This window comes from Mchenga conophoros, linkage group LG23 (genome assembly GCF_057382185.1).
Source record: "Mchenga conophoros isolate Kocher_MC1m ecotype Shallow Benthic linkage group LG23, M_conophoros_male_GT1.1, whole genome shotgun sequence".
NCBI lineage: Eukaryota > Metazoa > Chordata > Actinopteri > Cichliformes > Cichlidae > Mchenga > Mchenga conophoros.
Genome location: NC_140547.1, coordinates 19,343,112 through 19,415,200, shown reverse-complemented (window position 1 = coordinate 19,415,200; position 72,089 = coordinate 19,343,112). Strand labels below are relative to the sequence as shown.

Genomic DNA, 72,089 nt, shown 5'->3' with positions numbered 1-72,089 from the left:
TGATCAGCTCCAGCAACAACAACAAGTCTGAGTCGTAGCTCAGCTCTGTGACTGACGGTGAAGTGTTCCACACTTCCTTCTTTACACGCTCGTTTTGGCTTTTTTTGATAAAACAGCAAACCACAAATACCAACTTTGTGAAAGCCATCTGCCTTTCCCTCTGCTGCCCTGCAGACACACTTACATAGGCTCATGGACTCCCTGCACGCACATTCACATCCAATCACTGTACTCACAGACTTCTCCATTTATCTTTTTTTAATCTTTTCATTTATCTTTTTTTGTTTTACTTTATCACAGAGGGCACCACTGCAATTTTGTTATGTTATAGCAACATAATGACAATAAGTAAATCTTGTTTAGCAGAACTAACAGCAGGTCTAAAGTAGTGTGAAGTAAACTCTAAATAATCAAACACCAGAGCTGGTGGGCTTCAGCTGTTCAACAAAGATGATCTGATCAAGTGGCTCCATCTTGTGTCTCTAAGTTGCTTTTGCAGAAAAAACTCCTGAAACCTTAAATAAAAATGATAGTTGACACACAATCTGTAGTGTGGTAGTTTTCTTAATCAGCACTAAATTTGCTGTACCACTCGGACATTAGTCTGAGTCTATTTATAGAAAGATTTAAATCAAAATTTATGAAGTATTCGGTTCCACAGAAGGCCAAAAATGCACAAATGTAACCTGGAAACTGGAAGTCAGTTTTTAGTCCAAGGGAAGATGAACAGAAAATGATGCTCCTCATCCTTAAACACAGCACACAAGTACTCAGTACACTGTGACTATTATCAGTATTATTTTGGGGAGAAACGTTTCTCCCACTCTGAGAAAATGAGATTATTGCTCACTAAAATGACTTTATACATTGAAAATGGTTAACAGTAACTGGTGTCAGTGGTGTAGGCATCACTGACTTTTAGACCTTTAAAGTAAAAACTTTGTACTTACTGACTGAGTGAAAAGTGTCCACAAAGTGAAGTTTGCTGTTTGTCGTCATGCCATAGAGACAAAGCCTGCAGTTCTCTCCTGAAAGGTTTTCAGTGACAAGTTTCCCAAGATTAAAAAATTGGTTTCAAAATCAGGAGAGCAGTAAGAAGATCACACAAAAGACCACAGTTGATATGAGCTTTGAATTGACTGTAGATCTCCTCGAACATCCAGAATGAGATGGAGTCGTCTAAAAGCAGCTCAGTTCTGATATAACTGGCAGAGAAGCGCTGTTTTCTGTTTCCTGTGGTCATTTCATCTGATGTCACACTTGATAAAAAAGTCCTCCAAAATTACAAAGTGACTCACAGGAAGTCAAACTTGTGCAGCTCTAATTGGAGCTAAGATATTACTACTGTGCTAATACATAGCCTTTCAGCTGCTTTCTGCTGTTGGCTGATGAATTTAAGCTGTAATAAAATAACACAGTGAAGTGGTGTGACCATTTAACAAAAAAATGTCCACAAGGTTTACACCACCTCCCAAATCATTATGTAAATTATATTTAAGTGTCACAAAGATTAATATGTTTTCAATTAAACTCATGGATGGCATTGTGCCTCAGGGCTCTTTGGATCACTGAAATCAATCTCGGGCACCTATGATCATTATTTTGCCAGATGAGCCTATTTAAGGAAAAACTAATTAAGATGGATGTTCCACATCATTAAGCAGACCAGCATTTTCAAACAATAAGGGAAAGAAACCGGATCTCTCTGCTGCTGAAAAGCGTGAAACAGTTGAATACCTTGGATAAGAAATGAAAACCTTAAATATTTCACAAAAACTTAAGCGTGATCATTGTACCTTTAAGAGATTTGTTGCTGATTCACAGCACACGGGGTTCGTGCAGATAAAGGCTCCTGGACAAAGGTTTCTGTCAGACATACATCGGATTAAGACAGCAGCTGCTAATAGGCCATTAAGAAAGCAGCAAACAAATATTTGAAGCTGTTGGTGAGCCTGGAACCCCGTGAATGTCAAGATGTAGGATCCTCCAGAAACTTGCAGTTATGTGTAAGCCTTCTATTCAGCCACCCCTAACCAGTGCTCACAAGCAGAAACGGCTGCAGTGGACCCAGAACTACATGAAAACTAATTTTCAAACAGTCTTGTTCACTATTGAGTGCCGTGCAACCCTGGATGGTCCAGATGGATGGGTTAGGGTTGGTGGATAGTTGGTGGACAGCAACCATATTCCAAAAAGGCTGCGATGTCAGCAAGGAGGTGGTGGAGTCATGTTTTGAGTCAGAATCACGGGGGGGACAGCTGGCCGGCCCCTTTAGGATCCCTGAAGGTGTAAAAATGATCTCTGCAAAGTATGTGGAGTTTCTGACTGATCACTTTCTTCCATGGTAGAAAGAGAAGAACCGTGCTTTCTGCAAGGAAATCATCTTCATGCAAGACAATGCACCATCTCATGCTGCAAGAAACACCACTGCATCATTCACTGCTATCAGCATAAAAGGGGAGAAACTTGTGGTGTGACCCCCAGAGCATAAGTTCTGATCTATGAGAGTGGGAGGCAGTTCATATCCATAAAAGGGTGAGAGACGAGGCAGATTACACACTTAAATGTGTCCGATTGAGATGCTGTGTTATGACCTTAAAAAGTTCCACTCATGCTTAAACACACTCTAGTGTGGCTGAATTACAACAATTATATAAAGATGAATGTACCAACATTTCTACACAGTTGCCAGTTATCGCAAACACTTAATTGCAGTTGTTGCTGCTAAGGGTGGCCCAACCATTTAGCAGGAAATCGCTTTTCCACACATTTTTCCCCCTTGATAACAAACACCTTCATGTAGAAGATGTGTCTTGTTTATTTGAAAAATTATTCTGATATTTAAATTTGTCTGATGATCTGAAATATTTAAGTGTGACAAAAATATTACAAAATAGGAAATCAGTAAGTGGGCAAGCACTTTTTCACACAACTGTAGCTTATATAGTTTTCTAGTCTGGTGAAACAAATCTATCCACCATGATTACTGAGTAGCATAAGAACATTACACAATCAACAGGGAAAGTGCTATTTTTGTGATACATAGATATATCTGAAACGTTTTTGTACATTTTTGTAACTTTTCCAGTGTCTTTCCACAGATCCAATACTGTAAAACTCCAACAACATGATCTACATCACCTGGTGGTACTGATACTACAAATCCAACTCCACCTTACACTTTTAGTTTGATCTCCGTATTACCCTTTCTGCAAGTCTGCATTTCCAAGAATGTGCTAGTGGTGTTGTAAAACGTCTGTTAATATATGACCACATCTTTTGCTCAGTGGAAATGTTGTAAACTGAACCCTTAAAATCTCAAGCCTTCTCTGCTTTCAGATGCCAACTTGACAGGGTTTTCTGTCTCCCTCTCTCTCTCTCTCTCTCAGTAATACAAAATGCACTTCCATGGTTACATAACTACAGCTTGCAGTTAAGTGACCATGGAAGTGCAGAAAGCTTGCTGTTTTCTCTTTTTTTAACACAATGCCAAACATTCACATGAATATAGAGTGTCACATCATAACTAGATTAAAAAAGTCTAACAATGCTGCTGAAACACCACATGGAAGCCATTTATTTTCTCCCTAAAGATGATATGAATACATTAATATTTGTGGTTTTTAAGTCAAATGTCATTTTCAAAGAGAATCTGACAACAATGGATCAGTAAACAACATCTCTTCAACTTTGAGAGACACCACACAGTCAAAATAAATAAATAAACAAAAACCTTTGGTACTTACTTGATATTGGTCAGAAAATGTCCACAAAATGCATTATATAATTTATTTTCCTGCCACACAAGTAAAGCCCGTAGTCCTCTACTCTGAAATCTAAAGTGACAAGTCTGTTTTCCAAGGTTGACAAGTTGGTTGCAAAATTTGAAAAGCAGTAGATAGAGTCTGAAGAAAAACTGTGGCGGAAACATGTTGACGTTGTTGTTGAAGTAAACACTAAAGTAAAACACTAGGAGAAAAGTCTGTAAGTTTCCACAAGTGTTGGTTTTAGGTTCAACACTATCTGAAGCCCCACTGGATCAGGTTAAAGTGAAATCTCTCCTCAGCTCTCCTTTAATATCAGTCATGTTCTCTGCATCTGCGCAGAGCAGAACCGCCAACATGATCCACAGGAAAACCGCGATCAGCTTCAGGATCCAGAACAAGACAAAGTCGTCTTAAAAAAGCCTATTACAGTAAAGACTATTAATTTATTTTATTTTTTTCGGTGGCATCATTCGGGTTGGGAGTAGATCACCCTTGGCTGGAAAAGAACAGAAGGAATTAGTACAACAAGGTAGTAATCTCAGGAACCAGCACAGACAAGCACAGGAATAAGGGAATTAGGGAATATACTAATGAAAAAAAAAAGTTAACAAAAGTAAACAAAACAAAAACAAAATGTTCCAAGTTTGTAAGATTAGCACTCACAGTTCCATTTCATTTCTTAGTAATAGCAGCAATTGCTTACCGGAGCCTGAACCACCTCTGATTCATCAGAGATTTGAACTGAAACATTATCCCCCTGGTTGCTGCAGCCTTTCCTCTTCAAAGACAGCGTTACAAAAACAATCCCTGCCAACAGATCACTGGGTCACTTTACCTTCAGACTCACATTAGTACAAGACGTCTCGTGACGAATGAACAAATCTGATCTTTAAACTCTGAACAGCGCTGAAGTGAACTGTTCATGATGCAGAGATCCAACTTTATGCTGATGATAAACTAGTTTCTGTGTACAGCTGCAAAAAATATCTTACAAGAGTTAATTCAGAAAGGGAAACATCAATCTTGTCTCAAGTTAAGTGTGTCCAACACTATACTGTTGTTTTTGAAATATCTCTAACCTTTAAGATCTACTCATGCTACCATCTTGGCTTCCACAGGAGTTACAATATGTTTTGGCTCTGGTGAATATTGGCTGTGTGACAGAAGCTGTTTGTGGACCAAGTATGGCCCAGTTAAACTTATTTACCGTAACTAACTCACCAAATACTAGAATTATGGCAGCATTAACTGAAAGAGGTATGATGAGCTGACTCAGTCTGCAGTGGTTCTGTAGGTTGCTGGAAGGCAGAATGACATCTGGAAAAAGTATGTGAAAAAAGATTACATTAATACATTTTAAATTTATGTTTACAAGTCATCAAGGGTTTTTTTTTACTGTTGCAAAGTACTGTAGTAAAACCCAGTTGTTCACATTTCCAACAAACTTTTCAAAGATTAGGTCGCAGTCGAATCCTTTTCACAGCTGGGGTTCTATTGCACTGAGATGAGCCGTCGGAGTCTAACCGCCAAATAACTATCAAAATTCTGTTCATCAGTAAATCTTCTTTATTCTTTGGTCTGTAAATGGTCTGTATTTTGTATAGCGCTTTACTTGGTCCTAAGGACCCCAAAGCGCTTTACACTATACACAATCAACCACCCATTCACACACACATTCACACACTGGTGATAGCCACAGCCGCCCTGGGGCGCACTGACAGAGGCGAGGCTGCCAGACACTGGTGCCACCGGGCCCTCTGACCACCACCAGTAGGCAACGGGTGAAGTGTCTTGCCCAAGGACACAACGACCAAGACTGTCGGAGCCGGCGCTCGAAACGGCAACCTTCCGATTACAAGACGAACGCCCAACTCTTGAGCCACAATCGCCAGATTCTTTCTAATAATCTCTCCAGATTGAAATACTATGTGAAACTGGCAAGATTTGTAGACACTGAAAACAAGACGTAGAAAGTTTCTGTGAAGCAACCTGAACGTTTAAGGTCAAGGTCAAATGTATTTATTCAGCACATTTCCAGACAGACAATGCTGCAAAAAGTGCTTAACAATATAAAAATGCCATTAAAAAGACACAAAACAGTGAGTTAGTGAACAGCCGTAGACACTGGAAGAGACTTTTTTATCAGTGATATGGGGACCAGAGACTGAGAAGGTCAATGAAATATGGCAGCTTAAAGTAATAATGGGCAAAGTAACTCATGGTGAAGTGGAAACCTCTGAAACTAATCTTACCAAAGAGGCCAGTGAAAAACACAGTCGATCAACAAAGATCCTGGTGTCAGAGACAACCACAAGGTTTGCTTTTGTATTCATTAGATTTATTGGAAAAATTAGACATTTCTGATTCTCAGATCACATATAGATACTAGTAAAAGAACTCTCTGTGTCCTATTTAAATGTACTGGGTAAGTGTCAGTTTTCATTGCATAGAGTAAATCTTGTAAAGGGTTATGATTTAATCTAACCTATCATTCCCAAACCTATCAACGTGTTCTGCAGAACATTAGCAATGTGAACGTGAAAAGGAAAAAACAAAATAAAAAGTGACATCTAAACAACACACCAAGATCTCAAACAGAACAGAAATGATAAACTATCACCTGATAAACTCGTTACTTACTTTTTCTGTCATATGGTGGACTCCAGTGCATATCACCACTTTATCTCGAGGTGTGTTTAGAGCCAGTACACAGTAACTTTAAAATGGACAGTCTTTATAACATACAAAAAAGAAAGCAATTTTGACCTGTGAAACTTACTACATGAGTTAATTTCCTCATATGTTCACTTTAGCACTTGCTAGTGCAACAGACAATAAGAGGCCGGACATAAAAACAAGATAAAAACAATTTGCTAGAAATAATCAAAAAGCCTGAACATTAGGTTCAGTCAAATAAGCTTTTTCTTTTAATGTTTTGGAGACACAGACGAGGGAGAAAGTCGCAACAAAATACCTTTTTTCTTTTTCTACAACAGAAGTCAAGCCTGCAGTTTTCTGCTGTGAAGTTTGAGTTTGTTTCCTGTGATTGAAAACATGATTTCAAAATCAGAAGAGCAGTAAGTAGCGTCTGTTAGAGACATGCTGTGTCTTGGTTCCATTCTGCACCTTTGCACAGAGACTGTGGTGTTGACCGACAAGAGCTCTACACTTCTTTCTGAAAATGATGACTTGGGTGTTGTACCCACAAACACCTCAAGCCTGACAGGAAGTGAAACTTTTTCCATCTCCAGACAGTACTGTGCAATTTGGGTTAATACTGTGTTTGACTGACTGGATCCTTCAGGTGTAAAGTTGCATAGACTTAATGTCATGGGCCTGGGTCTGTGTACCCAGAGATCACGGGTTTTTTTTGGGCTGGCGATCCTCGCAGGTCATCCTGGGTCTGGGTTAGGCTTACTCAGCTCATGTGTTTTGTTTTGTGCTTGCCCGCTGCTTGCAGGGGTATGTGTGTGTGTAGGTGTATTTGTTTCCGGTAGGCCGGTTTACAGGCACTGTGAGGCCTGGTGAGTGCTGGCCAAGAGGCCAGGAGACTGCCACACCTGAGGAGGATAATGACACACTCCTCAGCTGGTCAGCCTCGTCTGGAGGGAGCTACTTAGGAGAGTGGCTGAGCTCTCTTTGACGTTGGATCGTTGTGTGGGAAAACGGAAGGATGAGCAAGCACAAGGAAACAGAGAGACAGAGCGGAGAAACGGACCAACGTCATTGGGGGAGAAACTGCACGGGATTCAGGGACACGTACTAACTTGGAGCACGCCCAGAAGACAGCTCATGTGTTTTGTTTTTGCACTGTAAATAAACGCACTGCTTTCATTGAAAGAGTCTGGCATTTGGGTCCTGCATTTGCAACCCTGACACTTACCTGCTACTATGGCCTTCCTAACCTCAGAAGGAAAGAAGAAAGAATAACTGCCTACAAGACCGGTCTGCACACTTTACCTCACAATAGGAAAACAGACTATTTCCTGCAATACTCTTGCTGCTGTGTATTTACTACATCTGCAGTTGTGGTAAATACCTGCAGCCTGGAATGTGTGAAGATGCAGCATATATTCCATTAATGTATTTTCCACTCTCTCATTTTACAGCCGTATTCTCCACAACCCATTGGCGCCCACTTCAGTCATAACCCTAAATGCACACATCTAGATCCACCCACTTCACTTCAGTAAAGTTAACTTCATCTGTCACTGAATTTCATCATAATCTCAAGAAATGATCTGTGATCATTACATCTCAGCCGGTCTATTCCTTTGTTGATATCATTAAGATTTGTTTCAGATAATTTCAATATACTGAATGCTTAAAAAAAACAATGGCAATGGAGACTTTAGACTGTAACTTAATTTACAAAAATGCATTAAAATGAGGCAAATGCATTTTAGCAAATTGTACATTTTAAATCCACCCAATTGAGAGATAAATGTGTATACTCAGGCCACCTTACAGAAATTTAGAGCAGAAAAGGTAAGGCAGCTGTTTGAATCGAATTTTCACTTACCTTTTATTTTAACTGCTTAACATTCATTAGGTCTCAGTTACCTCTTTAAAGAAAGCAGTATAATTAGTCTTAGATTCACATGTACCCAATTTACATCCCCAAATGGAAACATAAAGAAAGTTAAGATAATTTATTCCTGGAAACAGAACTGATACGAAGCAGTGGGTGACAATGTCCTTTGTGAAACCACAACAGATGAAACATAAACTTGTGAGAATGTGTCATAGGCTGGTAAAGGAAAATATCTTCCATTTGCAATGCACTAAGAGTTTGGTTATTCTTTTAGAAACTAGATGATGTCACCTTTCAGATACAAACTCAGACAGATTGTGGTCTTACATATTTTCTGTCCAAAGCCTTTCAATATGGGTATAACCAAAGAGGCCAAAATCCCACGGCTGCACCTGCCGTTCAGCTCCCTTTTTCTAGAGTAAGTGCAGAGACAAAGATGTGGCCACATAAACCGGACCTGAGATGCTACTCTCAAGCTGTGCACTCCTCTGGAAGAGACTGTCTGGTTGGAGTGAACAGAGTGAAACTTCTGGTGATAACACATCTGCAGCCTGATGTTAGCTAAACTGAGAAGACCCACAGGCAGCATCGATGACTGAGACATCTATAAAACCAGGTGGATGTTCACTTTAACCACAATTTTTCCCCAATGCATTGGTTTTAAGTTCAAGATATTTTGATGGTACAAAGAGACAATGAGTCTGTCACTTTGATAGTACGAAAGGGGGAGTGGGCATTTTTGTTTTTGACGTGGCCAATCCGAGCAGGGAGCTGTTTCTACATGCACCCTATGGTTTCCTTTGCAAAAAATAAGTGCTGCCACAAACCACCACCTCACATAGGCACAACTAACAAAAATGATCCAAATGTAGACATTTTATCTATTATCCATGTGTCACCTCTGCACCAAGTTTGAGATGCAATCAGTCTTTTCAAAATATGCTTTACTGCTAATGGATCATAGGCCTGAAGAATAACTAATCCTACAACAATAAAGTTAAATAAACTGTGGTTCTTACCTGAGACAAGGCGAAAAGTCTCCACAAACTGAATGCTGCCTCCTCTCTTGATGGCACAGAAGTAAAGCCTGCAGTCCTCTGCTGTCAAGTTTTTAATCACGAGTTTGTTTCCCAGGATTAAAAATTTGGTTTCAAAATCAGGAGAGCAGTAGGTAGAGTCTGCTGAGGAAAATCTGCGGTTGATACATGCTCTGAACTGACTGTGGATCTCCATGTACCAGTGTGGGTCTGATGTCTGATTGGAGCAGGTTAGAGTGACATTGGTCCCCAGCTCGTCTCTGACCTCGGTCACCTTCTCGGCCTGTGCACAGAGCAGAAGCACCAACAGGATCATCCACAGGAGAACCATGATCAGCTTCAGCATCCACAACAAGACGGAGTCGTCTGAAAGCAGCTCAGCTCTGATGAGTTAAATGGTGACTCTGATCAGCGATAGGAAACCTCAAACACCAAGTAATTTATAGGACATGTTGACATCCAGCCCACAGTTTGGGTTAGTATGATGTCACAAACCAAGACCCACAGCTGAATGTGATGCACATCAAAACCAATTACAACACTGTTTTACTTTAAATGAAAGAAACCATAGAACTTAAACTGGTTTGTGATCAGTAAGTCAATGCAGACAATTTTGTGTATTGTTTTCTCTCCTCCACTACTGTGGGCGGCAATGTTCATTTTCTCTGCTGTTTTTGCTTGTGGAAGCTGCAGGTGGAAGCTGATCTTTGCTTGGAAACTGAATGGCTTTTGCTATATATTGCCCCCTGTCAAGCCTGGCTGGGGCCCTGACTGTTTCCTGTTTCTAACTAAGTTGTGTGTTTAGTTGTGTATTGTGTGTTATAAAGTGAGTTATAAAGTGTATCAGTGTTTCAGTGATTAAAGTGTCACCTTCAAGTACTGAAACATTAATATAACATGAACCACACCCCCATATAGTGGTAGTAGTACTATCAAGTACTACATGAGCAGATGAATAGAATCAACCTTTTGGGAGACTGATATTACAAATCCAACTCTGCGTTATGCAATCATTACTGCTATGAAAACTACAGCTCCTACTACATATAATCCTGGTTATAACTTAACATAGTCACCTCTAGTAGTCATAGTCTTTTATTACATCTACTACAGGGGTACTACTCCATTTACAATATTTTTTACTACAATTACTGGTAATATTGCTGAATTTAACTAGGTGCCAGTGCAACAAAATGATCCCTTTAAATTTCAAATACTGTTCAAAGTCTGTTTGTCAGTACAAAATGCCCTTCACATGTTCAAATGACTGCTGCTGTTAGGAATAAAATTATTACATAAAGCTGTTTTTATTATTTTTATATACAAATTCCTGTGTGCTCATTAAAGAGTTCGCACTCTGTGTTTTTGAGGGTCAAAAGCTTCATCAGTGCTATAACTGAATTGAATTATTGTGATGTGATGCAGTAGCGCAGACGGTTTTGCAACATGCTTACATATTATAACTAGTCAACAGCCAGGATGATATTTTCTTGGCCAAGGGAGTCCTGACAGAATGTCCCAAACTTAGATAATAAAGAGAATCAGTAGGATAATATTAATGATGAGGGCTAGTCAGGGAGGTGTTTTCTCTCTCTGTCTTATTCCAGGAAAAGGTGCGGATATGAGGCGAGGTTGGACATGAATGTGAATGGAGAGAAGACTCGCAGGGAGACAGCAGGACTGTCACGTTGTATAAAACTGTACGGCCCAATCCAGGCTCATCCTTTTGTGTGAAGACAGATGGCTGATTTCACACAGAGGTCCAGTGCTTTTCACCTGTAAGTTCAACTGCTGAAGCAAATTCAATATTTTAAACCACAGACGTTCTCCTGTACTTCCTTCTGAAAATAAAAAACAAGAACACGGCACAGCTTAAAGTTTTATTAAAGGATAAAACAAACAAATAAAAAAAAACAAAGCACAAAAAAAATCTATATCTACATAAGTTTAAAGTTTTACATAATAACTGTACAGGTATTTTCTAATGATGTTTATCCTGACTTAGTCAGCTTTGTGTTGTAGAGAACAAAAATATATACATATTTCAGTTTTTAGTTTAATGTAAACCAATTATTAACCAATTAAAATGAGTCTGACAGCAACAATAATAAATGATGAGAAAAACAATATATCCCATCCCCAACGTTTGATGAAAGGCAAAGAAATCTTTCGGTGATGTCTTGTTGGTTCAGCTGGAAATCTACGCCATAATTTGGATCCTCTTATCCTGAAAGACAAGACAGTTGCTCAGTATAGGGAAGTAGTAATACTGTAGCGGTACTTTTAAGCAGTGTGGGTAGTGACAGTGTTCTGTAGTATTAGCAGCAGATTGATTATTAAAAGAAGTTATTTGGAAATCGTGTTTTGAAGTCTCAACATTTGTGTTTTGGGTCCTGTTATGTATTCTGTTCAAACACTAATAATACTACAAGCTCTAAGCCTGAGGTGAGTCCTGTACAGCTATGGGGGGAGTTATAGACATCAAAACAGTTTTTTTAGAGCAGACTGTAAACATGTTTATTTATCCTGTAAATGCGAATAAAACGTGAAACTTGTCACCTTGAAGTGATTATTGTTATCAAAGATTAAGTGAGCAGTAAATCACTTTATCAGAGATGTCTATGTGATCTGACATCTTTTAACAACCAGAGGAGTCGCCTCCTGCTGGTCAATAGAAGGAATACAGCCACGAAAGACTCGGCCTCACTTTTAAGAATTGTTGCCATTTGTGACCATATGACCATAAGTAGTCACAACACCACAGACTGAAAGTAGAATTAGCAGAACATAAATGCAGACTTAGCAATAATGCCATATAAATAATATCAGTTCAGTTAGTGAAGATTTATGTTTCTGAAATTAAAAGAAAAAAAGAAGCATAGTTTCCAATGTTTTTACTTTCTTTTTACAAGTTGTTGTTTACACGTGATTCTAAGAGAGTTTTAGTATTTTGTAAAACATTTATGAAGTGCAATACTTAATTCAGGTCTCATGGTAGTAACTAGTAGTTTCAGCAACAATATTGCAGCATTAGCACCCACAGTTTACTTCCTTTCTCCCCTCACCCCCAACTGGCCATGGCAGATGGCTGCCCCTCCCACAGCCTAGTTCTGTTTGAGGTTTCTTCCTGTTAAAAGGAAGTTTTTCCTTCCTACTGTTGCATAAGTGCTTCCTCACAGGGGGTCATATGATTTTTTTGAGTTTTATCTGTTTTTTGTAATGATGTAGGTTCTTTATATCAGCGGTCCCCGGTACCGGTCTGTGAGTCGTTTGGTATCGGCCGCGAGAGTTGAGGCTCGGGTGTGAAATGTATGGTTTTCAGGGTTTTTATCGGTTTTCAGCGTTATTTTGTTATCGTTTTTATCGTTAACTCGGTTTTCCTGGGTCTTTTCACGTGTGCTATGAATAAATCTTCTTTTTTTTTCAGTACTAGTTTTATTTTGTTGTATTTATCCACGACACCTTAAAGGCTGGTCTGTGAAAATATTGTCGGGCATAAACTGGTCCGTGGCGCAAAAAAGGTTGGGGACCGCTGCTTTATATTACAATATTATGAGTGCCTTGAGGCAGCCGTTGTTGTGATTTGGCATAATATGAATAAAACTGAGTTAAAAATTAAACTGAAGAATCAGCATTGGTTTGCTTACCTGCTCAGCTACAGTGTTATAGAATTCTCATAGATGTGATTCGACGGATCATCCAGCTGTGTGCTGCTGTTTTTCTTCCTCAAGCACAGCAGTGTGAAAACCCCACCTGTCAACAGATCTCTAAGTCACTTTACCTCCAAACTCACAGCTTCATAAGCAGTCTTATGATTAATGAATGAAAACGCTTTGCTCTAGAAGTGAAACTCCTAACAGTGTTGTGCATCCAATCAGCAGCAAATTAAAGTTCATTACCATCAACGAATATTAAACTAAAAAGATAAAAGTGAAAATTTTGAACTAAAATAAAAACTAGAACTTAAAGGACATCTTTTCAGAAGTATGGACAAACTAAAACCCTGAATTGTATAACTGAAATTGTATAACTGAAAACAAAAGCTTATTTATATATTTACAATATAAAAACAAGACAGAACATTTTCAAACAATAAAAATTATACAGACCAAAAACTCTCTGGAAACTAACTGAAACTAAACTGAAAGTTAAAAGACAAATTCTAAAAATAAAATAAACCTAAGTGTGGTGTCTTTTATATGTAAAGGTAAATATTTGAATTGGTACAAATATATATATGATAAGTAAATCACTATGTTTGGTTTGAATTTGAAGGATCTGGCTGTGGATATTTCTTGTTAAGATCATAAAGTCTTTCAAAGTTATTGACAACAAAATCTATACACTGACCCATTATTAGAATGATGACAGTGGCAACAAAGACAGAGATGATGATAATGAAGAACTGACTCGGGATGCAGTTGTTCTGTGGGTTGTTGTTGTCAGACAGAGTGGCATCTGAAAAAGGACAAAGATGAAATTTAAAAGTTGATGATGAAAAGCTGAAACTGTGATAAAGTAAACACATACAGTTTACACTTGAAGTCCCAAACGTTTATCCTCAAATATTAGACAAAAATGTAGATGATAAAGAAATAGTCATTTCTTTAAAATAGAAAATATTATTTTTGGTTTGCTTTTTTAACAGCTTCAGTAGACAAACTGATCAAATAATGTTTCTAAAACTTGCACAGACACTGCCATGTACAAAATAGTTTTGTTGCAAAAAACTGAAACGATAAGGGCCACACACACAGGTGTAGTAATATAGAGACCAGAGATAGTGGAAGACCATGAAAATATGGCAACATCGTGATAATGAGTAAAGTGACCAATGATGATGTGGATGAGTGTCAAGTTAAACTTATAAAACCTTTAAGGCAAATTGTCTGAAGACAAGTGATGGACACAGCAGCGATCACCAGCGATCACTTCATTTCTCACAGTGAAATATATCTCAAACTCCAGCTGCAGGAATAATCCACACATCCATCTACCTCCCCTATAAACACTGTCTTTTTCTTTGTGGAAAATAAAGACAAGATCCTCCATGACTCAAAAAGTGTTTTGGTGGCCCCCCTCCCTTATTCATTTCATATTTATATTCATTTTCTACATATTCTTTATGTTCAATTTGTGCCCATAATGTGGCATCCCACTTATTCCCAGCTTGGCTATTAAGGCCCCAAAAGTCCCTAGCAATTCCTATCCAGCCTTGGTCGCATATATAGCAACTCTGGATCTATCTCTGTGTCATTCCACTGGAAATACACTCATACTTACTTTTGCTGATCAGTTTTCTAAGGATCTCTATTTCATCTTACCTTCTATTTTTCTAACCTCAATTGCTCAGCACGACAAACCACTGGTTTGTAACTGTCCAGCATGCATCACATGTATGAAAAGCTTTATGTTCAGCTCTAGGGGCTCAAGTGAGCTTGTCTTCCACCTTCCACCCCCAGATACAACACAGACGAACTCAGCGAATTAATCTGGAGCCGTGAACAACAGTGGTTTGGATCACCTGTCCTTGAAGGAAAATGTTTTCTCCGGGTCACAAAAGACATGTATATTCCCATGAACCCTGAATATCCGTGAGAGGATATGTTGGGAGTGTGTTTGGAGGACCCAGGTGCGGACACAGGCGAGCAGACGGAATTAACTCCAACAAAAGGCGAGCCTTTATTTCGGCTGATATACGTGGAACATTAATCAAAGCGGAAAAAAAATAGACTGTGAAACTACTACTTGAAACTCAACTAAGACACTGTGACGACTCTGAACTGGCTGAGTTCTATGATGAGGAGAAGATACACAGACGACGTCATGAGGAACAAATGGAAACACACAGATTAAATACACACAAGGTGATTAGATTAGATTAGATTAGATTAGATTAGATTAGATTAGATTAGATTAGATTAGATTAGATTAGATGAAACTTTATTAATCCCTCGGGTGGGTTCCTCCGGGAAATTCAGTTTCCAGTAGCAAAGCACCGAAAGAAGTTGCATGTTACAGATATGATGATGTGATTATGAGGGGGAGGGAAACACATGTGCAAACAGCTGACACAAATTAACATGATGACACCAGAGGAGAAAGTGGAACTAAAATAATGAACACAGAACACAAGACCTCTTCAAAGTAAAACAGCAAGCATGGAGACTTAGACACGACAACACCAGCTTACCAGACCTGAAACACCTGACAGACAAGAAATGAAACCAAACAGAAAAACAAGGAGACAGATGCTAAATAATGGCTAACCTTAACCTCAACTAAAACCTAAATAAGAATAACACACAAACTATAATCACAAACCTAACATGAAAGTCTCAACAATACAAAATAAAATTCTCAATGCCGAGTCAGAGACCCAGCCTGTGACAGGATAACAGGTTGGTCGAGCGTTCCATGACCAATACGAAAACCTTAATCCAAGTTTGGACTAATTAATAAATTCTCCTTTCCCATAACCCCAGTCCAGAAGAACTGTCTTCATGTGACATTGTAAAGGAAAGTCAACCAAGACAGGGCTACAACATCTAGGATGGAATTCAGGGTAATTATCATCCACCCTATGGGCCCTCCCACCGAGGAGGTTCGAACTATCTCAGTGAGCTTGTTGTGCAAGTAGTCCCCCTCATCTCCAGACTCTACCTGTTAATGTAATTGAAGAAGTGTTGAAATTATTCATTACACCACCCAACTATATCCTTAGTTGAACTTAGCAGTGCCCCACTTGCAGTGTACTCTGTGTGAATAGAGCATGCCAGACCTGTCCACCACAACCACCTGATGACAGAAGAGGATGACAATTCAGCTCCTCTCTTTATGCAGGTATAGAAAACACACAGCTGTAAATCTGATGATGAAATTGCAAAATCAATCATCAGTCTGCAACCTAGGATGTCCTCGTCCTGTGTGCACTTATGAGCACCTTCACACCTTCTGAAAACAAACAACATTCAGGACCCATTCGTCAACCTGAGGGTTCAGGGATACATCCTTGTCGTCAACCAGAGAAAAAAATATAAATACATACAGGCTGCAAGCCGGAGAACAGCCCAACAGTCCTGTGGGTCATGGCAGGCCTGGCTCCGGGGTGGGACCCAGAGCCAGGTACCCAGTAACCCTATCACAGCAACAAAACAACAGCAACAACAATAATAATATAATCCACAGCAATAAAAAACAAACAAACAAACAAAACAAAATACCAAATAATAAAGGATAAACAACTTCAAACTTCCAAACAAATCCCTAAAACCGTGATAAGGTCAAGCAAAACTGAGATACATACTTGACACGAAGTGAAAAGTGTCCATGAAATGAATGCTGCCATTTCTCTTCCTGCCACAGAAGTAAAGCCATCAGTCCTCTGTTGTGAAGTTTTTTATTATGAGTCTGTTTCCCAAGATTAAAAATTTGGTTTCAAAATCAGGAGAGCAGTAAGTAGAGTCTGTCGGAGAAAAACTGCGGCCAATACATCCTCTGAGCTGACTGTGGATCTCCATATACCAGTGTATGTCTGAACTCCTGTTGGTACAGGTTAGAGTGACATTTGTTCCCAGCTCCCCTTTGGCCTTTATGTTCACGGCCTCTGTACAGAGCAGAACCACCAAAAGGATCATCCACAGGAGAACCATGATCGGCTTCAGCATCCAAAATAAAATGGAATCGCCTCAAAGCAGCACAGCTCTGATGGGACTGACAGAGAAGTGCTCTGCACTTTCCATTTCCTTCACATAGTGATTATGTTGCATGCAACATCTAATGCCAAACCACAGTTACCAAAAAGGAAATCAAACTTGACCTTGAGCCTACACTCAGCTCAGTTAACTCAGTCTCTAGTTACGACACAAGCGGCAGCAATGATGGACATGAGCAGTACATGACATGACGTCAGACCAGCAGAGAAAGTACTGACTCTACTGTAGGTAAAGACAGTACTGGTAATGTATGTTTTATAGTAACAAAAGAAGTAGCATAGAAGGAAAGTCTAAACAAAGGTCCTCACTTCATTATTTCCTTCTTGATCCGTAGTTATTATAATTATTATAATTAACTAAAATCAAACAAAAAAATAGTAATTCTAACAGAATGTTTTGTCCAAAAAATTAAAGACTTTAAAAAAAGAAGAAACAATACTGAAACAATACTATATAGTGTCGAGTGTATGTGTATAAATCAAATGAAATTTAATAAAGAGGAAATGCCCAATTGTCGTCTTTTTGAATGGTAGAAAATGTCAGCTCAAAAAGCATCTGGTACATTTATGCTGATAATGTTTTGGACAAAGGCACATTTTTGCAGTTTTCCTTTTGTACAACACCACAGTAGATTTTAAATTAAACAATTAAGGTTAAATTAAAGTGCAGACTTTAAACTTCAAATCCGGGGGTTTACAAAAATGTGCGAATTACAAAACTTCAAGTCAATATTAACTCCACTTTGAAGGAAAATTGTAAAGTGTAAATCTTCTGAATACAACAAATAGAGAAATTATAAATATATCACAAAAGGTAAAAATACTGGCATAACTACAAGCAGTGCCCGTTTATTTAAGGTCACCTTAAATAGTCCCATATTTCACTCTGGCTTGAAAGTGTCTATAAGTCTGTTAAAATTTTCAGTTGATCACTATTTAATGTTATACAAATTTGTGGCAATATCCAATTTATTACTGACTACTACGCACCCATGTTTATAATACTGTCTTTTTGTTTTATAAGTAATTCAAGTTTAGGAGTAGGGTAGGGGTGAAAAAACACATTTCCTGAATGCCACTGACGTTTGAACTGCTCTGGGCCATGGATGAATGTTTGGCTGAACATCAACTCTGGTGACTCTTGTAAGTATTATATCTAAATGACATAAAGTGTTGAGTTTGGATTGTAATGTCTGTGTTGAACTTCCACCCTTCACAAATACCACCCTCAACTTTATTATAAAAATTTTTTTAAAAAAGGGACAACAAGGAAACCAATTGTGGAAACTAGCTCAAACTAAACTGACTGTCTTGAAAAAAAAAACCAACCCAACATTCTATAAAAATTAACATTAATGAAAAAACACATAATTTGACAACAACAGCAACTTATTAAAGAAGAACTTGGTCAATTCTGTTAAAGTCTCAACAATAACAGTTTGGTCATTGTATATTGTATGCCCACCACAGCTCTAAGCCTGAATTGATACAATGACACTCCACCCCCACCCCCCAACATACAGCTGTCACGATGAGGGAAATGGCTATAGTGGCTAAAACCACTGTTTTGTACTAGGATGTCAATTTGTTTAATTTTGCTGTTAAGGTGTTAAGTTTTAAAATTGGAGTCTTTGTGGCTGAATAATATTTGGAGCCAGCTTGAAGTGCACTTTAGAGGAACTGCAGTTATTGTCACTGTTTCAGGATTGAAGGTTGGCACCTATCAAGAATGTAATTCTCTTTGACTAGTGACGTGTCAAACACAGATACCTCTGTTACTCCCTCCCTCTTTGGACTGACAATCATACACAAATAGATTGTATTTAATTAGAAAATTACATTAATATGAAAAAAAACTATTAAGAGCACTAATAAAAATGTCCTGTCTCAGTGTACTTTCAACTAAAAGGCAAATAACCAAACCGCATAAACATCTAAACACTGATCCAACATTATCCTTTATTGACAGATCATTTGTTCTTACACTTTTACCTGAATGCGGCTCCTGGGTTTAATATCTGCACATATGACAAAATAAGCAGCTTTTCTCATTCCATTTCAAACAGGACAGTGGTAACAACAGCAGGCTTTAAGTTTTAGATTTTAAATAGGCTGTATATATTTCAATGGGAGCAACAGGACAATGCAATGTCGCTGAATTTACTACAGAGCAGGACGGATTGTAGGGTAGCAAACATTGTCAGAAAACAAGTTTTCAACACTGCAGGTTACCTGGGTTTTTCAGCTAAAAAGAAACATGGTCTGACTCCTACCTAACTTTATAAAAAATAATTAAAGGTTAAATGCAGCTAATATGTCCTGCTTTAAGCCAGGCACTTACACCTGCGCTCTGCTGCGTCTCAGCCACCATCGCTCTGGCAGCAAGAGCGCTAGAGCCAGAGTAGGGGAGAGGTGAGCTGGAACAAACTATTTTGGGGTTGGGGGGGGGGGGGGGGGGGTGTTATTGTGATGGGCCGAGCAGTGAAGGAAACTTAGGCACAGGTTAAAGTCCAAAAAAATTATTTTTTATTTAACCCAAAAAACATAATTGGTTAACTCGTGCAAAAAGAATCAAAATCTTGGGCCCATAAAAGAGGTCAAAATAACAAACCTCTACTCAAAGTTGACAACACAACTGATAACTTAACCAAACTGACCTCACTTAATGAGACAAAGGGGAAACTTAAATAGTGGCTGATCAGCCCACAAAAACAGGAGAAGGGGTAAAACACACAGTACCTAACAAAACCAAACATAATGAACTCCAATCCCCCCCCCCATGGTCCTGAGTTATGGCATGAACCAATTTGTAGTCTTCCTCTAAAGCTCACTCCGCCCCTTTTCCACCTCTTGGCTCCTTAATCAAGGGACTGGAACAGGTGCTACTACGGTAACTCAGAAAACAGAAAATTAATCATACATAACAGTGTAAACTAAAATGTGTGCACTTATTTTAGAATGCAGTGTTATGTGGATATGTGAATGAATTCTAAACCAAAACCAGTTATTTATTGTCCTGTAAATAAATTCCTATATTTAAAGAAAGAAATGTGAATGCAATGTTACTTATAAGCCTCTACACTAACATGGTGGGTATTACCACTGTGTGGCTGTAAGTGCAGCCATCACAGTTATCTATACTTTGTTGTTAAAATGTTACGTCTCAATTAAGTACTGCATGCTTTTTAAGAAATCTTTGGGGATGCTTTGATTCATTTTGCCCCAAAATGGGCTAAAATCGCCCCTGTTTCAGAGCCAAGTTCAAGGTGTCTCATCTGATCAAGTGGCAACATCTTGTGTCTGAAAGCTGTTAATGCAGAGAAACTCAACCATTTTGACAACTTTAACTATAAACATTAAGTTAAAATGTGAAATGATAAGACACTTCAAGTAGTGTAGCACTACACCTGCATGAACCTTATACTTCTATATATGCTACAGTTCATAGTGAGCCTTATTATTACTGCCGCTATCACTTTATCTAATGTGACCTTTACTGCATCTATTACTAGGTTAATACTTAATTTCCTGTAGCTTTTAGAAATCCTCCTACTATCCATGTTGTTGTCCATAACAAAGGACTATCCAGTAGTTACTGCTATGACTGTAAAATGTCTATTATAACTACAAATACTGAAACTATTAAATCAGAAAGATTGTCAGTCTGTCCAATTAGATGGGGTAATACTGTCTTCTTCGATACAAAATCTACTTATTTGTAAACATGACTACAGGAGCTATCTGTAACATATACATATACATTTACAGAGTAATGCACCATAAGGGATCAATGTATATCTCGAAGGGTCTGAGGGGACTTCAGACACTCTTAGTTGTTGACGTGAGTTTTGAATGGAAAGTTTTGAATAATTACCACATGAAAATAGTTCCCATTTTCCCTGCTTTATTTTTTCAGTTTGGAGCAGAAACAAGCATCAGCATTTTTACTTAAAATTTCCAGTTCTGTCTAGAATTATAAGTACTGCTGTTCTACAGCTACTCCATTTAGCACTGCCACTATTAGCACAAACATAACCATTACTACATCTATTGCTAGGTCACTACTACAATTATTACTATCTGAATTTTTAGCTGTAAATATGTTTTTACTTCTGCCATTGCTATTAGTCTTCTACTACTAGCTGTTACTTTATATAGTATTCTGTAAAATGCCTGTTACTATTACAAATATTACTACTGCCTCACATTACTGCCAAAACTGCAAACAGCCTGCCTTCAAATCTCAGCTTTATAGGGTTTCAAAGTTTCCTACTCAAAATGTGTGAATAGCTTTGGCCTATATCATTTTCATATAAATTTAAAGGTTTGCATCATATATTTTCTAACAGTGCTGAATATACATTAACGTGATGCAATGTATTTGCTACAGAAAAGAAACATGCATTAATATTTTTATTCTTCTAGTTAAATGTTAGCCAATTAAAAGTTACCATAACAACAGCAAATGTTGAGAAAATCTCTCTCTCTCCAACTTCTGATGAAGGTTAAAGTAGTCTTTTGAGTTTTCAGTGATGTTTTGCTGGATGAGACTTGATTGCCTTACCACTTAAATAGAATAGAAGTAATGAGTACAAGAGAGACACAGCACTGTGGTAGTATTTTAAAGTGGACATGAAACATTAAATGCATAAAGGCTATTGAGCCCCGACGAGTTTTTAAAGCATGTTTAGAGCCAACTTTCACTCTGTCAGGACTAGGGATGGGTATTGATAAGATTTTCACGATTCCATTTTCGATTCTGTTTAACGATTCGATTCTTTATCGATTCTCTTATCGATTCTTTTTTTTTAAAAAAGGAGAACACTAAAGTCGATTAGCTTAGAACTTTGTTTTATATCTTCTCTTTGAACAAGATAGAAATTTAGGAGTAACATGGCTTTACAAACCCAACAGTGAGATCTTAAGAGATCCACAGCCTACGGCTCTTCAATGGGGTGTCACAGGGTCCCCAGGAAAAAAAATTGTAAATGTAAAATAATAAAATAAATATTCTTCTGTAGCAATAACAAAGTATAACATAAATTATTCTGTAGCAATTACACAAGAATATCCAGTAATGTCCCTGCCTACAATTAAACACATTCACTTACCGAAAATCGGGGGCATCTGCTGGCAAATGGGTGCAAGCCTTTGACCACAACCTTAGTCACTGCTCGGTGACATTCGTCTATCCTGGCCTGAAAGGAGACGCTACCGGTAGACTGCAGCGAGAACTGCCAGCATCTGAGCCAGACTCTGTCTCTCTCATCATGGTCACCTAAATGCACAGTAATGGTTTTGTAATAAGGCAGATCGCGCTAACATAATATGCACTGTTAGTTGATTATTTACCTGTCGCATTAACGGGAGAGGACGTGCAAACGTTACCGCTGCTGCTGGGTTGAGATTCACGAGTCCGGAGCGGAATTAAAAACGCGACATTCATTTAAGGTTATCGCGTGTTTTGTGAGCAAATGCGTAGTGTTTCGTAGTGTTTCCTCCTTTAAATGAAATATCCATTTTGCAAGTATTGCAAGTTGCCCTGTTGCCATCCGTTTTCGTAAAGTATAATCAAACTTTTTAGCGTTTGAGCCGCCGTGTTTCCTGCCAGGTAAATGACGCTCCGCAATGTGATGACGTCATTTGGGGCGACTGGAATTGATAAGGGAATCGTTTGCAAAAATGGCAAACAATTCCAAGGAATTGAAACGGTGGGAACCGGTTCTCAACAAGAACCGGTTTTTGATACCCATCCCTAGTCAGGACAGAACATTACATTACCGGGTTGGTTGGTGGCTGATTACATAACACTTGCATTAGGTTATTTTAGCTAACAAGTAACAAAAACTATAGCTCAGTGGAATATAAGGAGACTAACATTAAAAATTGGTTTAAGCGGTCAGTTTTGTGCTACCCTGGTTAAAACAGTTTATGTTAAAATCAAGGATTTACTGCCAACTTTCACTCTCTGTGTCATAAGCAGTAAGTGGTTTGGCGTTGTTTGGCTAGCAGCACTAAAACAGGAAAATTTACCTGTTAGCCATAATGTGCAATTTATAAATGAGAACTAGAGTCTGTTTGAATCTCCAGATCAACAATTTGGAGTCCAAAACTCCAGATTTTCCTCAACAGATTGATGCTTCAAGCCAACAACTATGGGCTCAAATTGTGGTCATAAATATTTTGTACTTGTAAATCAGGATTTGTATGTGTAAAAAGAATTTGAAGAATCACTACACCACAGACTGTTTTCCTTCCTGGTGATGAAAGAAAACGCTGGGCTGGGATGTAAAAGAGCATTTATTCCCTTCAAGGACCTGAAGCTCCATAAAGCACCCCTCCAATAGCCAAACCCATCTGTTCTGTGATTGGATAGATTTGTGATTGACATGACATTGGCCAATCAGATAGAAGGAAGAGAAATAGGGTCAAAATTCGTACTTGTAACTTGAAACTTGAGTGCAGAGTTTCACACGTATTTTTTGGCTAAGTCGACATACATATCTTTTTTACACATACAAATCCTGATTTACAAGTACAAAATATTTATGAACCCAATTTGAGCCCATAAACAAGCTACACATTAAGCTAGCAAAGCAGTTGGGAAAATGTGATCAGAGCTATTTTATGGATTAAATAATTTATCTTTTCCTAAACACAACACAGCTTTCTAACACAGCTTACTACATTTGTATCACACCGCAAACACAACTACTATGGAAATCCTGATATCCGTCAGCATATCCACATCTTTTTCACTTCTGTTTGGGCTTCACTTTTTTTGCTTCTAATATGAAGTAATTCAGCCAGTAAGATGAGAAAAAAAGGTCACCAAAAATGTTCCATCTCTTCCTCTGAACCTCCATTTTTTGTGTTTTTTTCCCTTTTCACAGAAATTGACCTAATTTCCCTGCAGACATTCTGATGGGATGTTTGTGGTGTGATTAACATGTAGCAACCTGTTTTGTTGTAAACTGTTTGAATTTTCTTTGGAAAAGACAGATTATCGTATTGCATAAAATACCTTATCACATCAGCTGATTGCCACTTGCAGGGAAGTTTCCCTGTGAGTATCCTCTCACTGTGTGTCTAACACAGGGGGAAATAAGCTATGGAGATCAAAAGTGGATTGTGTAGTAGCTCCTAAACATCTTTATTTTGCATGTAAAGGTTTGACAATTTAACTTGGGAGTCTATAGAACTGAGTGACTTTTGCAGCCTGCCTTAAATAGACATTAGATGAACTTCTGTTTTTGGCACTGTTACACGTCATTTGTCAGCCACAGAGGTTGATCTCAAGTCTGGAGTTTCATCATCAGTAACTTCCATTTAAGACTGAATGAAACAGTGCTGAACCTCGTTGAGGACATTATTCATTCCAACGATGATTGAAACTAAAAATGAAGATCATGAACTAATCATGAAAGTGTTTACAGAGCTCATAAATCAAGTAAACAGTCTGGCTAGCACTGGGTTTTGTTACAGTCCACCAAAACTGGTTGTAAAAACTACACATTACTGTGTAGTTTTTAAAACCTTGACAGCAGAGGACCACCAGTGGTCAGAGGCGCCAGTGTCCGGCAGCCCGCCTCTGTCAGTGCACCCCAGGGCAGCTGTGGCTACAATGTAGCTTGCCATCACCAGCGTGTGAATGTGTGTGTGAATGGGTGAATGACTGAATGTAGTGTAAAGCGTTTTGGGGTCCTTAGGGACCAAGTAAGTGCAATACAAACCTCAGCCGCAGCTTCCTACATCCAAGAAACATTGGTCATTGTGCCAAAGGGCAAAAATAAGTCATAGCGCATGTACCTACTGTAATATCCAAATCCATGCATTATGCACAGCAGTTATGATATTAGGGCAAATAGTGCAGGTTAAAGCTGAGCTTAAGATTGAGCCTAACTTGTTATTAACCACACATTTCAATGGTTGTCATTGAACTAGATTTATTAGAAGAAGGAGCTGGATTATATATTATTTATGAATGAGTATGCCTGTTATTGGAATTAAATATGTGTTGTCATTGGTGAATACTGGGACTTCTCTTGGAGTGGCTGTCAGTATTTAGTAATCAGACCAAAGATTCTGCTAAAGCTATCTACAACACAATTTATGCACTCATCCAGGAATAGAACCATCAGGCCAACAGAGACGGATATATATATAAGATGATCGTGATACTGAACTGACTCATGGTGTTGTCATTCTGTGGGTTGTTGGTCACCAGATCTGTTTATGAGAAAAAGAAAAAAAAAAGGGTTCGGGTAGGAAAAAGAAACCTTACAATTTTGCAAATCAGCCACAATGAAGAAACTTCTCTTTTTCGAAAACTGTTGTACTTCTTTAAAAGAGTTACATTGTACTCAAAGTTTCAAGAGGCTTTTTCATTTGTTCTTAGTTTCACAGGAGAGATGAACTAATCCTGGCATTTGTCAAAATTGTGTCAAAGCTGTTGGTGTAGCTCCGATATTTCATCATATATATATATATATTTATATATATATATTAGGGGTGCAATGATACTCGTATCAATATTGAACCGTTCGATACAGGTTCAATATACACAACACGGCAAATCTTCGTTAACGAGCTACCGCGGATCGCCCCGTGCATGGGGCTGGATGGCCAACACGTTAACGAGCTAACTGCGCTAACACACTAGCTCCCACCCATGTAATTGAGCATTGCGTGGCACATCCAACATACTGTAACGACCGTGGGTTAGTGGAGCTAAACTGGCTAAACTGCTCACTAGCTAAAACGGCTAGCGGGGCGCTAGCAGCTATCGCTAAACTTCACAGCGAATGGAGAGCGCTCGTGCCTCATACACCGCACGACCCCGAGCGTCTCAGCAGCAGACTGATAATCCCCAAATGATCCAGCAGGAGGCAGTAGTGGTTCACACCAGTCATTTATTTGCCGTCTTTTTTCACACAACGTAACACTGCTGACACCGAACCCCTATCACGCTCCCACCACCTAGAGTCGCGGTGTCAGCCAACCATGCCAATTCACCCCCCTCCACAGAACACACATCAACTTCACTGTGGCTTACATTAACATAACACTAACACAACATGCAAATCAAACACATATGAACTAGCAGAACGATAGAAAACACAGAGACAACGCAATACCCAGAATGCACCTGGCTAACAACCCCAGCCAGGTCATTACACAGCCCCCTCCCAAAAAGGTTTAGTGTCCCCACAACCTTAACTGTCCACAATGTAGTCCAGCAAATGTCCGGGCCGGCGTCGAGTACGCTTCGGCCTCGACTGGGAATCCATGGCGCCCCCCTCCGGGCCGGGCGTAGGGGGCGAGGAGTCCCCGGGCTGCACACCAGCCTGCGGGTTGGGGGCAAGCGGATGGTATGGCGCCAGCCGGTCCTTGTGTAGCACCACCCGCCTTCCCCGCCCCGGCATCCGGACTCTGAAGACCACCTCCGACAGCTGTTCCAGGATTTCGCCCGGGCCTTGCCAGTGGCTCATGAGCTTGGGGGTCAGCCCCCGCTTCCTCTGGGGGCAGAACACCCAGACCCGATCTCCGGCCCCCAGCATAGGACCGTGCGCACGGGTATCATACGCCCGTTTCTGGCGGGCCCCGGCTCCCTCCAATGTCCGTCTTGCCAGTTGATGCACCGTGTGCAACCGCTCCCTGAGCCGCCGGAAGTAGTCCATCTCTGGTCCACCAGCAATCTCCGGCTCAGGGGGCGCTCCGAACACCAAGTCCACCGGGGTCCGGAGCTCCCTTCCGAACATCAACGCCGCAGGAGTACACTGACTTGACTCCTGCACTGCTGTTCGATATGCCCACAAAACAAGGGGCAGGTGTTGGTCCCAGTCCCTCTGATGTTGGCTGGTCAGGATGGCCAGCTGGGTGGCCAGCGTGCGGTTGAACCGCTCAACCAGACCATCGCTCTGAGGATGGAGGGGGGTGGTCCTCGTTTTTCTCACCCCCAGCCTCCGACACACTTCTCCCAGCACCTGGCTCTCAAAGTTCCTCCCTTGGTCGCTATGGAGCTCCTCCGGTACACCAAACCGCGTGAACATCTCATCCACCAGAGTCCGCGCCATCGTCACCGCACTCTGGTCCGGCACCGCGTACGCCTCTGGCCACTTTGAGAAATAATCCATCGCGACCAGGACATACCGGTTGCCGGCATCAGTCACAGGGAATGGACCCAGGATATCCACTCCGATCCGCTCCATTGGCGCCCCAACTAGGTATTGCTGCAATGGGGCATGGGAGCGCTGGCTGGGACCTTTCTGCGCCGTGCAGTCGTCACAGCAGTGGACGTGGATCTCCACGTCCTGACGACACCCCGGCCAGTAGAACCGCCGTCTCAGCCGTCGCAACGTCTTGCCATTCCCAAAATGGCCAGTACCTGCAGCCCCATGGACCCAGCGGAGGACCTCAGGCCGCAAGGCCCGGGGAACCAGGAGCTGGAGTATGTCGCCTCCCCCGTCTGGCGCTCGCCACCGCCGGTAGATTACACCGCCATGGAGCTCCAGGCTGTTCCACTGGGAGTACAGCGACTTTGTCTCGGGCCCTTGGGAAGACACGGCGGACCAGTCTGGCCGTGTCCCTGCCTCCATCCAGTCCCTCACCATCTCCAGCGCTGGATCGCTCACCTGGTGCTGCTGTAGCTCCGCCGCGGTGAAAGGTTCCTGCCCTTCATCCACACCCTCAGGTTCTGCTGCTGCCGATGTCGGACCCCGGTCCAGCTCCTCCATGCGCCTGCAGTACCGGCACTCATCCGCAGAACAGGGGCGCCTGGACAGGGCGTCAGCGTTGGCGTGTTGCCGCCCTGGTCGGTGCTGGGCCTCAAAGTCGTACTCTTGTAGTATTTCCAGCCACCGGGCCACCTGACCCTCTGGCTGGCGAAAGTTCAGCATCCAGGTTAGGCTGGCGTGGTCTGTCCTGAGCAGGAACTTAGTGCCCAGGAGGTAAGGTCGGAAGTGACGAACCGCCAGGACCACAGCCAACAGCTCACGCCGGGTAACACAGTAATTCCTCTCGGCCCGGCTGAGGCTGCAGCTGTAGTATGCCACCACTCGCTCCTCAGCCTCTCCCCTCTGGGAGAGCACCGCTCCGACCCCCACGTTGCTGGCGTCGGTGTCCAAAAGGAAAGGCTGGCTGGGGTCAGGATACGCCAAGACCGGGGCACTCACAAGGGCAGTTTTCAGCTGCTCGAAAGCCGTTGCACAGCCCTCCGTCCAACCAAACCGCTGACCCTTGTTTGTCAACTGATGCAAGGGGCTAGCGACGGTGGCAAAGTCTTTTACAAACCTCCTGTAATAGGAGGCCAGCCCCAGGAAGCTTCGTAGCTCGGCGACGTTCGATGGGGTAGGCCAGTCCCCCACAGCAACCACCTTCTCGGGGTCAGTAGCCACCCCCTGTTCGCTCACCACATGTCCCAGGAACTTCACCTGGCGAGCAAGAAGGTTGCACTTGGCCGGGTTCAGCTTTAGTCCGGCCCCGCGGATGGCAGTCAGAACCTCTCGTAGGTTGGCCACGGCCTGTTCAAAGTCCTTAGCATGAGTCAGCAAGTCATCCAAATAGACCACGCAGCGGGCACGGGGAATGTCTTTGAGGACCCTTTCCATTAACCTTTCGAACGTGGCTGGTGCATTGCATAGTCCAAAAGGCATCACCTTAAACTGCCACAGTCCTTGCCCTATGGTGAATGCAGTCTTGGGCCGCGCCTCGGCAGCGAGCTCCACCTGCCAGTACCCACTGCGGAGGTCTAGCGAGCTGAACCAACTGGACCCAGCGATGTAATCCAGTGCGTCATCGATGCGAGGTAACGGGTAAGAGTCCTTGCGGGTGACCGCGTTCAGACGCCTGTAGTCCACACAAGGGCGCCACCCCCCTGTTTTCTTCCGCACCATAACCATAGGTGCGGCCCATGGACTATCCGAGGGTTCAATGACGCCATTAGCTGCCATCTCTTTTATCAGTCCCTCGGCAGCTTGGCGTTTGGCGAGGGGCAGGCGGTGGGGCCGCAGCCGGATTGGAGCAGCTGCTCCAGTGTCTATAGTGTGTTGCACCAGGCCCGTCCTTGTGCAGTCCTCTTCCCCGGCGGCAAAAGTGTCCATAAACTCTGCCAAGAGGCTCTGCAACTGCTGCTGCTGTGTCGCACTGAGGTGCACCCCACTTCGCCGCCCAAGCTCCTCTACTGCCGCGACAGTCTCAGGTGACGGGGAGACTGCCGAGCTAGGCGGCGACTCTGGCTGCGGGATGTTGGCCCTGCTTACGTCCACCCCCTGGGTCCTCTTCCGCACCCCTGCCGCCCTCGGCCCCTGGCTGTGGCATGGAGCTGCGGGGCGTAAGGGCTTTGGGGGTGCTGGTGGGGTGGGGGCCTGTCCCTGGCTACCGCGGCCCACTTGAAGCTGCACGGTCTCAGCACCAAGGTGGATGGCAACTCCCGGTACATCGACCCGTGCCCCCCAGTGGGCCAGCAAGTCCAGTCCAACAATGCACTCGTCTGTTATGTCGGCAAGCCAGAACTCATGGTTCACACTGTTCGTTCCCACCACCACCTGCAGAGTCTTTTTCCCCGGCATCACAGTCTTTTCTCCTGTGACAGTGTACAACGCTGTGTGAGTAGGGGTCCAATCTTTTGGCAATGAGCCACCCGTCTCCGGGAGCACCCCCCTTCGCAGCAAGCAGATGGTGGACCCCGTGTCTACCAGGGCCCGGCAAGACCGTCCATCAACTATGCAGTCCAGGTACAGTCCACGGGTGGACCCACAGCGGCCCACCACGGGGTGAGTGTCATGGAGAGGGTTTAACGATTGGGGTGGGGGTTCCCTCACTGTCCCACCCCGTGGCCGTTTCCCGTCGGTGATGTCACTCGGCTCCGAGGACTAGGTGCGGGACAGTTCCGGGCGAAGTGACCAGGTTCCCCGCACCGATAACAGCAGTCCGTCCGGCGCCTCCGACGTGGAACTGCCTCTGATTGGGCTCGTCTGGCCTCCTCCTCCTCATCCGACTGGGACGCGTTCATCTCTCGCTCGACCATCCTGGCCGATCGTCGGGTCCCTGGCTCGCCCCGCAGCACCTCCTCAGCCCGCTCAGCCTCCCTCAGTGCCTCCTCCAGGTCTCGGGGGGATGACAGCCGGACATGCTGTCGCAGTCTCTCCGGTGTGAGGCCCCTCAGGAAGGCGTGGAGACCCAGCTCCTCTCGTGCCGCTCCTGGGAATGTCGGGTAGCCCCGTCGGGCATAGAGGCGGACGTCCGCAGCAAAGGACCCCAGGCTCTCTCCCTCGCGTCGGCGTCGGCAAGCCAGCTCCTCCCTGCTCTGTTCGGCTGGTGGTCTCTGTCCAAACCGTCTGCCGAGCGCCGTGGTCAAGGCCCGGAGGTCGCGCTGCTCCTCTGGGGGCAGGTCCAGCAGAACCTGAAGCGCTGGGCCCTCCAGTGCAAGCGCCAGGTGGGTGGCAGTCTCTTCTTGACCCCACCCGTTGTGAGTGGCAGCCAGCGTGACTTGGGCCAGATACGGCTCCAGCTGCGTCGCCCCAGTGTAGTGCTGTAGCTTAGCAGCCGTCCTGCCAGGAAGCTGTGGTGCGGCCCCAGGAATCCCCTCCCGTCGCAGGGAGAGCAGGGGGTGGCTGTTCCGGGGCGCGCTGTGGCCCTCTGGCCGCCCCAGCTCGGGTCTTCTCCGCTGGGTCTCGGCAGCCATGCTTTCCAGAAGCGAGCTGTTGTCTCGGATTACACGCTCTAATTCGCCTATGGTCGGCTCCATAGTGTCTGCTAGACACTCATGAATCCCACTTCTGACACCAATTGTAACGACCGTGGGTTAGTGGAGCTAAACTGGCTAAACTGCTCACTAGCTAAAACGGCTAGCGGGGCGCTAGCAGCTATCGCTAAACTTCACAGCGAATGGAGAGCGCTCGTGCCTCATACACCGCACGACCCCGAGCGTCTCAGCAGCAGACTGATAATCCCCAAATGATCCAGCAGGAGGCAGTAGTGGTTCACACCAGTCATTTATTTGCCGTCTTTTTTCACACAACGTAACACTGCTGACACCGAATCCCTATCACGCTCCCACCACCTAGAGTCGCGGTGTCAGCCAACCATGCCAATTCACCCCCCTCCACAGAACACACATCAACTTCACTGTGGCTTACATTAACATAACACTAACACAACATGCAAATCAAACACATATGAACTAGCAGAATGATAGAAAACACAGAGACAACGCAATACCCAGAATGCACCTGGCTAACAACCCCAGCCAGGTCATTACAATACTGTTTTACTTTAGTCCATGACGCGCTTACCTTCAGGGTCATACGTCACATGAAAACCAAAATAGTTCCAAACACCAGATCTGAATGAGGGTGGGGGAGGTTCAATTTGCCATGTTGCAAGGAGAGCTTAACTTCTGTCTTGCTAGCTTGCCCTGCGCTCAGTGAATCTGCGTTCGACTACTCCGCCTAGGCTGCACTGTCGAGCGCAGATCCACTGAGCGCTCAACACAGACAGCATCGTCAGACGGAAAGTTGATTAAATTAAATAAAACTTTTGTAATGTTCGATACATATGCGTACCGAACCGAAAGCACTGTATCGAACGGTTCAATATCGATACCAGCATACCAGATATCGATAGCAGCGCAGATACTGAAGGACCCGTCCCATCCTGGCAACAAACTGTTCCAACTTCTGCATTCTGGTAGAAGGTTCCGCATCATCTGGGCAAGGACAGAGAGACTCAAGAGAAGCTTCTATCCCCAAGCCATCCGTGCCCTAAACACACACACCCGCCCTCTCACATCATCTATAATTGACTGAGACAGGACTCTCTTCCAGACACTAAACCAAGGAACAATGTACATTTCAAATTCCTTTAATTTTAAATATGTTTATATTGTCTATCCTGTAAAATAGTCAGATGTCTATTCTTATTAATGTACAGAATTCACCTGCTTGCTGCTACATTCACCCAATGTATATACTATATATATATATATATATATATATATATATATATATATATATATATATATATATATATAATGTTCTTCCTCTACAGCCCCCCCCCCCCCCCCCCCCATTTTTGCACATGTCGAGAAGCGTGTCAGGCTACATTTCACTGTGTGTTATACTTGTATAACTATGCATGTGATAAATAAAGAACCTTGATCCTTGAACCTTGATATCAGTATCGTTGCACCCCTAATATATATATATATATATATATATAGGAGGATGAGGATGTGCGGAAGTGCTTCAGGAAGGTGAACGCACGCAAAGCTACAGGTCCGGACGGGATACCCGGCCGCGTCCTCAAGTCATGCGCGGATCAGCTGGCTGGAGTGTTCACGCACATCTTCAACCTTTCCCTCTCTCTGTCTGTAGTCCCAGCCTGCTTCAAAATGGCCACCGTCGTCCCTGTACCCAAATCCTCCACCATCTCCTCATTGAACGACTGGCGACCTGTAGCCCTGACCCCCATCGTAAGCAAATGCTTCGAGAAGCTGGTCAGGGACTTAATCTGCTCTGCACTACCCGACTCACTGGACCCTCTACAGTTCGCATACCGCCACAACAGGTCCACTGATGATGCCATAGCCCTGACACTACACACTGCCCTGTCACACCTGGAGAAGAGAGACACGTATGTGAGAATGCTGTTTGTAGATTACAGCTCAGCATTCAATACCATCGTTCCCTCGAAGCTGGACAGGAAACTGCAGGATCTAGGACTGAGTAGCTCCCTCTGCAGCTGGATCCTTAGCTTCCTGTCTGACAGATGCCAAGTGGTCAGACTGGGCAGCATCACCTCATCCCCCATCACACTGAACACTGGTGCTCCACAGGGGTGTGTACTGAGCCCTCTCCTATACTCACTCTACACCTACGACTGCACAGCCACTAACAACTCCAACATCATTGTGAAGTTTGCGGATGAAAATTCAAGTGGTGGGTCTTATCACCAAAGGTGATGAGACGGCTTACAGGGAGGAGGTCAGCGCCCTGACCCACTGGTGTCAAGACAACCATCTCACCCTCAACGTCGCAAAGACAAAGGAGTTGATAGTGGACTTCCGGAGGTGCAGAGAAGTACACACCCCCATCACCATCAACGGCGCTGCTGTGGAGAGAGTGAGCAGCTTCCGGTTCCTTGATGTACATCTGGCTGAGGATCTTACGTGGTCAGTACACACAAACAAAACAGTGAAGAAGGCGCAGCAGCGACTCTTCTTTCTCAGGAGACTGAAAAGATTCGGCATGAGCCCCCGCATCCTCAGGACCTTCTATCACTGTGCCATTGAGAGCATCCTCACTGGATGCATCACCACCTGGTATGGCAACAGCACCGCCTACAACCGCAAAGCTCTCCAGCGAGTAGTGCGGTGCCCTGAACGGATAATTGGAGGTGAGCTTCCCTCCCTCCAAGATATCTACAGGAAGCGGTGCCTGAGGAAAGCGGGGAGGATCATCAAGGACTCCAGTCACCCCAGCCATAAACTGTTCAGACTACTTCCCTCAGGAAGGAGGTTCTGCAGCATCCGGTCCCGTACCAGCAGACTGAGAGACAGCTTTTTCCATCAGGCCATCAGACTGCTGAACACGTCATAGACACCTCAGCTTCACTACTGGAACTTCAACATTATGCACTCCATACTGTACAGTAATGCCACTGTTTTGCACATGTCTCAACTCTGTATATTTTTATATATTTTATTTATTGTTTACTCTATTTAATTTGTAAAATATGTGTACACACACACACACACACGTAGAAAAACATTTAGTATACACATTCAGAAATTTTTTAATTTTTTTTGCATATACTATTATATATTGTACATATATTTATTAGTTTCAGATTTAGCCATTCGTATATTTTGCCTGTTTATGTAATTGTATTTTGCACAACTCTGTTGCTTGTGAAGCTCGCACACAAGAATTTCACTCGCATGTGCTGTACCAATGTACCTGCACATGTGATGTGACAATAAAAAAAAGTGATTTGATTTGATTTATATATATATATATATAATGAATATAATAATAATAATAATAATAATAATAATAATAATAATGGATTGGATTTATATAGTGCTTTTCAAGGCACCCAAAGCACTTTACAATGCCACTATTCATTCACTCTCACATTCACACACTGGTGGAGGCAAGCTACAGTTGTAGCCACAGCTGCCCTGGGGCAGACTGACAGAAGCCAGGCTGCCATATTGCGCCATCGGCCCCTCTGGCCAACACCAGTTGTAATGAAATCACAATTCCAAGTTAAGTTGCATAATTATCAAGGTGGAGGTTGACTGTTTTTTAAATGAGATATTTTTTCTGTTACTTTTAGCTAGAGCATCGTATTTCTATATTTCTAAAGTTTTAAAATAAATGTTTAGGCGTACAAAGTTTAATATTTACATCCAAATGAATCCAGTATGATATGGAAACACTTAAAAAAAAACATTAACAAACTAGAAATAACTGTTTATTTTGTAAAGACCAACATTATAAAAACCACTGTACTAGGCTGTAACTAGAACATGATGAATTGAATGCAGGCACAAAAAGGATTCAAAATACAACATAACCTTAACAAAAAGAAGAAGAAGAACAACAATAATGAACTTTATTATTATTATTATTATTATTATTATTATTATTATTATTATTATATGCGTGCAAAATCTTTGAAACCTACCTGAGACCAATGTGGAAAGTTTCCACAAACAGATTACTGCCATTTTTATGCCACAGAAGTAAAGCCTGCAGTCCTCTGCTGTCAAGTTTTTAATCATGAATTTGTTTCCCAGGATTGAAAATTTGGTTTCAAAATCAGGAGTGCAGTAGGTAGAGCTTGCTGAGAATAACAACCAATACCTGCTCTGAACTGACTGTGGATCTCCATGTACCAGTGTGTGTCTGATGTCTGATTGGAGCTGGTTAGAGTGACATTGGTCCCCAGCTCTCCTCTGACCTCGGTCACCTTCTCGGCCTGTGCACAGAGCAGAAGCACCAACAGGATCATCCACAGGAGAACCATGATCAGCTTCAGCATCCACAACAAGACGGAGTCGTCTGAAAGCAGCTCAGCTCTGATGGACTCTGACGTCCTCTACACTTCCTGTCTGAAATGCTGACTTCAGCCTATATGACACCTGATAAAATACCACAAGTATCAAGTACCTTAAAGGAAGTCCAAGCTCAGCTCTGATGGTAGAGAAGCGCTCTACACTTCCTTTTTCAAAATTCAAATATGTTTACAACAAGCAAACAAAAAAAACTCCACCACACAAATACCAAGAAATTAAGAAAGTGTACGATGATGAATCCTAATGAACAGCACAAGCAGCAGCACTTTCATTAGAAAAATGGTTGTACATCTTTCTGACAGTGAATGTCATACCTGTCGAGGAAATACTGACTAACGGTTACAAAAAATACATGAAGCAGCTGTAGTAGAGGTAATAGGAGTCTAAATAATAACATTTTAGACAGATCTTCAAGCTGTTTCTAAACTTCTAGTGTGTTTACAGTAAAACAAAAGTCAAACCAAAGAGGAAATATATATAAATGTGATACCTTTGCCACTCAAAAACATCAGGAATACTTTGGTGTGTGGTTTGTGACTGGCATGTCTATGTGACCAAAGGCTGTGTTAATTATATTATGTATAAAATAAAACAAAAAGAACTTTGACCAGAACTACAACTTTATTGGATTGGAGAAAAAACAAACAAGAAAAACCCCAAAAGAGTGTAAAGCGTCTGATACTGTAACAGTGCAACAAATCTAACTCCATGTTACACTATTTGTAATGAATGAAGACTACATCTCCTACTACAAATACATAGAATCATGGTTATAAATGCAGCTATTAACATTACTGCCCCTGTTAAATGATGAATTTGAGGTTTTCCATCCTAACCAGACTAGATGGTATTTTCTAACGATACCATGAAAACATAAAGGCTAGTCAACAACAACTGCACAGAAAATAACTACGATACAACGGTTGATGAAGGATGAAGTCATCTTTCAGTGATGTCTTGTTGGTTGGGAGTGGACTGCCCTACCCTGAAAGGAAACAAATATTTAGTACAGGGAAGTACCAGTATTATGGAAGTATTTTTGATAGTAGTAGTAGATTAGAATACTAGAGTGATACTGTTTGTTGCATTAGTAGGTACTGTTATTGGATAATTAACCCTTTAAGACCTACCATAGAACCAAGTCCGCCAGAGCTTATATTATATTTTTACCTGCTGTGGAGCCATTTTTGGGAGCATTTCAAGTTGCTATACATCAATACAACCATTATAGCCCAGATTTTAATAATATGTATTCATTAAGTGCATAGTAATTACATAAATTGCAAAAAAGTGCAATAAACTACAAAAAAAATTGAAAATCGTTTTTGTTTTTTAACATATATTTCTAGTTAGAGAAATTTAAGAGGCTTATCCCTCAAAACTGTAAATACAAAAAAGTTGCACAAAATAGTTTCCCACCACAGGAAATTTATTTTGAGTGTCTTCATATTTTTATTTTTGAAATACACCAATTTTTATACACTGCAGGAAATCAGGCTTAGCCTTCAACTTCAACCAGTTATTCTTATTATTAACCCAAAGGTTTTGTGGTTTGTTCAGACAGAAATTCCCGAAGCTAAGCTGTGCTGCCATGCTCCTTTTACAGGAGTTGTTCAACCCTTCTAAACAAGCCATCCTTGTTGAAACATTTTTGTTTGTTTATATTTGTTACGGCCCTAGCAGGAAATTGACCTCTTGTGGGTGTGTCCTGGCATCTCTCCTGCCTTAGGTGCCACCCGTTTTGTACAGCTGATGCTAATCAGCTATTAAGAATACTTAAGGCCAGAGAAAGGTGAGCTCTAGTGTCAGGGCCTTGGTGGTATTGTAGCTAGTGAGCTGTGTGTGGTGGTTGCTTCTGCTCTGTGGAGAGGGGTCTGTTTTGGTGACTAAACCTTTTTGGACCTTTTAGTTTAGTGACCAACCCCTGGATTTTGATGTTTTCTTTCGTTAAAATATTATAACAGCTTTTCCATCTCTTGTGGTTTAATTACAATAGAAACATTAATGAAACCTTTTAATCTGGCAATTCTGCCTCCCTGTATCCTTTTTTTCAACCCGGACACTTTTTTATTGCTTTACCACATCGCTTGGACAGTTTAGGTGAACATACCAGTTTGTTTAGTCATATTTTTCACAAGCCTTTACACACAAAGAAACACACACAAAAGTAGTACCTAATAGCAAAAGCTAATAGTACAATAGTATAGTTGTGAAAAGTAGAATTATAAAAAGTATCAAATAAAAAATGTTAGAAAACTTAAATGAAATAATCTTCTCAACACAGCCTCTGATTGGTAGCTACAGGCTGACCTGGGTAAACAGCTAAAGTTCCCTCAGAACATTGTAAAAACATCACTCCGGCCAGACTTGATAATTATTTCTGAGGCCTCAAAACAGCTGATTATGCTGGAACTCACAGTGCCCTGGGAAGAGCGGATCGAGGAGGCCAATGAAAGGAAACGAGGAAAGTACCAGGAACTAGTGCAAGAGTGCAGGGGAAGGGGCTGGAAGACTTTCTATGAGCCCATAGAAGTGGGTTGTAGGGGCTTTGCAGGACGATCACTCTGCAAAGTCCTAGGCCGGCTGGGCATGGCTGGGGCAACCAAGAAGAGGGCCATCCAGGCTGTGAGTGAAGCGGCAGAGAAAGCCACAAGGTGGCTGTGGATTAAGAGGGCTGGTCCGTGGGTACGCAAGTCGGGACCTGATCACCCCCGGCTGGGTCGCCTGGGCGAGGGTGTATGATGTTGTGAGACCCGAAACACCTGATGACCCCAGGATACATCACTGAAGATGCGTACCAGTGCATCCAGGAGATGTGTCTTTATAGTTTGTTTGTTTGTTTTTTATCATTCTAATTTTTTAAAGACAAAATAATCGTGTTTTCATTTTGTGATTATATCTCAGTGCAGGTTAATAACTGTGAATGGGACTAAAAACATTCATTCAGTTTACATTGTAGTTTCTAGTTTTTGAAGCCATACCTTTCAAATTATGAGTCTTGTTAGTACACTCAAAAAAATGAATGAGGTGGATTGTTCAGTGTATATTAATTATTTATTTTCATTTTACTTAAAATATATGTTTTTGTTAAGTTAACATATGTTTTTCTAATCAAGTCTACGTAATTGTGTCTATTATTCAACGTACATAATACTAATGTGTTACTTGATCGCATAACATTTAAGTTAAGTCAATGAGGATCGATATACCTTGTATATCCACAAGGTGGCAGTAATGCAAAAACAGTTGTAATGAAACCGCGCAGAACAAGAAGGTTTCACGGCTTGTGCCTGCTCATGCGCAAGACTTCAAATTTAACTGAAAAAGGCTGTTTTGGCGCCAAGCTGCTGTTTCTTTGAGAGGTAAGACCACTTTTTTCTTTGACTATGTTGTGTAGTATCTATATGTCCAGCATGGTTATATTTTGCGTTTGTCTTACAAGACATGTTATATCGTTTGCGTGTGCTTGTTTTACATTAGTTTTACTGGGTCCTGGACATGCTTATTTTGTGGACTGTGTAAGAAACATTTTTATTGTTTTTTGTTTTATTAAGGGATTAGCTACAGGGGTTCATGGGGTTATTCTTTCAAGGGGTTATTTTTCCATTTGCTTTCTTGGGATTCCTTTTCTGTAATCCGAGAGTCGGAAATATCGAATAGGATAGCAAGGATAGCATAAAGTGACATTTAAAATCCAAAAAGTCAAGGGCGAAAGCCACTGTGACACCATTGTTCTGCTCTATCAGTAATCTGTATGATGTAAAAATGGTCTGTAAATACAGCATGTTTCCTAGCGGAGTTATACATATCAATGTAGTTATAAATTACAGTTTGTGAAAGTACACACTTAATTTTTTTAATAAAATTATTCAAGACATATGAGTGGACAGACAATGGAGGACGACAGACCTGGTGATAATTGCTTCTATAGAAAGTTAGCACATGGCAGTGTCAATCTCTTGCTTTTCTTCTGAGTAGTATTTTATTTAGTTGTAATTCAAACAATAATTTGCTTCTTGAAATTAAGTAATGAATTTCTTGTTTTACTTTATAAATCTCAGATCCTGCCTTTACCTGCTCCCTCCTATACTGATGTGGTGTATGTGGTACTGCTGAGCTTGTATGTGGTATGTGAACTGTTATACTTTTAAAAACAAAACTGTTTTATAAGTTAAGTTTTCTTTTGTGACCCATCCCATGCCCCTGTTATTTCGTCTCCACATCTGAACCATGGTAAAGGTTGCAGTTCAAGGGCCTGAGGCATGAAATTCTTTTCAGATCAGCTGTGATCAATATTTTTTGGAACTTGATAAATAACAATAAAAGCTGTAATGGCTCCATTAGCATTTTGTGTAAATGTTTGTGTTAAAATTATAGCTTTAATGAGGTCTTACTACATTAGTTTTAGTTTGTATATGTGTACATATAGTATGTATATTTACAGTACAGTATGTTGTGTTTGTTGACATATTTTCAGGTGGAAGCAGAATATGTGAGGATTACTACTGCTGCACATGTTCCAAGGCTTTTTACACAACTTGACCAATACACTGACCAGCTCATAAAAGTCTTCAAGAAAAAAGGAGGCGTTGCAGGGAAGAAAATTAGACAAACTTTGGCCCCAGCCACACAGGTGCGTTATTCTGTTGGTAGCAAAATATTATGGCTAATAAGATCATTTTCAAATTTAAACAGCTAGTGTATGGTAGCTGCACAGTGCACTTACATTTATATTAAGCAAGACAAAGTTTGGTACTCAAAACGTTGGAAAATTTAAATTACCTAAACATATGTAAAATCTGATCCCTTGATTTAGGTTAAACCAGAAGTGAATGTTTTTATGTTATGTTTTGAATGCAAAAAAGATGATGTATTAGTTTGTCTTTACCTCCATTATGGACATATATAATGTGGTGGAAACCCTTCCCAACAGGTTAACTATTCATGTCCATGTGATGATTAGTTGGTCTTGTGTACATGTCTATCTGTGCAGTGGCTATGTCATTCATTTTGCGTATAATGTGAGTTTCTGTCATCCTAAAGTATTTCTGTTTTCTCTTCCTGTATCTCTGCCACTCTCTACAGAAGGAAACCATTGAAAAGGGGAGGGAGTGTGTCCTCAGGGCACTACCTTTTTACCTGAATGAAGACCCAAGCATCCTCTTCAAAGAATAATTGGTTGGTAATTTTAGTTTTGGTTTAATACAGATAAAAAACTAATTTTGAATAACTAATGTTGTTGCATGTTGTAATGTTGTTGTTGTTGTAATTTGCATGGAACCTGTTTAAATGTTTTGGGAAATCTTCTTGTATACCCAAACTATTTATATTTATCGTTGAATCTGTAGTCTGAAATAGTGGCGCACTGGGGTGCATGTTCCTAATATTGTGTTTACGTCATTAAAGGGTAGCTTTGGCCCTTTTTCTTTCTTTTTTTTAAAACTGGATGCCATTTTTCTATGTTTTTGTGTCTAAGCTACAGCTGTTCAGAGGGAGCTGGAACAAATTACCCTTGCTATCTTTACCATCGAAAGAGCTGATGCCAGCACTCCTCCAGCCGATGTGGGTATAACCATCTAGTGTGTCCTGCATGACCTGGAAGACCTGGCCTCTGCATGTGCACTCTTAATGGGTGGGATATATGCACTGAATCTCAGTTAACCTCAAGACTGAAAGCTAAGAGACAATCAAAAGTATTGAGATTTAAAGGATTTAATTGAGAGATGATACTGCACCAGAAATGTTGAAGGGTGGTGTGTATATTAGCGTTCAAGGCATATTGTTATGAGGTGGAAATATGTTCATATTCAGTTTGTGTTACATTGTGTGCATTGTAAAGGTAATTGCAATACATACTAAAAATAAGGGTAAGTTAGGAGGTTGATCTGATATCCCCGTGTTGGTGTTGTTCCCAGATCATCATACTAAATGTTGTTCCAGGATCAACATTGCAAGTGACCAATCAGAATGTTGTGACGTCATACTTTTGCGACTTCGGGAAAAACCAGCGTAAAACAAAAAACTGTACTTAAGCTGCGTGAAACCGCCTCTGTCCGCCGATCAACTGACCCTAACCCTAACCCTTTAATAAACAGTAAGCAGAATTGATATTGTCCTTGCAACATTGGAATTTCATAAATGCACAAATGGCTTGGAATAGAATAACGTCACAACAATGTGATTGGTCACTTGCAATGTTGAACCTGGAACAACATTTTCATGATGGTCTGGGAACAACACCAACACGAGGATATCAGATCATCCAAGTTGGGAATGCAGGATGAATGTATATTTTGTGGACTTTTAAAGACGAACAATTGTTTCCATGTTAAAATGTTTACATCTGAAGTTTTTTGCCCAAACACTGGTAAAATAAATGTTGACAGTGGCAAGTGTTAAATGGTTACTGCTGTGCTGTTGCAAAAAAACTGAACGCTGACAAGCTGTTTTATTGTTAGACCATAATCTTGGCATGTTTTGTTAAAGTTTTATTTGGGATGGTGATGTAATTTTCTTTGATTGCTAATATCAGTGGACTATTTATTATTATTATTATTATTATTATTATTGTTGTTGTTGTTGTTGTTGTTGTTACATAATTTTTTTTTTTTTAAATTGTGGCTGTTGAGGTGGACACTTCACTTTGCATTGTTAAAGGAAAGCACTTCATTGGCATTGTGTTACTGGACTGACCCTAAGCAATCATTGCAAATAGCAACTTTGCTATCCATTTTAGACACTAAAAGAAAAAAAACACTCACAGACCTTACTAGCATCACATGTGCATAACTCAAGTGTCATCTTATCAATGTGTTATGTGATCTTCAATGCGTTTTTTTTTTTTTTTCTTCTATTTCTGGTAGCTACAGACATTTAATTTAAAGTCTTGATGTTGCATCTGTCTACATACTGTTAATTACTAACCCTAATGAGCTGTTGTGTTTTATTTTGGACTGGGTTTACACAAATGCTGACTGAATGTGTTGGCAATAAAATAAATTTTAAAAAATAAGTTGGATGTACTTAATTCATTTGTGTGGAACCTGTTGACAAAATAGATTTATGTAAAACTAATTAATAAAGCACAAGGTGGCTGAAAATATAATATTTGAATTAATCTAACTTAAATTTAACATTTTACTGCCACAAATAAGAAATGTGTTGAAGTAACTAATCTAAACTATCTAACCTGAAAATATATCATCTATGTTCATAAAACATAACTTGATTTAGTTAGTCTTAAATATGTCTTGTTAATCTTAAGTAGTTTTTTTAAATTAGATGAACTAAAGATTTTTGCTTTAAACTAACATAATTCAATTTCGTGGAACCTGTTGACAAAATAATTTTAATTAAAGTCAACGTTTCATTTTTTTGAGTGTAATAGCAGTGGTTTAATTACCTTCACATCCTGCAGCGGCTCTGGTACATCATAGATGTGAAGTGAGATATCATCCCTCTGGTTGCTGTAGCTTTTCCTCTTCAAGCACAGCAATATACAAGAAAAAGCTGCCAACAGAGCACTGAGTTACTTCATCTTTCATTCAGCCCAAATGTTCAATGAGCTTTTATTTAATTAGATTCATTAAAAAATAACAGCCTTTAAGGCTAGCTGTGGTGACCAGGATAACTTATCTAGGTCATGGTCTAGCGTTTAGTGAATTTTTAGAGTTTTCTGGGTTTTTGTTTTTGTTTTTTCCATTCTGTAAGTGTTCTCTGTGTTCCCCTTGTGTTCATGCCATTTACATTGATGGTCCCTTGTCTCATGTCTTAAGTGTGAACCCTTCCAGCTGTGCTCTCCTCTTGTGTCCCATGCATTTTAACCCTGTGTTTTTCTCTGTCAGTTTCATGTCCTCCCCTCATGCTATGTGTGTCTCTTCTCCTGTGCTTCCTCAGGTCGCCGTGTGCTTCCTCAGGTCGCCATCTGTAGTTTCCCCATGTTTTGTTATTAGTTCCAGTTTCTAGGTTTTGGTTTAGTTTTGTAAGGTTTTTTGTGCAAGTTGCTACTGCAATAAAGCAGCCTCTCTACGTTTATGAAGTCAGTAGTGTGCAAAAAAACTATAGTAGTTTTCAGGGCCTTTGATCACAGGAAATGATTAAGCTAGGTGGTATCTGCTGTATATACATGTAAATGTGTTAATAATGTCTTTTAAATGGTTTTTGGATGATTATTTTCAAAGTGGTTTGAAATAAGATATCTCCCTCTGCTGTTACTGCAGCTTCTGCATGCGTGTGTCCATTTCAGGTTTTGGAGAGGCCAAGTGTGAAATGGACACAGTGGACCGGTATGTCTATTACACGCTTTGCCATGATATTGGGTTGGACCACAAAATCTACTAAAATTGTAAAATAACAGACTCACTGATTATTAGAACAATGAAGGCGACAACTGACATAGATATGGTGATCAACAGACTGAAAAAGCAGTTGTTTTGTGGGTTGTTGGTAGGCCGAGCGACATCTGGAAAGGACAGAAAGGACAAAGATAAGTTAAGAAGCATTTATAAGTAGCATGGTGGCACTGGTTAAAGCACTCTTATGCAGGCCAATGTAAACAAAAAAACAAGCCTTTTATTTCAAGCTTGTGCAAAATCTTATAAAAGAAAGAAAGCAAACTGGGAGAAGGCAAATTGAAAATTGATAACGAAACACACAGGGAGGAGAAAGAAGTGCTACAACCGACGAAAGGCAAGGTCAAGCTTACAAGTATCTAAACACATGAAGGTAAACAGTGTAGTCGGATTGGGAGGGTAATGGGTCACAGGCAGCGAAGGAGGTGAAACAAAGCAAGGTCTAAATCGCTACCAAACCGAAACAGGAATTGAGAAACACGAAACAGGAAACTCATATACTCATTTAAAAACAGGAGTATGGCTCATGTGATTAGGCAGATGATCAATAGTGGGTCTGTGACCCTCATAAGGGACAATTCGCAATAGTCTCAGAAATCTGGGACTCTGTCCCAATTAGTCGTAGAACTGATTAAACTTCTCAGATAAGACATGAGACGTCTTTAAGAAACGCAAAGAAGTCCAGTCGCTTTTCTTTCCAAGCTCCTTGGTTTGCAGGAGCAAGTCTTAACAACACACCAGTTTTCCTAAACCAAAACAAGTAGTTTTTGGTAGCTAAATATTTAGTGTGTGTGTGTGTGTGTGTGTGTGTGTGTGTGTGTGTGTGTGTGTGTGTGGGTGGTCACAAATTTGAAAACTTACCACATGAACTCATTTCCTTTGTGTTCATAATAGCACTTAGTAATGCCTATTAAGGTCAGACTTAAAAACAAACGTTTGCATGTAATAATCTTGTACTATCACAAGACAGTATAAGAAGTCGTCCTAAAATTCCTCAACTCTCAAGTTATAATAAAAAAAGTAGATGGTTTCCGACAGTAACATAAACTACTTACTCGTGTATTTAAGATGCTGTCAGCCATTTGAAAATGTGTATTGAGGCCTAAACACTCACTAATCCAACAGCAATAATCAGAAATAAACTCTTGTACTTACCTGAGACGAGGTGGAAAGTGTCCACAAACTGAGTGCTGCCTCCTCTCTTGATGCCACAGAAGTAAAGCCTGCAGTCCTCTGCTGTCAAGTTTTTAATCACGAGTTTGTTTTGCAGGATTGAAAATTTAGTTTCAAAATCAGGAGAGCAGTAGGTAGAGTCTGCTGAGGAAAAACTGCGGCTGATACATGCTCTGAACTGACTGTGGATCTCCATGTACCAGTGGATCTCTGATGTCTGATTGGAGCAGGTTAGAGTGACATCAGTCCCCAGCTCGTCTCTGACCTCGGTCACGTTCTCGGCCTCTGCACAGAGCAGAAGCACCAACAGGATCATCCACAGGAGAACCATGATCAGCTTCAGCATCCACAACAAGACGGAGTCGTCTGAAAGCAGCTCAGCTCTGATGGACTCTGACACAGAAGTGCTCTACACTTCCTACTTGACATGGTGACTTTGGGCAGTGGCATGTCTGATAAAGAAAACCCACAAACACCTTACATCTCTCACAGGATGTTAAACTTTATCGCCTCTGGCTAGCACTTTGCCCTTTGGGTTAAAAGAGACTTTAAATTTAAACAGGTTGTAACAGGTTCTAACAGCTTCCTTCTGCTGTTCTGGTTTAATAACAAGAGCAAGGCTATTTTATTTTCAATATATCTGTGCAAGAAATGAACCAACAAATCATAAAACCATCCTAATAGATTTCAGCTTCTTATTACTGCTGTGAAGAAGAAACGCTCAGTGCATCGTGGAAATCCCACAGTAGCCTGGGCCTATTGCAGAGTAGGGGAGGGTTCAGGGTCACCTGATCCAGCCTTACATGCTATAGATCCATATAAAAAGGAACGTTTTAAGCCTATCTTTAATAGGTGTTTGTCTCCTCTATCCAAACTGTAAACTGCTAGTGAGAAAGAAAAGTGTGAAGAACACTGAAGGGTCCTTAATCACCAGAAACGATTAACACTTTCCTGTGACTATTTTCCTGCTTGAAATCCAATATCTCCCTCTGCTGGTACTGATGTTACCAGTACCAGCAGTACCAGCAGATTACTGTAACTTCAGCATGTGTGTGTATTTGATGTTTTGTGGAGGCTAACCTTGAAATGCACATGGTAGATTGGTATGTCTGGTACACCTCTTGCCCTGATACTGATTTGAATAAACATTTAATCAGAAGTTCACTGGGGGTCAATTCTTGACTCGTCAATTTTTTCATTGCTCTAAATTGATACTGTCAAGAAGAATCAAAATAAAGCCTGCCACTCTAATGCAGAAGATACACAGTTGTATTCATATTTGCTGATCCAAACAGTCAGAGAGATTCATATTAATCATCCCTGTCTCAGAAGCACAGTGAGCAAGTCAGGAATCTTGGCCTTATTTTGGTCAAAGATCTGGATTTTTACAAAAAACATCAACAAAGTTACCAGAACTGTTTTCTATAATGTAAAAGTCTGATCTGACAAGGGCTCTGAGAAATTGGGAAAACTGTGATGCTCTATTTCAGGATTCAGCAGCAGCAGCAGTATGTGTAGGCACTAAGAAAGAGCTTCCACAAACATGGAAATCTGACCATATTACTCCAGCTGTCTGCTGACCTGAGTCCACACATCTACTCATACACTTAGAAACAGACTCAAAACCCTTTAGTTATCATAGGCTTATGTAGAATAAGGAGGGGATGTTTTTCTCATCATCATTCATTATTTTAATATGGCATTATTAGTTCATCAGAAGTATATAACCAGCTTTGCATTAAACATAAATTGAAGTTTTTGACCCTATATTATCCTTTGCATTACAGTGATGGTGATAACTTTAGTTTGATTTTTTCCTTACAGGTACCAGAATAATAACATGATTTTCCATTGCAGATGTAACCATGATCATTCCATACACATTGCAGTTTGTTGCTTATTCTAGAGTTGTGCTCAAGTTAATTAAAGGTTAAAAGCTACAGCCAGCGCGAGTCTGGCTGATCTATGGAGGGCAAAGGCTTTGAGCTTGGAAGGCCGCACGCGCTTACGCAGCACTTATAAGATGTTATTCTTGGTGATTTTGTGCTTAGTCATGTTCTAATATGTTTTAAGTAGAAGTAGCTGATCCAGCAATATTCATTTAATATTATATGCTTGATTTGGAGCAATACACACTGATGGTCTTAATAAATGAAAGAGTCCTTGTAGCTGCCATGTTGTGTCTTACCAGGGTACAGACATAATAGCTGTCTGCTTTTGTGCGCGCATGTGTGTGTGTGTGTATGCTAATTTGTATTGCTTTTACTTCTTTGTTTTTTATTTACAGTGAGACACTGTGGACCTACAGTGGGGCAAAAAAGTATTTAGTCAGCCACCGATTGTGCAAGTTCCCCCACTTAAAATGATGACAGAGGTCAGTAATTTGCACCAGAGGTACACTTCAACTGTGAGAGACAGAATGTGAAAAAAAAATCCATGAATTCACATGGTAGGATTTTTAAAGAATTTATTCGTAAATCAGGGTGGAAAATAAGTATTCGGTCACCTCAAACATGGAAAATCTCTGGCTCTCACAGACCTGTAACGTCTTCTGTAAGAAGCTTTTCTGTCCCCCACTCGTTACCTGTATGAATGGCACCTGTTTGAACTCATCATCTGTATAAAAGACACCTGTCCACAGCCTCAAACAGTCAGACTCCAAACTCCGCCATGGCCAAGACCAAAGAGCTTTCGAAGGACACCAGGAAAAGTATTGTAGACCTGCACCAGACTGGGAAGAGTGAATCTACAATAGGCAAGCAGCTTGGTGTGAAAAAATCAACTGTGGGAGCAATCATCAGAAAATGGAAGACATACAAGACCACTGATAATCTCCCACGATCTGGGGCTCCACGCAAGATCTCATCCCGTGGGGTCAAAATGATCATGAGAACGGTGAGCAAAGATCCCAGAACCACACGGGGGGACCTGGTGAATGACCTGCAGAGAGCTGGGACCAAAGTAACAAAGGTCACCATCAGTAACACACTACAACGGCAGGGAATCAAATCCCGCAGTGCCAGACGTGTTCCGCTGCTGAAGCCAGTGCATGTCCAGGCCCGTCTGAAGTTTGCCAGAGAGCACATGGATGATACAGCAGAGGATTGGGAGAATGTCATATGGTCAGATGAAACCAAAGTAGAACTTTTTGGTATAAACTCAACTCGTCGTGTTTGGAGGAAGAAGAATACTGAGTTGCATCCCAAGAACACCATACCTACTGTGAAGCATGGGGGTGGAAACATCATGCTATGGGGCTGTTTTTCTGCCAAGGGGACAGGACGACTGATCCGTGTTAAGGACAGAATGAATGGGGCCATGTATCGTGAGATTTTGAGCCAAAACCTCCTTCCATCAGTGAGAACTTTGAAGATGAAACGAGGCTGGGTCTTCCAACATGACAATGATCCAAAACACACCGCCCGGGCAACAAAGGAGTGGCTCCGTAAGAAGCATTTGAAAGTCCTGGAGTGGCCTAGCCGGTCTCCAGACCTCAACCCCATAGAAAATCTGTGGCGGGAGTTGAAAGTCCGTGTTGCTCGGCGACAGCCCCGAAACATCACTGCTCTCGAGAAGATCTGCATGGAGGAATGGGCCAAAATACCAGCTACTGTGTGTGCAAACCTGGTAAAGACCTATAGTAAATGTTTGACCTCTGTTATTGCCAACAAAGGTTATGTTACAAAGTATTGAGTTGTATTTTTGTTATTGACCAAATACTTATTTTCCACCCTGATTTATGAATAAATTCTTTACAAATCCTACCATGTGGATTCATGGATTTTTTTTTTCACATTCTGTCTCTCACAGTTGAAGTGTACCTCTGGTGCAAATTACTGACCTCTGTCATCATTTTAGGTGGGGGAACTTGCACAATCGGTGGCTGACTAAATACTTTTTTGCCCCACTGTATATAGTTTCTTATGTTTTCATCTCTTGGTGCACACATTACATGTAATGGAATTTGCTCTGTAAATAAATTTGGCATGTGCATTTTTTTGGTTGGTTTAAACTTGGTTTAGCTGATATAAAGGGTTAATGGAGAGAATTTTGTAAAGGAGCTACGGTGCATCGCTATCCAGTGCAGATGTACTCAGCAGGAGAACTCAAGACAAGACTGCTCAATGAAGTTCCACCATTAATTAATGCTTCAATCATAAATACTATATCTATTAAGGGGCTATGTGCCACGGTAGTTAAAGCTGGCAATAATTAAATAATTTCTTAAAATGCCATCACTTTGAAACAGCCATCTTGGCCAATTACAGGCCAATCTTTAACCTTACTTTCATCTCAAAATGTCTTGAAAGAGTAGTTATAAAACTGCTTACTGAGTTCTAATCAGGTTTCAGAGCTCATCACAGTACACAAACAGCTTTAGTGAAGGTTAACAACTAGTGGCAAGCCATCGCTGTCCCTCGTTGCTTTGGAGAAGCTCAGGGGGAAGAGATGGAGGAAGGTGTAAGGTCTTTGGTACAGGACTTGCGCTTGAAGGACAGACCGCCTGATTTTTGAAAAATGTCTCTCTTTTTGGGGGGAATCTAGACCAAAATGTGTGGTCCGAGAAAAAAAATCACATTTCTATACATTTAACTATAGTTTTTATTTGAAAATGTAATATTGAGTCCAATTGTTATGTGATCTGACACTTCAAGTAATGTAAAGAGTACCATAATACTGCTACAAAATAAAACACAAGCGTGCACCCTTTGGTACTACCAGTGGCATGCAATAACCTTTATAGGAAGTAAAAGAAGAAATGAGGAACAAACTTTTACATGAAAGAAAGCAAGAGAAACATGAAAGCTTGCTGCACTCCTTCCTTGGCTGACAAACTGTAAAATCTGTCACTTCTCTAGTGATCACCTTAAAATTTGCCACTAGCAGACAATGTCAATGACAGGGCACTGGGTCTGACTACCCAGTGTTTGTGTTTTTTGGGTTTAGTTATACTTTTTAAGTTTTGTATTATACAGTTCCTGGTTTCTAAGTTTCTGTTCTCAGTGTTTTATGCCCAGGCTTAGTTTTGTCTCTATGTCTTTCCTGTGTCCTGGGTATTGTTACTTTTGTCTCTGTGCTTCATGTCCCCACTGTTCCCACTGTCTGTCATGTTTCTATGTCTCAGTATCACGTCCACGTCTATCTGTCATGCTTCCTGTGTTACTTTGCTACTCCAGTGTTCAGTGTTTTTGAGTTTTGCTTTTCCCCTGTCTCATCACATCAATTAGTCCCACATGTGTGCTTCCTGTTCCCCATCCTCTCGTTAGCCGGCCTGTGTATGTTAGTCCTCAGTCTTCCCCTGCTTGTTGTCATGTCTGTAACCTTTGTGGGCATCCTCTTTGCTGTGTGTTTTTTCCTCCGTGCTCCTCGTAGTTTTCTAGCTCTCTGTTTCCCAGTTTAGTTCCTTAGTGTCCAAGTTTAATTGTGTTTTGATTTAAGTTCATATTTCTAGTTCCTTGCTTTTGGTTTTCTTTCCTGTATGTGTGAAGAGTCATTTACAGCCAACATAAAGCTGCCTCTTTCAGTTCACCCTTTTTTTATCAGTCCTACATCCTGCCTGCTACACTGCAAATCCATGACAGTCAAAAGGTAGAGGATTATTTTAAGAAAAAGTAACAAAAAAAAAATCCTATGAAAGCCCCACTACACATGTAACTGTAGCTGTATATTGTGAATTATTATCAAATGGATTTCATGGATTATTAAAATATTAATATGATTAATATTACTGCTGCAGATGTTTAAGCCTGAGCTCACTTTAAATACTTTCTATGCTGTTTAATTTCAGGCAGTGCGTCACGCTCTGTGAAATCAGGTGCTTGTAATTTGGATTTCCTGTCATCATGTATCTCAAAAAACAAAAACAAAACAAAACTCAGTAGTTCAAGCATTAATCTTGATGTATACAATAAAAAAATGTAATTAAAAGGGTTGCATGACTAACTGGTAATATTTACAGCAAAACTGGTTAAACTTTGTGCATTCATTCAGTCAGTTAATTTCTCAGAGACGCTGGTGCAGTCTGAACCTGTTTTAATAAATTAGACATTACAGGAGCTCTCCATTATTAAGGATTTCTTTGCAAACTACTCTGCATCATATATATGTATCACACATGTTATTAGTGAGAGGAAATGTAAGTGTTGAGATGGTAAATCACAGAGGAATGACATTAAACTGAACTTAAAATACAAATTGAAATAAAATGAAAAAAATGAAGTTCTGCTCGGATCGTAATGTATTTTCTGAACATTGTAAATCTTCCCTTAACAACAGCTCATAGCTGATACTGAAAAGAAAGTGACTTGAAAATTTAAAAAAGTCAGTTAAATATAAATTAAAATTAAGTAAAAAGTAAAAAATTACACAGTGAAACAAACAAGTGGAAACAGACAAATGAGTCAAAGACAAACTCCATCTTGTACTATCTGCATGGTTTTACAGGTCCTGTACAACTACCGTTAACCAAGGGGCTACTACTTCTAGGGCAGCCTTTACTATATCTATTAATAAGTTAATCATTAAAAATCCTACTACCATCTATGTTGTTAACAATAAGAGAAAACTAAAAGCAGAAGTACAAACAGTACAGTAGTTACTGTTGCTGCTAGTAAAACGTCTGAAACAGTCAAATAAGAAAAAAGGTCTGCCCTCCATCTCCAGCCTGACAGAGTTATAAACTTTTATTCAAGGCAAAAGTCTACTTTTTACACATGACTGTAGTGACCATCTGTTACATAAGTGATCAGCTGCACACCAAAAGATGTAGTACGTCAGATATCTCAGTGGGTCTGACGAACCTGCCAATACAATCAGCTGGTGTAACACAAAGACGTTGTTGTGTGCAGAAGAAGTGATGACACTAGGATTTTAATGGTGAAATCATGCGGAGTAGCCATATTTCCTGGAAACGTTTGTAAAATTAGCACATCCAATTATTTCCTCTTTTCTATTTTTTCTTCAGGCGTTGCCAGAATCTTTGCAGAAAAGAAGAAGCCAGGAAATGTTTTACCCACTAACCCCATCCTGTCTGACAGTAAAGCTATAAAATGTACAGGTCCTGCAAAAACTACCCATAATCCTTACTGTTATTCTACCACAAACGTAGACTTCACTACATCTATTAATAGGTTACTATTCCATTTTCAAGAACTTTAACAAAAACTACTACCTATGTAAAATTTCTGTTACTATCATAAATACTGTTATTGCCTCCACCTTATACTAATACTGCAAAATGAACCCTTAAAGTTTGAACCATTGTCTGCTTTCAGATTCCAGCTTGACAGCGTTTGACAGCTTAAGATACACAACTTTCCATATGATTTGAAAGTTTTACATCTGAAGTGGACAGATGTCTTCCAACAAGCCTGATAATACACAAAATGTAGTGCTGTCAGCGTTAATCTCGTTAAAATGACGTTAGCGCCATAACCGCATTGACGTGGCAAATCTATGCGTTGACACTGCGCAGCCCCAAGCATGGGGCGATCCGCATTAACTCGCTAATGCAGATTTGTCGTGTTAACGCGGTTATGGCGTTAACATAATTTTAACAAGATTAACGCTGACAGCACTAACAAAAAATTAATGTATTTGCTGCAGAGAAGAAACGTGCGCAAACGTTTGTATGTTTTTCAATGAAATACAACAAATGAAGTCTTGTAGCGTCTGAAAGAACTCGTTCAGTGATGTCTTGCTCGGTAGGGCTGGATCACCTTGCCCTGAAACACAACATAAGTATAGGGAAGAAGCAATATTGTGTTAGCACTTTAAGCAGTGGTATTGATATCATAGGTACCAATAGCAGCGTCATCACCAGATGCAAACATAAAACAGTTTTTAGAGATGTTAGGGTGACTGTGGCTCAGCAGATTCTATGCATTGTGGGTGCTCAGAGTAGAAAAGTGCTACACAGCTCAAAAAGATAATGCGTTGACCTCTACGGCTGGTTAGTTAAGTTCCTTGTTGAAGGCCTAAAATGAACATTTTCAGCACTAGTATCTGTGTTTTGAACTGATCATAATCGGTCTGAAGTGTGGTTAAATGGTGCCAGCTACATCTAACTGTGTGGACATGGAGCAAACTCAAGGCCATGAAGACTTCATACAGTTTAAATTGACTAGAGTAGCAAACCCACACACTGTCCATGGGAAGCAGACAGCGTACAAACCTATTCACATACACTATGATTGTTATAGTATGATGCTATTTTATATTGTGACACAGCATTGTAATGTGATATCCTCTTCTGTGTTAAATATACAGATATATAGGATTGTGGAGTTGCTAGAAAAATATTTGTAATGCAAAATTAAAACTCACAGTATCAGTTCTGTCAGTAACAGTGGAAGGTTTGTTTACCTGAATAGCCCACAGTGTTTCTGCGTTCTCGTAGATGTGAGCTGAAGGCTCTTCCACCTGTTTGCTGCTTTTGTTCTTCCTCGAACACAGCAGTACCAAAACCCCACCTGCCAACAGATCATTGAGTCACTCCACCTTCAAACTCACAGTCAGGACAGAATGTCTCATAATGAATGTAAGAATATGATCCGGTCTGAATACTGCTGCTATTCTCAAAATGATTTAGTCAAGTAAAATAAAAAAACAACAACAAAATAAATCAAATAAGATATTCAAGCAAAAGAAAATTACTGAAACACTAAAATAAAACAAAAATATACAGGTTATTTGTCAATTTGAACATCTTTGTCCACACTTCCTCTCTGAAGAGGTTTGTCTCATCTTTTCACTGAGACTCAGGGTGTCTACATGACTAACTGGCTTTTCAGAGAGAGGTTGGGTTGTAATGTTTATTCTGAAGTTCTGAAAATCCCATGATAAATGTCCTCTATATCACAATATTTAAGGGAACTAAAAGTAAAACTGAAACTTAGAAAAGCTAAACTGAAATGAGAGAAAACAAACAAACTGAAGCTTTACTGACTTGAAATCAAAAACTCAAAATAAAAAATAAAACCCACGTCAAAAATACAAACTACAAGAACTCCGTTTGATCAGCATTGTTCACTAAGGTGAATGTTGTTGACATACTTTTTTAAGTGATTTGGATTGGCACAAATTATAAATGATGGACTCATCATCATTTTCCTAGACATAAACTTACTAATCCCACACTGGGGAAATTCACAGACGATTAGGGTTCAGCAAGAAAACCTAAATTAGAGATATATTCGAAAGAAAAAAAAAAAATATATATATTATATTATGTTAAAGAACTAAATAAGGAAAATAGTGTACAAAAACTATCTAGCAGTTATTTCTACTATTTACTAATGGTTGCTGGGCAACAGATCAGTCGATTAACAACAGACATTAATGAAAGATCAGAAATTGTGTTATGATTGTGATTCAGTCAATGAAGGATGTGGGTGTTCTTGTAGAGGCTCTTTTTCCTGATATTAAAAGAACTTTTTGATCAAAGTTAATCAGAAAATACTTAAAATATCAAACTTTAGTGTGTTTGAAAAGATAGAATCATGTTTAAAAATACATAAAACACATCAGAGCACTGAAATTAATTAATCATGGGCGACAAGCCTCAGGTTAAATGTGACTAACACTATTAGTATGCTCTTCTCAAAAAGTCTGTGCAAATATTACCAAACCAGAGGTCACAATATGAGGACAGAGCATGTAGCTGAGCTCATGTATTCGTGTCCTAACTGTTCCTTTAGTACAGATGTCAGTGAGTCATTTTTCATTTTATTTTATTATTTTTTTAAATTACCAGCTTTTAAAGCTCCAGTGAACGCTGTGATAGATAAATTTGGGTCGTGTTCATCGGTGAATAGTGTGGCTCGTCCAGTAGTGGATGTCGGTATTTACAGTTCAGACCAGAATCTCCTAAACTTATCTCCACTCACACTCACCCATTATCAGGATGATGACAGCGGCAACTGAGACGGATATCATGAGGATGAACTGAGTCATGATGCAGTCCTTCAGCAGGTTGCTGTTGGAGGCATCTGGAGAAAGATGAAAGAGGAACAAAGGAGAGATAATCAATGGAAAAAAAGAAAAAAAAGTATTGTTTTATTTCTTTAGAACCGTTACAGTTATGATAATTAAAGTTTCCAATCGGGGCATTTTGTTGACAAATTATTCTGAAAACAGTGCAGAAGATTCACATCTCCAATCACAACCAGTGATCCAAACTAAGGTACTAACAAGTTAAATTAACTTTGATTTCTGAGGCAACTTAAATGTAGAGAAAAGGAAAATATTTAATTGACACACGAACAAGAACGTCAGCTACCTACCAACTGTAAGTATACAACTCGTTCTTATTTAGATATGCACGAGATGTCTTCTGGTGTTGGTGCCCTGATCTAATGCTCACACATGAAGTACAAACACAAAGCAAATGGGACACGAGTTCCTCGCCACTCATCCTAATTTGACTAAAGAGGACTGTTTTTTTTTATTTTTTTTATTTGTGTTTAGTATTACCATGGAGCCAAGACACCAATGGTCAAGCACACTTTCACACCATCTGTGACGACAGCAGTATTCGGCAGAATAGCTCTTCTGATGCTTTTTTAGTGGAGGCATTTGAAAGAAGGGCCAATTTTTAGTTTCTGCTGTCTATTGGTTGTGGGGGCGGGGACAATGTAGCACTTGAGCTCATTTCTCAACGTATTGATTTCATAATTTTCAACAGAATGGTCATCAAAGTCAAATTATTCTGAATCAGGAACCATATGACTACAATACTACTGAAACCCTCACCTCCAGCTAGATCCAATGGTGACCTCAAAGTAATCAGTAAAGCACAAGTCAGTAGATTATAGACAAGTTTTATGTCTGTTGACCAGATTAAGATGATTTATGAAAAGTAGACGTTTCCACAAACAGACCACTTGTTCAGCCTCATCGCCACCATAATTGTAAAACAATGCTTTACTTATTGAGTATTATCAGTTTTTTTTCCTGTTGCATAACTGCTGTATTGATGAAGAAGACAAAACTCTTTTTGCCCCTCAATTTTATTTTATTGTTAACAAACACATTTGCCATATTTTCCATTTTACATGTGTGTTTATTGCCATATACCACGAGTCTATCCATGCTCACATGCACATGGGCTTAAAAGACTGTCACCATAGCCCAATGGTATTGTTAGAGGTTAAGAACAAATATTCACATACATCCCACATTACTGCAAGAATGTGGTCACAGCTTTCCTAAACATGTTGAAACAGTCAAAACTCCTGTTAGACAGCTCAAAATGTGCATTTCTACAAATACATCATGCGATCTGAACACCAACTAATTTGTTTTGCAGCAATAAAGTAAATTGAAAGTTGGGTACTTACCTAACAAAAGGTGGAAAGTCTCCACAAAATGAATGCTGCCACCTCTCTTGATGCCACAGAAGTAAAGCCTGCAGTCCTCTGCTGTATAGTTTTTAATCACAAGTTTGTTTCCCAGGATTGAGAATTTGGATTCAAAACCAGGAGAGCAGTAGGTAGAGTCTGCTGAAGAAAAACTGCGGCCAATACATGCTCTGAACTGACTGTGGATCTCCATGTACCAGTGTGGGTCTGATTTCTGATTGGAGCAGGTTAGAGTGACATTGGTCCCCAGCTCTCCTCTGACCTCGGTCACGTTCTCGGCCTCTGCACAGAGCAGAAGCACCAACAGGATCATCCACAGTAGAACCATGATCAGCTTCAACATCCACAACAAGACGGAGTCGTCTGAAAGCAGCTCAGCTCTGATGTGATTCTAAGAGGGAAGTGCTCTACACTTCCTTTTTCAGATGGTCACTTGATATGACATCAGATTTTTTTTAAAAACCACAAAAACGAACAAGCGCTCAGGAAGTAGAATTACATTGACCCTTGCTTAAACTCAGTAGCTTGGTTTAGTATTAGAGATATTCAACTGTTTTCTGCAGCTCAATGATTTAATGACAATACTGCAGTAGTGACGCTAGTAATGAGAACAACAGCAACTTTAACAGCAAAATCATTGTACCAGAGATGACAGTGACATGTTTAAAGTAACAGCTTTTTTGTTTTGTTTTTTGGACTGGCTGCTACATGACATAAAAGGCTCATTTTAAATTGTACGGTGTCTTCTGATCTTCTTAAATGTTCCCACGGTCAAGAAATAGATTAGAAATAGAAATATGGATTAAAAGAACAAATATTACATTGTAATAAATGTAATTTTTATTAAACAGTGAAACAAAGTGGAAGCAGACAAATTACTTTTTAATACTGTTACAACAAATCATGAAATATACTGTGTACTGATACTACACATGAAAAAATGAAATGAATGAATCAAATCCCGTGATGTCTTGCTGAAAGAGGGTCGCCTACCCTGAAACAGAAAATGAGTAATCAGTACAGGGTAGTACAAGTAGTACTATTAGATAGTATTACTACTATCACTGTAACTTTTAATAGCTACAGTGATAGTCTTTGCAGCGTTAGCAGCAACACTGAAGGAGTAAAATAGCTATAGAGATCAAAACTTTTTAGCATTTTAACATGTGGGTCTGTGGGCAACTGTCTTTTTTAGAGCCAGACTCAAGTCTATATTAGGAAAAATGAGGTTTTTGCTGCTTCACTTTGGCTTTGAAGATAATATTTTGACCCTGGTTCATCTCATTCATTTGACTTGATCATCATGTTTTTCGTGCCAAAACACTGGTGTTCCTGAAGAAACCATACCTCACAATTGAGTAAGGCACCAGCCCTGCCCTAAGTTATGCCCTGCTTTTCATTCTTTCTGCACTAATGTTACCATGACTTCCTAAATGAACATCATGTTTTATTCAGTAAGACCTGAAAGGAGCTCCTGAGGCCATAAACCCACCAGAAAAGTGTTTGCTGAGCCCACTGGAAGCTGGAAGGAGTTTTGTGAAAAACTAAATATAATTCATGATTTAATAGCTCACAGAAGCAACTTTAGGAGCAATAATTTGAAGTAACCATTTCTGTATGACTTTAACCCAACCACAGTGAGACCTGCTGATGTACAGTTGGGAGATGATGGCTGAGAAATGAGTATATCAGAGGGACAGTTCAGGCTGAGCGGTTTGGAGCTAAAGTTAGAGAGGCTTTGATTATGTTTGTCCCTGATGCAGCTCATCCAAATGCACATGAAAACATTAATAATGGGGTAAATCAAAAGTTATAGAGACAAGGCTGAGATGTTTTGGGCGCACATAGAGGATGGGTAATAGATATATTGGACAAATTATGTTAAATATGGAGCTGCCAGGCAGTAAAAGAGGAAAAGAAGAAGACCTCAGAGAAGATCAGTGTGACAGAGGAGGATACTATTGCATGGTGGACTGGGGAGAATTTGTTGGAACGTCCTGTCTTGGGAAAACTGTATGACTGTGATAACGCACACCTGGATGATCTGAAGCAGCAAACATAAAAGACCAGGAATCTTAAATGAACAAAGCTGTTTTAGATTCTATTAATTTCAGAAGACATCACATGCATATTTCCATTTTGTCATTACGACTTAATGCCTGTTAACGTTCATCATAGCAGCCGAACATTTTTTAAACATTATAGAGAGTGATCCTAGTACCAGTACTGTCAGTAGTCATGGTTTATGCAGCACACACAGCATCAGTTTTGTTAGCAGTCACAGTTTTTACTTACCTGCACAGCCCGCAGTAGCTCTGTAGCATTACAGATGTGACCTGAAGCATCAGTCGTAGCATTTTCTCCTCTTCAAGCACAGCAATATGACGACAAAACCTGCCAACAGAGCTGTGAGTCACTTCTTGTTTATCCAGATGTACAGATCTAGATATATTCTTATAATACACAGATTTCTGTGCAGTCGCTGACAGTATAAAGCTGCTTCCTCACTTGATTGGTCACAGTGCAAAATGATTAAAAGAAATACGGACTGAAGTTTGACCAACACTTCTAATATGTGCTGCCAGAAACATCTATTCAAACATTAGATACTGTGATCTGAAGTTAGAAAATGTGCTAAATTTATCTACTGTGACACACTCACTGATTATTAGAATGACAAAGGCAGCCACTGAGACACAGATGATGATGAGGTGACTCTTATAGCAGTCGTTCTGTGGGTCGTTGGGAGGAACAATGACATCTGGAAACAAAGAGGCAAAAAGATCAACTGAGAACATGTTATAGTTACAAATCAGCAACTTGAAACACGCCCACCATCTATAAATTTTCATTGAAAAACATACTTTTCATATATCAGATATATAAGGTAGTATACAGCCATGATAGAAAAAACTCTTATTTCTTTAAACAACAACAACAAAAAACCCATCTAGTTACCTGTATCAATACACCATCGTATTGCTCTGCTGGGGTTTTTGTGTTAATTATTAATTTCTTTTTATTATTTTTATCCAAAGAAAGGATCGCTTTCACTCAAGAAATCAAGGAAATCAGAATAGGTGCAGCAGTTTGCCTTATGAAATCCAACCTTGAAGCTGCAAGGAACTTTTTTGTACCCAGTGTTCCAAAAAAGGAAAAAGAAAAATATATCAAGCTCACAAGTTGAGTTATTACTTGTTAGGTTTTAACTGCCAAAGTTTTCTTTTACAGTATCTCAGGACATGTTAAAACCCACCTGGCTGGACCTTCACAGAGGAGAGTTTGAGTCAAAACAAATGGTGGGAAGTTTGGATGTGAAAAAAATAACACATGATCTCATTCCATTTGCATTCATTCTCACACTTACTAATACTAATGACTATGAAGGTCAGACATGAGAACAAAGTGAATGCAAAAAGTAAAGAACGTGGTAATAGATAACAAGTTAAAACATGCAAAACAGAAAAGAGAAATCCTGTTAGCCTGCTCAAAACCTGCTTTTCTGCAAATACGTCATAAAGCCTGAGAACTAACTAATCATTTGTTAGTCATATGTTCATATGTTTTACAGCAATAAGCAAAAGAAAAAAAAAAAAAAAAACTTGGCTACTTACTTGAGACGAGGTGGAAAGATTCCACAAACTGAATGCTGCCATCTCTCTTGATGCCACAGAAGTAAAGCCTGCAGTCCTCTGCTGTCAAGTTTTTAATTATCAGTTTGTTTCCCGTGATTGAGAACTTGGTTTCAAAACCAGGAGAGCAGTAGGTAGAGCCTGCTGAGGAAAAACTGCGGCCAATACCTGCTCTGAACTGACTGTGGATCTCCATGTACCAGTATCTGTCTGATGTCTGATTGGAGCAGGTTAGAGTGACATTGGTCCCCAGCTCTCCTCTGACCTCGGTCACGTTCTCGGCCTCTGCACAGAGCAGAAGCACCAACAGGATCATCCACAGGAGAACCATGATCAGCTTCAGCATCCACAACAAGACGGAGTCGTCTGAAAGCAGCTCAGCTCTGATGGACTCTGACACAGAAGTGCTCTACATTTCCTACTTTACATGGTGACTTCAGTCAGTGTGACGTCTGAAAAAACCAAACAAAACCAAAACCGAAAACAAATCCCCTTAATGTCGCACAGGAACTAAAACTTTACCACTTCCAGGCAGTAGTGTGGCATGTGGGTTAATGTGGGTTCTAACAGCTTCATACTTCATCGGATGACATCTCGGGGAGGCACACTGCCGTGAGTTCTCAGAAATTGGCTGCTTGAGCACAAGAAATGACAACATCACAGAACGCAAGCTCACGGCTCTCCAACGGGAGATTGAGAGACCAGTGTTGGACTGCAGAACTGCTTCGAAATTCATATGAGCTGTTCGCACTAAAGTAAAAAATACCATCACTTATGCGGATACCCCTCTGGCGCCAACTGCAAGGCCAGAGCTGAACAAAACACTCTGATAACGACTGTGTTTAGTCTGTTCCTTCCCATTCCATGCAAGGCCACCTGGGTTGGCTGGAAGACTGTTTACTTAGCCTGGCAGGGCGAAGGTCAGCTGAACTATGGACACGCACACGCAACCTGAACCTGAGCAGGTAAACCAACAGCCGTAAACCAATAACAAACTCATCCTACATGATAAAAAAATGCTGTCTTCCTCAGCTTTGTCCCAGCATTTGTCAACAGGACACAACCACAAAACGAGAGAAACAACTCATTTACTGAGTGGTAGTTAAGCTAGCTCCCCTTAAGAGAGATGTCCAGTCCAGCTGCAACTTCCAGGTCTAGGGCCCATTTTCTTTGCAATGGTAAGCACAGCTCTCTCTTCAGCACCACAGAGTGGCGCGGAGTCCCCCCCACTTCACATGCTGCACCAGTCTGTCTGATAAGTTTCTGCTCCGATTTCCCTAAAACTTCACTTGAAACAACATCTTTTACCCAGTTAGAAGTGGGTACTCTGCACGTTTCCACTTGAGAATCATGACACGATCACCATGCCAGTCACCTCACACTCAGCTGCAGCCAACAATGATGGTTTTCCAACTGAAAACCATCAGCTGAGTGGGAGCACTGATTGAAATATATTTTAAAATAGGGACTTAACTCTTTTGCTTAAAAATCAATTATCACCCACACAGCTTAATACAAATGCAAGAAAGTTAACTGTTTTAAGGTCTCAGCCTTCAGACGCAGCACTCTCCTGATTGGTTTAAACAGCCAGTCATTCATAGGCTGATCAGATCATGAATGTCTCCATGACACTCTGACTCAGGTGGACCTGCAGCAGGGAGCTCCAACATACTGAAACACTAAAACAATGAAAGGAAAGAAAGTTCAATCTCAGCATGTTTGCTGCTGGACTTGGAGGCTCTGAGTTGATAAGAACGTCTTCTTCCACATGTGTGTTAGTGCATAATGGTGCTTTTATAGATTAGAGTTCATTCCTACAGCTCTGTCATCATTTAAGCTTCAGTAAAATTATTTAAGTGAGGTCCTACTGATCATTGTTACCACCTGAAAATAAAGTACTTTATTTGCTGCTTTATTTTTACACATTGCAACTTAGAAGCTTTCTTTTTTTTTGTAAAAGAAGCTGGGTGCTTATATGAGATGAGGCAGAACATGTGCACAGCATAAAAAATGTCCTTCATTCAATCCAATCACTCTGTGTTTCTCAGAATTAAACGTTGGCTTCAAAATCAAGAAGCAGTACATAGAAACTGTAAGTGACACATTGCACCTGATGCATCATCTGAACTGACTGTACCAGTGTTTACCTGAACTGCCATAAGAGCAGGTTAGAGTTAGAATCACGTTCTCGGCCTCTGCACAGAGCAGAATCACCAACAGGATCATCCACAGGAGAACCATGATCAGCTTCAGCATCCACAACAAGACGGAGTCGTCTGAAAGCAGCTCAGCTCTGATGTGATTGACAAATTATTGCTCTACACTTCCTGTTTCACACAATCAGTTTGGCTGTTGTAATGTTGCACAAAAAGCCATACCAGCTTTTCACGCCTCTGCCCTAACATCTGCAGTTTCAGTTAATACAACAGATTTTCAGCTCTTACTGACTGATTTTTGATGATGGTACCAAAATAGTAAAACAACACTTCAACAGCAACATTGTTGTACATCAAAAGCTATCAAAAGCTGTGATAGCATCATAAATAACTTTCAGAAGAGGACAAACTGTCTCTAATACTGACTCTAATGCTAAAAAAGTAGTACTAGTAGTACATATGATTTGATAAGTAACGAAAACATGAGAGCCAAAACTGATCGTCAGCTCATCATGTCCCAGCTGATCAAGTGGCTTCACCTCTTGTCTCCAAGCTGTTACTGCAGAAACACATTCATACACATATTAAGTAAAACAAATCAAAGTAGATAATAACTTCAATGAGGTGGCACATTTTCTACTACTATAACACTGCCAAAACACGTACTACACCATTTGGTAGTACTGACACTACAGACCCAACTCTATCTTGTACTTCTAGGTCTGCTAGTCAGGGTACACCACACCCTGGAAAGGTCGCCAGTCTGTCGCAGGCTAACACAGAGAGGTAGACAACCATTCAATTCATAACCAATTAATCAAACCACACAAAGAACATCTTTTGACTATGGGAGGAAGCCGGAGGACCTGCAGAGGACATGCAAACTCCACACAGAAAGGCCACGGCCAGATGGTGGATTCAAACCCAGGACCTAACCGCTCGGTGCTACCCACCATGTTGCCCCTTCTGTAGTACATAATCGACTTATTTGTACACATGTGTAATGATCATCAGTATCTGGAATATTAATGACTTTGTGTTCAGCTGCACTGTAAACACCAGCAGATCCAGAGTGATGGGCCTTGAAGGGATCATTTTATATATGAATTGGCCTTTAAAAGAGGACCTGAGGAGACAAGTTAAATCCAGGTACTTTGATCAGGAAATGATGACAACAAAATTTTAGTGACATCATTTGGAGTATGTGTGGAACATTGTGTACGATTACCACATGAAATTACTGACCTTTTACTGTGTTATTTTTACAGTTATTCCATAGAATTCTTGCAAGAAAGTAAAAGTCTTTCCACAAACACAAACAAGAATCAGCACTTTTAGAAAGTTTACTACATCTATAATTAGTCTACCCCTCTATTTGTTCTATTAATGGGACTTCTACTATTCTAATTATTGAGAACAACAGTTGCTCCATATTGATCATGACAAATAATGAAAAAAACAGCTCTTTCTGAGTAGTCGTGTTTTCCTTGTAAGCTGTACATGATGACCACATTAAATCACTTCCCTTTGCTGACTTTAGTTTTACATAATACACTTTTTTGTTTCAGGAAACAAGTCATGGCATAAACAATGGAAACAAGCAAAAACATCATTATTTTTATATCCAGTTCGGTCACATAGTGCTGCCGTAAATCCTACCATAGGCTTAGGGATGGGGCAAGCAGGGCTAACACAGAGGCTATGTCCACACTAGCCCGGATAAATTTATAACGGCGTTTTTGTCTGAAACGCTCCGCGTCCACACTAGCATTTACAGTCATTTTCGCAGAGTTGAAAGAGAGAGAGAGTTAAAGAAATCGAAGAAAAGCTATCTGGAGCATGTACAGACTGATATTAATCTTTAATAGGGCTGTCAAAATTGAGAGCAAACAAAACAACTGCTGTATAATGCCCTCCGCTATCTTAGTTTAATTGATCATGTGACTGCATCATATAACTAACATGCGTCATTGTTTTAGAAAGTCTTCGTTTTCACGGTCCATACTGTGACGCGAAAACACCGTTTTCAAATCATTGCGTTTTGTAAAGCGTTTTCAAAACGCTGCATTTTCCTTGAGCGAAAACGCCGTCTCAGTGTGGACGGGAGGCCAAGGAGAAAACGATGCGTTTTCAAACAAAAATGCATTAGTGTGGACGTAGCCAGAGAGACAGACAGTCGTTTGCATTTACATTCACGGCTATGGCACCAATTAACCTAACCCCACTAATTGCACGTCTTCGGACTACCTAGAACTACTCACGATCCTGCTACTACTGCTATTAATACTACCACAAGCATGGACTTTATGACTTCTATTACTAGATTTCTACTGAATTTACAAGCATTTTACGCCAAGGCCTCCTTTAACAATTAAGATACTTGTAATAAATGTGGGCTGTTTGTAGCTGTGGAGGAAAGACTAAGTGAATTAGAGACCTAGTTCCCCACCCTCGAAAGTCCTGTATGTGGTCAATATCCATTAGTCTCTGTAAGCAAAGGTACCTTAGTTAACATTAGTTCAGAGTAGAATGTCCTGAGCATCCAGGAACTCAGGCTGGCTGGATGAGGATATGGGTGCAGTGTAGTCCTAAATAGAAGCCTCTGTGCTGGCACACTACCAGTCTGTTCACGTTTCAAAGAGCTTTTTCCCAGTTGGTGAAACATCTACGAGGAAGAAACAAACTCTGGTTATTGGCGACTCAATTTTGAGAAAATGGAAAGCAAGACAATACATCAGCTATTGTCCATTGTCTTCCAGGGACCAGAGCAGCTGACATTAAATAAATTCTGAAACTGCTGGCTAAAGATAAACATAGATTTAGTAAAAGAAAATAATTCACCAGTAATGACACCTGTCTACATCAATCAGAGGCCAGTAAAAAAAAATGTCAGCAAACAAAATTACAAAGAAAGAATTTTTATTGAAGTATCCTCAACTGAATCAAAGACAAAAGAAACAGTTAAATGTGGATTCTTCAACAGTTACGTTTCACTCTTCAAAGCCTCTTAGTACATGCTTTAATAACTGACCAAGATATGGCTTAATTTTATCTTACAAAACCTGGTTACTGACTAAAACGGGTCCTATCTATTTTTTAAAGATAGCTGCTAATTTGTCCAATATTCCTGTTTCTTCAGGAATGTGATCTATTGAAAGCAGCAGTGGTGAGGCAGGTTTATGTTTCAGTGTGTGATTACATAAATAAGATCTCTCATTTTTAAAATAAGTACACATTAGCCTCTCATTTGGCTTCTTTAATAAATTGAACTGACGGAGAGAGTTTTGCAGGCACATGAAGGGGTTTACTCATCTGTGTTAATTACAGGAACATAGTACTGTGACTATTTTCTCAGTACTGTGCACACAAACAAAACAAAGCAAATATGACAGACAGATGTCACTGAGTGCACCTCTCTCTGCACACAGTAAAAATTAAACAAAATTAAGAGCCAGAACACATTATCTTACCATCTGTCCAATAAATGCCTGAACGCGATTTAACTGAATGGACTGGTCTTAAATTTGTTTTGTTACCAGCAGGGGTGATTCTAGGATTAGAGCTTTGGGGGTGCTGAGCACCCAGAGAGCTGCCCAGCCAGGCAAACTTTACACGTCACGATGAGACTTCTTCCCTGTCTCTGTCAGTCCCTGCATCCTTAAATGTTTACAAAATATTAATTTAAAAAAACTATAAAAATGGAGGCAACTTTGCCTGTAGTAGAATATATAAAATGTATGAAAAAATCTTTACTGCAGATAATAATTTTACTAATTTAATAATAATAATTTTGTGTTGTAAGATTTATGACTTTCATGCTTTCATAGTGGTACTTAGGAGAGCTTGACATTTTTCTCAGGTGGTACACACTGTAAAAAGTTTGAGAAACACTGATAAGTGTATGTGTGCTTTTGGAAAACATTTAAAGCTGCAGTACAGAATCTTTGAAACAAGCTTAAAACATTTGTAGAATATAAACAGAGCATCTGCTCCTCTTTACAGCTCCTCACTCCACCAGGGCTGTTTGGCTCTTTCTGATAGTGTGCAAATGTGATGTACGTACTGCGGCAGTCATACAGACAACTGGACGGTCCAAAAGTTGGCCGACCTATTACTGGCTGAGGTTTCAGTAGAGTTGTGGCTGAACCACATAAAAATATATTATTAATTTTAATCTCCGCAATCAATGATAATGTTTTGTTGGAATGTTGTTAAAGAGGGTCAAAAATGTTTCAACTCAGTTTGTTTTGCAGATTCTGTGTAGCAGCTTTAATATAGGGAGGACACAACTTCCAGATTGTGTGAAATCAGTTTTTTCTCTTTTTCAGTTTAACAGTTTCTGTTGTGCCTGTCACTGTTCCCTGTCTGTTTTCTTACCTGGTTCTTCCTGACATTGTACTTTCTCCTCACGTTCCCTCTTTCCTCTCTCCCTCTTTGGACTGACAATCATACACAAATAGATTGTATTCAATTAGATGAAAAATTACATTAATATGAAAAAAAATACTACTAAGATCACTAATGATAGTCCTCTCTCAGTGTACTTTCAACCAAAAGGCAAATAACCAAACCGCATAAACATCTAATAAAAGATATAAATATTGAAACACTGATCCAACATTATTCTTGATTCACGGTTCATTTGATTTTACACTTTTACCTGAATGTGGCTCCTTTTTTTGAAAAAACTTCCTTATATCCCTTATAAACATGGCTGTCTCGCTGTACACACACACACACACACACACACACACACACACACACACACACACACACACACACAACAGGAGTTATAAGGTTAATTGGCATTCAGTCAATTAGCTAGTTAGTATCCATTTCTAACAGGGCAGTGGTAACAACAGTAGGCTACGTTTTAGATTTTAAATAGGCTGTATAAATTTCAATGGGAGCAACAGGACAATGAAATGTTGCTGAATTTACTACAGAACAGGACGGATTGTAGGGTAGCAAACATTGTCAGAAAACAAGTTTTTAACACAGCAGGTTACCTGGGTGGGTGTAATGTTTTTCAGCTAAAAAGAAACATGGTCTGACTCCTACCAACTATATAAAGAGTAACTGAAGGTTAAATGCAGCTAATATGTCCTGTTTTAAGCCAGGCACTTACACCTGCGCTCTGCTGCGTCTCAGCCACCATCGCTCTGGCAGCAACGGTGCTAGAGCCAGAGTAGGGGAGAGGTGAACTGAAGCTAACCATTGTTTTAACCGTTGTTAAAATGTTATGTCTCAAACAAGTACAGTTTTTTTTTTTTTTTGCTTTTTATATTTTTAGTAGTGTGTCACACTACGGAAGCGTAGAGCTGCCACCCAGGCAAAAGAAAAATACAAGTGTATCACGTTATAACGTGAAAGGTTTATTGTTCTAACAAGATACTTTTCCTGTTTGTACAATATACTATCATGTTTGTACAATATACTTTTCACGTTTGAACAACATAATATCACGTTATTACAATATACATAATTATCACGTTCGTACAATATAGGATCACGTTCGTACAATATAGGATCACGTTCGTACAATATAGGATCACGTTCGTACAATATAAATATTATATTGTACGAACGTGATAATTATGTATATTGTAATAACGTGATATTATGTTGTTCAAACGTGAAAAGTATATTGTACAAACATGATAGTATATTGTACAAACAGGAAAAGTATCTTGTTAGAACAATAAACCTTTCACGTTATAACGTGATACACTTGTATTTTTCTTTTGCCTGGGTGGCAGCTCTACGCTTCCGTAGTCACACAAACAGCAAATATTGTCAAAAAAAAGTCAAAAAAGTAAGAAATCTTTGGGGGTGATTTGATTCATTCAAAAATGGGCTAAAATCGCCCCTGGTTACCAATATTAAATTCAGATATTCTAGTCAGGATTTGGTCGATATCTGATCTAAATGTCAGATTTATGCATCCTCAGTTAAGAGTCTCAACTTTTCCACAAGGCGTGGTTGTGCTGTAAAGCTATAGCTTCCCACTCAGACCCAGACTTCCTGTAATGCATCATACAATCAGCATTTACAGAAGAAAAGACAATTATGACAGAGTCAAGTATGTCTTAGTCTGCGTGTTCCATTCCCTGCTCTCTGTTCCAGGCATTCCAGCTTTCTTGTACTTAGTTTTCCTGGTTCGAGTTTTATGTTAGTTTCCCCCCTGGTTATTTCCTTCATTTGGCTTATGTTTTTGTTTTTAGCCACAATAAACGCTCGCATTTCCTTAAAGTTCAGTTCCACCTTTTTCTTCTGCTTTTGGGTCCGCACACCACAACTCCCATGTGATCTGTTATTGCAGATCGTGACAGGAAAGAGACGTAAAACTTTAATGAGAAAGGAAAGCAAGAAGATCAGCAAAATAAGGGAACTGTTACACTTGAAACACATTTCTTTGCAGTGCCATGCATAGTGAAGTAGCATGGTGGAATCACCCATTGAAGTATCTGAGATGAAACATTCACTGTGCATTACCTTTAAATAACTACTTCCTGTTGTCTTACCAGTTAGTGTTTCAGGCTGTTTCTTTTTTTTTCCAGCTTTAGGAAATATCCTGACCTGTTCACCTCAAGGATAAATTCACATATTTCAATGTAGAAACAGCTCTGAACTGTTTCAGCAACATTTCTGCTCATGACCAACAATTTTGACACCTTTAAAATGTATTTTAAAAACTTCAAACATATCAGCTTTGTTATTAAGCTCACTGAAAACAAGAATCACATAAAAATGAGTTTGGGGTTATTTAAAATAGAGAGAAAAAAATATACACATTCCAAGACTTTTTTATTTTTTCAAAATGGATATAAATAAATCAAATTATTTGACATTTTTGATTCATGTTTTATCATGTGTGTTAGTGCCGCTATTGTTTTCTTTCTACAACTATACATTTTATTTGCTTTTCATTGATGAAAAACTGAACTACAGACAAGAATCAGAAAACAAATGGTAAATGGCCTGTATTTTTATAGCGCTTTACTAGTCCCTAAGGACCCCAAAGCGCTTTACACATCCAGTCATCCACCCATTCACACACACATTCACACACTGGTGATGGCAAGCTACATTGTAGCCACAGCCACCCTGCGCCCCAGGGATAACGTTCATTAAATAAAAATAAATAAATAGATAAATCAGCAGGATATTTCAAAGAACTCACCAGCTTTGCCCTCAGTGCTGATTGCTGAGTGGAGTCAGGAGAATTGTTATCTGAGTGAGTTAGAAAGAGCAGCAGGACACAGCCTCACACAGCAGATTCAACAGGGCTGTAACAGTTTCTCTGGTTTGTCTCTGGTTTACACTGTTAGGCAGCAGGAAAAAAACCCAGCATGCACCACAAGGAAGTACATGTTATTCTAGGACGTCAGCCTTTTTGTCACTTATCATTTCTGTGCTGTTTTTACGTATATTTGTATATTCTTGTATTCAAGCTAGCTTCTCCTTTTCTTCCTCTAAATGATATTGTGGTGGCAGATTTCTTTTCTCATATATTAATCACATATATATAATTATATCACATTAGTTACAGTAATATCACTTTCTCACTTTACCATAGTAAGAGCAGTCCTGTCACTAGTTTACATGCATGTGGAAAGTTAACACAGTGAGGTCATTGTAATGGGAGACATCAACAGATAGTGAGACTCTTTCTGCTTATCAGGGATGTAAATCCTTAGGTGAAGGCTAAGCAGAAAACAAGGTCATAATTCTCTCTGTGAGGGAGGAGGTATAGCCCCCCCGTGAGAGGGGCCAACATGTAAGAGTTTGTGAAATGTTCTTTGTCTGTGTTGTAAAGGCGGTGTCCACAATTCAGAAATGGTCCTGGTGTTTCACTGCGATGTTCTCTCCACATTGCAATGTGTTTGTTTCACAAAGGTACATATCAGAGACAGAGAAAGATCTTACTGTAAGAGAAGGAATGTGTTTCTATTCATTACACAATATATGTTCACCAAGATGAATTAATAAGTGAGAGAAAACTAAGGAAGAAATATAGAGAAAAAGATAAAGTGATAACTAGACAGAGAAGTGTATAGAACAGAGAGGGAGAGGGATAGTCTGGATTAATATGCGGGTAAATCACTTTAATCTGGGTTGTGTCACCTTTAATCTGCAGAGGGAGAACTCACAGCCTACAGACCCAATTACATCCCATCTTTGTATTATCCAAATCCAAATCCAATTTATTTATATAATGCATTTAAAAACAAAAGGTTTGCTCAAAGTGCTGTACAGAAACAAAGGGTAAAACACAAGATAAAACCACTGACACTCACATAAAACATAATAAAACACATAAAAAACATATCAACTCACCCCAGTCTGAACGCTATCGAAAAAAGGTGTGTTTTCAAAAGTGTTTTAAAATCAGGAAACGAAGATGCCTGTCTAATATTTAAAGGGAGCATATTCCAAAGTTTTGGGGCCATAATTGAAAAGGCTCGTTCTCCTCTACGTTTGAGCCTTGATTTTGGGACAACCAACAGCAGCTGGTCAGCTGATCTGAGGGTCTGTGAAGGAATATAAGGCTGAAGTAACTCGGAAAGGTATGGGGGAGCAAGACCATTAAGGCATTTATAGACCAGTGTTAAGACTTTGAAATTAATTCTGTGATAAACAGGAAGCCAATGAAAAGAGGACAAGATAGGTGAGATATGTTCATGCCTGTGGATACCAGTTAACCCTTTACAGCCGATCGGAGCGGGCACGCTCTGTTTTGCGTAACTATTTTTAAATCCCGGTAGCTCTGCAACCAAGTAAGCTAGCGCAATAATTTTTTTTGCATATGAAACCGGAGGAGTTGTACTTACATCTTATGCCATCAGCTTGTCCTAGGTCACAGTTTCCTTCCACATATAGCTTTGCAAAAACTGCATAAAAATCACTTGCAGCAACAAAAACATGATATTCCAGAAACACGCTTCGCCGATCCATCAGCTGTTTGTAACACTTCCTACGTCCATCAGCGCGAACTATCACATGACCGCATGACCTGCCCGAAACCGGAAGTGACGTCATTTTGCGGAAATGTAGTTTTTTACGATCGGGGCCTTATGAGCTTGTGTTTTACTTGTTATGTGTTTTAAAAAGTTATGTTTGACTTTATGACTTTCTGTGTCGTTTCTGGGATGCTTAAGACTCATATTGCACTGCTGGAAATAGTTTATTTTGATGCATATGCTGTTATTTTGCAAATTTGCACTATAATATTTATTTTCGTTTTTCCTGCAGTATATAAAAATTGGTGTATTTCAAAAATAAAACTATGAAGACACTCAAAATAAATTTCCTGTGGTGGGAAACTAGTTTGTGTAACTTTTTTGTATTTACAGTTTTGAGGGATAAGCCTCTTAAATTTCTCTAACTAGAAATATATGTTAAAAAAACAAAAACGATTTTCAATTTTTTTGTAGTTTATTGCACTTTTTTGCAATTTATGTAATTACTATGCACCTAATGCAGACATATTATTAAAGTTTGGGCTATAATGGTTGTATTGATGTATAGCAACTTGAAATGCTCCCAAAAATGGCTCCACAGCATGTAAAAATATAATATAAGCTCTGGCGAACTTGGTTCTATGGTAGGTCTTAAAGGGTTAAGAGGCGGGCAGCAGCATTTTGAACGAGTTGAAGACGAGCAAGAGATCCTTGGCCGACTCCAACATAAAGTGCATTACAGTAGTCAAGCCGTGTTGAAATAAAGGCATGTATTACCTTCTCCATGTCACGTCTTGACAAAACTGGCTTCAGCTTTGCTATTTACCTCAGCTGGAAAAAGCTTTTTTGCAACACCAAACTAATATGTTTGTTCAATTTAAAGTCTGAGTCCATAATGACTCCCAAGTTTGTCACATGCTACTTGATATAAGAACTAGCCAGCGGGTTCATTAAAAATTATTAGGTCTAAATACAATCACCTCCGTTTTACTCTCATTGAAACTCAAAAAGTTCAGAGCCATCCAAGCTTTGACATCTTCAAGGCAGTTCAAAAGGATTTGGATGGAGCCTGGGCAATTTGGTGCTAAAGGCAAATAAATTTGGCAGTCGTCTGCCTAGCAGTGAAAGGATATTTCGTGTTTTCTAAAAATAGGGAGGAGGTATAATGAAAAAAGAAGAGGGCCAAGGATTGAGCCCTGGTGCACCCAACAAGAAAGGGGGGGCTGAGGTGGACTAAAAACTTTCAACTTTAACACTAAACATTCTGCCACTCAAATATGAGCGAAGCCAATCCAGTGCTGCCAACCAGGTGTTCCAAAT

General features: G+C 40.2%; 3 protein-coding genes and 1 long non-coding RNA gene across 6 annotated transcripts; 1 reads left to right on the top strand and 3 right to left on the bottom strand.

The window, feature by feature from the left end:
• Positions 1–36,051: 36,051 nt before the first annotated feature.
• Positions 36,052–45,046, bottom strand: LOC146547083 (uncharacterized). The gene is made up of 4 exons (XM_085265308.1): positions 44,641–45,046; positions 43,497–43,595; positions 42,537–42,643; positions 36,052–36,119 (listed from the first exon to the last, which is right to left on the bottom strand). The coding sequence occupies exons 1-4, from the start codon at positions 45,002–45,004 to the stop codon at positions 36,081–36,083; spliced, it is 609 nt and encodes a 202-aa protein (XP_085121434.1). The 5' UTR covers positions 45,005–45,046; the 3' UTR covers positions 36,052–36,080.
• Positions 38,143–42,333, top strand: LOC146547084 (uncharacterized). Of its 3 annotated transcripts, XR_014890778.1 has the most exons (5): positions 38,143–38,496; positions 39,196–39,261; positions 39,612–39,767; positions 40,220–40,312; positions 40,611–42,333. It is a non-coding gene; the product is annotated as an uncharacterized LOC146547084 (long non-coding RNA). The 3 variants fall into 3 exon arrangements; XR_014890779.1 differs by lacking the exon at positions 39,196–39,261; XR_014890777.1 differs by having other exon boundaries at positions 38,143–39,261.
• A 5,628-nt stretch (positions 45,047–50,674) lies between the features above and the next one.
• On the bottom strand, positions 50,675–56,397 carry LOC146547082 (uncharacterized). The gene is made up of 4 exons (XM_085265965.1): positions 55,998–56,397; positions 54,552–54,647; positions 53,023–53,129; positions 50,675–52,382 (listed from the first exon to the last, which is right to left on the bottom strand). The coding sequence occupies exons 1-4, from the start codon at positions 56,359–56,361 to the stop codon at positions 52,344–52,346; spliced, it is 606 nt and encodes a 201-aa protein (XP_085122091.1). The 5' UTR covers positions 56,362–56,397; the 3' UTR covers positions 50,675–52,343.
• A 483-nt stretch (positions 56,398–56,880) lies between these two features.
• LOC146547081 (uncharacterized) lies at positions 56,881–60,040 on the bottom strand. Its single transcript, XM_085265811.1, has 4 exons — positions 59,633–60,040; positions 58,681–58,779; positions 58,314–58,412; positions 56,881–57,012 (listed from the first exon to the last, which is right to left on the bottom strand). Exons 1-3 carry the CDS (start codon positions 59,994–59,996, stop codon positions 58,363–58,365), a joined length of 513 nt encoding a protein of 170 aa, XP_085121937.1. The 5' UTR covers positions 59,997–60,040; the 3' UTR covers positions 56,881–57,012; positions 58,314–58,362.
• Between the last annotated feature and the right edge of the window lie 12,049 nt (positions 60,041–72,089).

Coding starts and splice junctions, on each gene's coding strand:
- LOC146547083 (XM_085265308.1), bottom strand. CDS start 45,004: ATGCTGAAGCTGATCATGGTTCTCCTGTGGATGATCCTGTTGGTGCTT. Junction 43,596..44,640: donor CACTTTCCACCTCGTCTCAG/GTAAGTACAAGA, acceptor TGTCCTTTCCAG/ATGTCGCTCGGCCTACCAAC. Junction 36,120..42,536: donor AGCCGCTGCAGGATGTGAAG/GTAATTAAACCA, acceptor GTTTCCTTTCAG/GGTAGGGCAGTCCACTCCCA.
- LOC146547082 (XM_085265965.1), bottom strand. CDS start 56,361: ATGTTGAAGCTGATCATGGTTCTACTGTGGATGATCCTGTTGGTGCTT. Junction 54,648..55,997: donor GACTTTCCACCTTTTGTTAG/GTAAGTACCCAA, acceptor ATCTTTCTCCAG/ATGCCTCCAACAGCAACCTG. Junction 53,130..54,551: donor TGTCATCATCCTGATAATGG/GTGAGTGTGAGT, acceptor ATCTGTTGGCAG/GTGGGGTTTTGGTACTGCTG.
- LOC146547081 (XM_085265811.1), bottom strand. CDS start 59,996: ATGCTGAAGCTGATCATGGTTCTCCTGTGGATGATCCTGTTGGTGCTT. Junction 58,780..59,632: donor ATCTTTCCACCTCGTCTCAA/GTAAGTAGCCAA, acceptor CTTTGTTTCCAG/ATGTCATTGTTCCTCCCAAC. Junction 58,413..58,680: donor CTTTGTCATTCTAATAATCA/GTGAGTGTGTCA, acceptor CTCTGTTGGCAG/GTTTTGTCGTCATATTGCTG.